Source organism: Cryptomeria japonica, chromosome 6 (genome assembly GCF_030272615.1).
Source record: "Cryptomeria japonica chromosome 6, Sugi_1.0, whole genome shotgun sequence".
In the NCBI taxonomy this organism is placed as follows: Eukaryota; Viridiplantae; Streptophyta; class Pinopsida; order Cupressales; family Cupressaceae; genus Cryptomeria; species Cryptomeria japonica.
Window position 1 is genome coordinate 82,734,443 of NC_081410.1, and position 72,089 is coordinate 82,806,531.

Below are 72,089 nucleotides of genomic sequence, written 5' to 3' on the forward strand. Positions count from 1 at the left end.
ATTTATTAATAAGTAGATGAAAAAGGGGGATTTAATCAAATTGTTGATGAATTCAATTAAATTGGGGAGGAGGATTAATTAAATAATTGCATATTCAATTAATTATCTTCAGACCATTTTTAGGTGTATACACTAAGTTGTCAGTAACTCCTGACAACTTAGGGATTTTCAAAGAACATAGTCCTGCATAAATAAGTTGAAAATAACAAAGGCATACAATCATATAAGAAACAATTTCACCTACAAAATAACATTCATGCACAAGTATTATTTTTCACATTCATTAAACAATTAAGTTCTTTATGAAGAAAAATAATAATCTATCAACTATGTTTATAATGCCAATTGTTTTAAAACAATTTTAAATAGTCTTTGAATACATAATTAAACATCAATTCTTTTATCCATCAATTAGCCAAATGCAACGACTATATTTTGGTGAGATGGAGCACTTCTTATACAGACACTATTGCATCCTAGTTTTGTGGAGGTAACCTTCCATTCTCAGTTGATTATTGTTATTCAAACTATTAGCATCCATATTTTTTGTTTAGAGTGAGCTACATATCTAATATTTTTCTATGTACTGGGTGGATGCAATGACTATATTTTGTTGAAGTGGAGCACTTACCATATAGACACTCATGTAGATTGTTGTCTTCTTGATCCTGATACTCCTCTTGTTTCAAATGAGGTTCTTCATTCACAACACTATAGAATTCATCTTTTGATTGTTGTCTACAACTTCTTCATACTTTAGAGGAGGTTCTTCATGTTCCTATCTTATGGGACATTGTTTTGGAGGTTTCTTAGTCCTGAATTCTTTTTTCTCTCTTTTGGAGAGGATGTTCTCCCATAAGGCTTTTATCCTTTTCTTTGTTTGTGAGATATATTTTCACTTGCACGGGTACCTCATCAAGCATTAGTTGTTGAGAATCATCCTTTGTAATTTATGCAATTGCATTTAGATTGTTTAACTACTCTCTATGTTGTATTTAATGGGGGTGTTAGAGTAATTAGGTCTTCCTATACTCCATTACACTTAAGAGTTCTTTTCCTTTTTAAGGTTTTCTTTCTTTTTGTTCCTTTAAAAGGACACATTGTAACATTATTGTTCATTTTTTGTTATTGTGATTTTTGTATAATAAATATGATTCATCTTTCTAGATCAAGCCTCCATAGTTTTTCTTATCTCTTTGTGTGTTATGCGTACAAGTGATATTTGGAAGCTACGGTGTTGAGAGATCAACTCCTACACATAATGTTACTATGTCAAGATTGGAGTCGTAGAATAAGATGATGGAACTTAATATTCTACTTACAACAACCAACATCCTATTTTGGAAAGATTTTTTTTTTGCATTCAAATTTTGAATGACTATGGCCTAGATTGCCATGGGGTACTCAAAATTGAATACCAACTCTTGCCCAAGCTCTATGATGTTACATAATAATATATGAATAGTTACAATTCTATTACTATGGTTGCACAATTTGCATGTTATAATATACTAGCATGGAATCAAGGGATAGTTTGTAGCACACGATAGCATATTCATTTAAGCTAGGGACATTTGTTGTTAATTCCAAAATATACCTTGTTAACCCAAGTGCACAAAATGATAAAATTTGAGGCTTGCAATATCTTTAAAGATGAGCAGTTGCCTATCTCATTGGTAATTTGATTGGAAAGACCATTTCCCTTGAGATTGTCGTATGCAAATAGAAATAAATCAACAAAATATAATTTGTAGAGGCAAAAAAAAAAGAGTAGAAGATATCTCTCATCTATAATATCTAGTTCACTTATTATTTAAACAAGATAAATAGAAACAATATACAAAAAATTATTTGTAAACATAATCCAAATTCAAAACAACTAACATTATTATATATTCTTACATGTTATATAAAAAACATTTAAGAAGTTCTCATAAACATTGTTTGTAAACTCGTGAGATCAACAATAGTTGGTGATATTTCTTCTCCAAGGTTTAGATGAGAAAATTTCTTACAAGATACAAAATGCGACCATAAGAACCCATTAATTATGAGCATAGTCATCTAGCAACCATGAGATAATCATTAATGTCTATTCAAAACCAATTTTCATCAATGTTAATTTTTATGTCGTACACAAGATGGTAAACTTGCATTATTGAAGCCAACCTTATAAAAAAAGAAAGCTATGTGTGTGTGCGTGTGTGTGTATACACACACATATATATATACATATATGTATATATACATATACATACATATATACATACATGCATACATACATACATACATACATACATATGTATGTATGTATTTATGTGTGTGTGTGTGTATATATATATATGTATGTATGTATGTATGTATGTATGTGTATGTGTGTGTATATATGTGTGTGTGTGTGTATGTATGTAACATCCTAAAATTGCACCCCTCGCAATTTTCAATCACATTTAAATATGTGCATATGTACATACATGTGTACATATGCATGCGCATATGTACATATGTGTGTGTGTATGTGTGTGTGTGTACACACACACACACACATATATGTATGTATATATGTATATATGTATACATACATACATACATATATATATGTATGTATATATGTATATACATATATACATACACACACATATATATATGTGCGCGCGTGTATGTATATATATATATATATCTGTGTGTGCGCGCGCGTGTGTATATATATATGTGTGTGTGTGTGTGTAGCATCCTAAAATTGCACCCCTCACAATTTTCGATCACATTTGGGTCTTCGCCTTAGTGATTGTGCCCCTCGACCTGATCAGAGACTTGATTATGCTCACACATGCCAAAAACACCATTCAACTCAAAGGTGCACCACATTGCCACCTTGATCCTGCCCCAAAATAGGGCAGGACCAAAACATGGCGCCCTGGTTCTCACTAGGACTAGGGCATGGTGCCATGGTCCTCCCTAAAGGGGACCTAAATTGGACCCCTTGACCCATCTCAAATTTGTAGCGGGAAACACCCCTCCATGTCGGCTCATGTCAGAAATTTAATTAATTCATCCTTTGGGAAAGCATATAAGAGGGATTTTCCCTCATTTGATAATATCACATACAAACAAGAGGTCTTCAAGCATTCAAGCATTCAAGAGAAATTAAGCATTTTCAGTCTTCCTTCAAGCTTTGGAGCAACAATAGAGTCAAGATTTCAAGCATTGAAGAGGAGATCATCATTCTAATCGTGAAGTCCTAATTCCATGTGGAGGCAAGCAAACTTCACAAGGAGGTATAAGCATTTCATTTTTAGTTAATTCAACATCCCCTCAAAGAGGAGGATTTCTACTTTCAATCATTTCAATTACATTATTTCAACCACTTGGTTAATTCATAAACCAAGGTTTGACCTAAAGGCAAACCCCTATTCCCAACACATTTCCCTTTCTTTCTATGTGCAGGAAACAAGTGCGTACTTGTACCTCTGGAATTAAGCTTTATTTGCAGAGACGAAAAAACCCTTTTCGACACACAAAAAGTTTGGAGGAACAAGAGGGTGGGCGTCCTGGTCCGGACACACGGTCCTTGCTACTTTTGACAGATTTTGCAGAGTAGCTCTAAATCATCTCAAACTTCTCTGATCCAGGTGCAGGACTAAATCCCAATATGTAGCTCACTGTTTTCTCATATTTGTCTTCATTTCCAGCACTTATTCTTAATTCACCTAGAAACTTACAAAAGAGGGTCAAACACATTCCATTTCAATCAATCTACTTAGTATTCAGTCCTAATCTGATTAGTGACTAAATCTAGTGGATTTACCCCCTCTTTTGAATGTAAAGGCATCTCCCCCAAGCGAAAATAGGTGATCTGGTGATGTCTCCTTCATTGTTGCAAATTTCCAAGTCACCTAATTTTCCCCTTTACAATACACACACACACACACACACATACAAACTACATTATATTCCTTAGCAAGAAAGAGAAGGTGAGGACACATCAAAATCTCCAAGGCAATGTCGACTCTTCTCTTTTATCCTTCGCTTATGTCTCTAAGATGCCAATTACAAATAGTTTGATCTACAAACTCTTTTTATAGGCACATCTCTACAACAATGTCATCGATTGTGTCTTTTTTTTCCTCCCTAGACAAATTATCAGAAAGCCTCATATTGGCATACTATTGAGAAATATATACATTCAATACCAAAGATTGTGAATTTCAATCTCTATCCAATAAACCAATAAAAGTATGAGATATATGACATGGACAACTACAACACAAAAATATTAAAATTACATGCAAATCTGAAAAATAAGTTGCCTTAATGTGGAAAACTCATGCTTGGATCCTTCTTATTAATGATACCAAAATCCATAGGTACATATCATGCTTAATAATCCTATCTATGTAAACTTATTTAACAACTATAAATAAATATCATCACCATAAGATGGTAGTAATGAGGCACAAATTAACAATATAAAAGCATCACATAACACAAGATTTATGTGGAGAAAGCCTTATGGGAAAAAAATCCACCAAGAAGAGAGACAAACTATGCATTACCACAATAAATGTGATAACAATTCATTCACTTATATTCTCCTCTTTTCCTCAAATGTGGAAGAACTTGTGCACTTGTGAACAACCTCCTTATGCCTCACACCTATCCTTGTTCTTGCAAATTAACTCTACATTCAATTGTCTGTCATATTTTCTACATCCAAAGAGTTGTATTTATATAATGGCAAGAGCTCTAAAACCACCAATAAAGGTGACCAAAGAAGGCTCTTCATTCCAAAATTTTCATCCATGAAAGTTGAAAGGTCACTAGTTTTGGCTCCAATACTTTTCCTCCAATGTGGGCACCAAAACTGGAAAGATAAACATTACATTAAATGTAATAAATGACGAAATACCAAGATACACATGTTCCATCTTCCAAACTCCCACTTGGAGAAGTCCAAATATTTTTCATTTATCTTCCTAAGTCATTAATTATATTATTCTAGGCATCCACATGGAGGGGGGTGGGGGGAATAATATTAAATAATTGTGTTCACAGCCTAATTTACCGCCGCTAGTGGAACCCATCACCCCTTATGAATGCATTATAAATAAAAGAGAGAATAAATATTACAAAATATTTTTCTAATAAACTCTAAGTGCCTTAGGATACTTTCCAAGGATATTGGAACCATGTAATATGACAAATCATTTATAAGGTTTATGGAGCCTTAATCCTAACATTCTCTGACTTGATATCATATATTGTAAATACACCCATACAAATCACAAACAAGGGAAAATCATCCATTAGCCATCCATGTATCATTTGAATGTTCCCACAAGACACCTGTAAAACCAACCATGATAACTTCCATCAAGCAAAAAACTCTTCACATTCTCCAACATGTCACATATGGAAGAAAAAGGGAACGTGCCAAGGTGAAACATATCAATTGTTGCTAAAAATTGCACCAATCTTTACATGAAGACAAGAATCAAATTGAAATGATAACAAAGGATTTGAGTAATGCCTTACTCATAGCAAACACAACAAATTTCAATTCATCCAAACCAACCATAATGCAAACCAAGGTATGCTAACATAGATAAAACTTCAAGCCATCAACATATTAACTCTAAATCCGCAATCAAGTCTTTGTATAGATCAATCCTTCTATCTAAATGCAACATACCAATGCACAAATGAACATAGATAAGGCCAACTAATTTTTTTTGCATCAACATTGAAATAATTTCATGGATATAGATAGTCTATATCTAAGTCATCCGAGTAGAACTGAATAAGTGATCAACCCACACAACTACGTAACTTGTAGATCCAAACACAGAAACATGCCAAAACATCATCATATTAATAATCAACAAACCAAGATATCAAAGAGGATACCTATACACATATCTAGAAAATCTCAATGATAGAGGATGTGGCTAATTCCTCTATCACAATGTCAAGGAAATATACATTAATATGCAAATCCTGCAAACGAATATGCTACAATACCTCTCTCACCACCAGTCAATGTATCTCTCCCTAGTTCTTCACACTCAACCATGTGAATACAAACATCTAGGAAGAATAACAAGACCAAAGAGAGAACTTCCAAATCAAACCATATCCTTGTTCCACACTAACATGTACCAAGTTGTGTAATGTAAGATCTCCTTCAACGTTCCCAAACTGAAAGGATATCAACATCTAACATTCAAATCAAATAAAACATGGCAACAATAGATGTAAATATCTCATACCAAAGGTAGATCAAGCAAACCAATTGTTCCCACAACAAAGGGAATATTTCCAAAGCCACAGGCACTTTCTTGTACCTCTCTAAATAGGTTCTTAAAACTAGATCCAGAGATCAAGACCAACAATAAAGGGAACAATGAAAATCCATAAAACCATGCATCTTCTTCTAAAAAATTCCTCAAAACTACTATATTCAATTCTAACTCACACGAGAAGATAAGATAAAAAGTAAAGAATGCATCTAATAACCAAGTAGGGAATACCTCTCATATCATTCACTTGCTGAGTAGACCAAGAGTGGGAAACAATATTGTCATGAGAACATAAAATCAAGCAATAAAATCTTATAATAAATTATAATATTATCTTTAGGTCCATAATGGATTCACATCCATAACCAAGTGTAGGCTCCTTGGTCTTTTTGCTAAAATCCTCATCAAAGAGTAACCATCTCAACACATGATCCAAAAAACATGATCAGTTTCACACAAGTCTGTGTAGTCTCCATGAGCATCAACCAATCAATCTATGCTAACTTCGAATGCAACCTTGCAAAATCATGAAGCTCCAAGAAAATGATTAGTACTCAAAACCAAAGAAAACCAACAAGACTATCTTCAAAGCTCCAACAATAAGATCGGGAACATATGACATCATAATCTAACATCTCTTGAAAGGAATATTGTATGATCCAAAGAACATATCATAAGTGATACCTCACCAAAGACTCAAATAGTCCTCCATGGTAAATCACGATGTCACCATCTCCAAACTACATGAAGATAACCATCCATCATCATATGATGTATCCACATCACTACCAAAACTCCCACTAAAATGTGTAACCAAGCTCTCCATGCATTGTGATAACCATTTTCTAACTAAAGATCCTTCATGGCCCCAAGACGATCAAAGAATTCAGCACGAAGAGCTCTCAAAGGGGAGAGTTAAAACATGATCTTCAAACCAAGAAGATACGAAATTGCATATCCTTTGTAAATAGAACAAAAATTTCAAACTCTCATTGCTACTCGAAGGAAAAATCCAAGAGCTCCATATGACACAAACACACATTGCACAAGACCATCCATCTTCTAGTCAAGCTAATATGGCAAGGCAATGACAAAATTAAGTATGTGATAAGGTGTTATACCACTAGGATCATGGTGTCAAAAAAATGGGTTATGATCAAGTTGTTAGGGTTTCAAGCAGATCCAAAGCAAATATGAACTAACAATTATATGCATATTTAAATACAAAAGATAAAGAAATAAAATAGGACACAGATAACACAGAGATTTAATGTGGTTCACCCAGAATGAGTTACGTCCACCATACACAACCGTCCAATCTTTCTTATTATCCAACAAAAATAGTACATCAACCTTACAATTCCTTAAGCATCCCAACCGCTTATAACATGCGTTTTTAGGGCAAAAACAAAGTCAACCTTTTTAGGGTTTTATTACAATGTCGATTTTTATCAACAAAAAATACCCCCCAAAAAAAATTTCTTGGGGGCTCTCGCCCCTGAACCCCCACTTTTCTCGGGGGCTGCCACCCTTGAACCCCTGCCCAGGGCCCGGCTCGGCCCTGAACCCCGACGAGGATACGTGCTAAGTGTACAGTACTTTGCTGATTGGTCACCACATTTCAACAATCTCCCACTTGGAGACTGATCAGGCTCCACACCAAACAATCTCCCACTTGTAGACTGATACTACATGACACCACTGTACATGCAACATTCGCTGGATAAAACACTAGGACTCGACTGGTATAAATTCCACAATTATCAATCAAGAAGACCAATAGAAACTGATGAAGAAATTAGCTTCTCCTGTGGAACTGCCTTCATGAACATATCGGCAGGATTCTCACTTGTGTGAATCTTCTCAAGCCGTAACTGACCCTCTTCCAAAACAGTTCGGATGAAGTGGTACTTGAGCTAAATGTGCTTTGTCCTTGAATGAAAAGTAGAGTTCTTCGCAAGATGAATGGCACTCTGGCTATCAGTATACAATGGGCTATCCTCTTGTGTCTGACCCAATTCCTCCATAAAATATTGCAACCAAATCATCTCCTTGCTGGCTTCTGTAGCAGCAACATACTCAACTTCAGTGGTTGAAAGTGCAACAACCTTTTGCAGCCTAGAAATCCAACTGACTGCAGTTCCCCCTATAGTAAAAAAATACCTTGTAGTACTCCTCCGTGAATCAATATCACCCGCCAGATCAAAGTCAACAAATCCACTCAGAGCAGTATTAGATCCTTTGAAACATAATGCCTTCATAGTAGTTCTTTTCAAATATCGAAGAATCCATTTTACAGCATTCCAATGTTCCATACCCAGATTACTCATAAACTTGCTCACAACTCCCACTGCATGTGCAATATTTGGCCTTGTGCATACCATTGCATACATCAAACTGCCAACAGCTGATGAATACGGGATGTTAGACATTTTATTAACCTCTTCCTGTGCCTTTGGGCACATCTCCTTAGTCAATTTAAAATGACTAGCCAAAGGTGTACTAACTGCTTTTGCATCCTGCATGTTAAATCTTTTCAACACCTTCTTTATATACTCACTTTGGGACAAATTCAAGGTTCTATTTTCCCTGTCCCGTGTAATCCTCATACCGAGAATTTGCTTAGCTGCACCCAAATCCTTCATAGCAAATGACTTGGCTAATTTCTGTTTAAGATCATTTATATGTTGCATGTTAGACCTAGCAACAAGCATGTCATCAACATAAAGCAACAGGATAATATAACTGCCATTATGAAACCTCTTAAAAAAATATACACAATGATCAGAATGACATCTATGATAACTGTGTTTAGCCATGAAACTATCAAATTTTAAATACCATTGTCGGGGTGCTTGCTTTAGGCCGTACAGACTTTTCTTCAATCTGCACACCAAGTTCTCCTTACCTTTGACCTCATATCCCTGTGGTTGCAACATGTAAATTTCCTCCTCCAAATCTCCATGGAGAAAAGCTGTTTTGATATCTAATTGTTCAAGATGTAAATCATCTGCAGCCACAAGACCAAGTACAGTTCTAATTGAAGTCATTTTTACAACTGGAGAAAATATTTCATAATAATCTATACCCTTTTTTTGTGCAAAACCTTTTACCACAAGTCTAGCCTTATATCTTTTCTGACCTCCTTCCTCCTCCTTTAGCCGATAAACCCATTTGTTAGGCAAGACTCTTTTTTCTGTAGGTAAAGGGACTAAGTCCCAAGTCTTATTTTTCATCAAGGAGTCCATCTCCTCTTTCATGCCTAGCTCCCACTGTTGTTTGGCATCTACTTGCATTGCTTCTTCATATTCTTCTGGTTCACCAGAATCCGTTAATAAAATAGAATACAAAGAAGGAGAAAATATTTGAGGGGGTCTACTTGTCCTTGTAGAACGTCTAACACTTGTAGGAGTTTGTGGGACAATCTGTTGTTGCTGAGCATCAGGTACCTGTGGCATTTCATTTTCAGGAATCTCATCCAACACCACATATTCTTGTTTGTCCTGTTCATGCTTTTTTTCCTGCATCTGTTCTTTATACATAACCTTCTCATTGAATATAACATCTCTACTTCTAATTATTTTCTTATTTTCAAAATCCCATAACCGATAGCCATATTCATCTATCCCATATCCAATGAAGGTACATTTATGAGATTTAGCATCAAGCTTGGTTCTGTTTTCTTTATCAACATGGACAAAAGCTTTACAACCAAAGGTATTCAAAAAAGAATAATTTATCTTTTTACCAGTCCATGCCTCCTTTGGAATACCACCATCCAAAGGGGTTGAAGGTCCTCTATTTATCAAATAGACAACAATATGTACAACATCTGCCCAAAAATGTAAGGGCAATCCAACATGCAATCTCATGCTCCTCGTGTGTTCCATGATAGTCTTATTCATTCTCTCTGACACACCATTTTCTCGTGGAGTTCCTGGAACTGTCTTCTGCTTTCAAATCCCATTTAAGGAGCAGTAATCTTCAAAAGCTTTGCTGCAATACTCACCTCCATTATCCGATTTGAGACACTTCAAATTTTTTCTTGTCTCATTCTCAACCAAAGCTTTCTATTTCTTAAAAGTTTCAAAAACATTTGATTTTTGTTTTAGGAAATATACCCATGTTTTTCTAGTTGAGTCATCAATAAAAATAACGTAATAACAAGAGCCACCAAGAGATGATACCTGAGCCAGTCCCCATACATCTAAATGTACAAGCTCTAACTTCTCACTCTTCTTCTCTTTCCCAACCTTGAGGAATCTGACTCTTTTCTGTTTACCATAAACACAGTTTTCACAGAACTCTAAATCAATCTTCTTTAGTCCTGGCAATAGATTTTTGGAGTGAAAGATTTTCATCCATTTCTCACTCATGTGCCTAAGCCTATGGTGCCATATTATCGAATTTGTTCTTGCAACATTTATTGTTGTTGCCCCTACAATAACTTTATCTGTAGCAGCTAAGGTAGAGTAAGTGTTACCAGTACACAGATATAATGTGCCTACCTTCACACCTTTAGCTACTACTAATGATCCTTTAGTGACCTTCCACATACTGTCTAAGAAGGTAACTATGCAACCTTCACTACCTAGTTGCCCTGCAAAAATTAAATTTCTTCTTAAATTAGGAACATGTCTTACCTCCTGCAGAAACCAGTCATTACCATTCTGCAACTTGATCTTTATCTTTCCTTTTCCAACAATTTGACAGGGCTCATCATCACCCAAATATACCTGTCCAAAATCACCTTGAACATAATCTAGAAAATATTTTCTATGGCGTGTAGCATAAAATGAAGCCCCAGAATCTATTACCCAGGAATCATTAACATTATCCAAACATAAGATTAAAGCATCTTGTAAAGTATTACTTGCAATATTAGCTTCCTTACTGTCATTTTCATTTTTGTCTCCTCCTTTGTTTTTCTGAGACCAACAGTCTTTCTTTAGATGACCAAGCTTTCCGCAGTACCAACAATCTTTCTTTCCTCTAGATTGAGAGCGTCCTTTCTTTGACTTCCCTCATGACTTCTCATTCCCTGGACCTTTTCCTCTTTCCTTTGATCTTCCTCTGTTCTCCACATTCAAAACACTACCCGATGATGTTGGAGTCTCACCTGTGCTTTTCCTTCGCATTTCCTCGCTTAGGATAACACCAACAATATCATCAAATACCAAAGTATTTTTACCAGAGACAGAGTTACTTACAGCCATAACCAAGCTATTCCAGCTTTCTGACAAAGAACATAAAATCAAGAGAGCCCTAACCTCTTCTGCAAAGGTAATTTTTACCGAAGACAATTGACTGGTAATTGTATTAAATTCATTTAAGTGCTCCGCTACAGATCCTCCCTCACTCATTTTTAAATTAAACAAACGCTTCATAAGAAATACCTTATTCGAAGCTAAGGGTTTCTCATACAACTTAGCCAATGTCGCCATCAAATCTACAGTCGTTTTTGCTTCTGTTATATTGAATGCTACAGACGATGCAAGGCACAATCGAATGGATCCCAGTGCCTTTCTATCTAAAATGTCTCACTCTTCATATGACATTGTGGTCGGTTTCTTTGCCTTTCCTTCCAATGGCCGCCACAAATCCTTTTGATATAGGTAATCCTCCATCTGCATTTTCCATAACTGATAATTCTGGCCGTTAAACTTTTCGACCTTGAATTTGGAATCCTCCATTGCTCCCACTCAAATCTGAAAGTCCTGCCAATTTACAGAAAACCTCGCTCTGATACCAATTGTTAGGGTTTCAAGCAGATCCGAAGCAAATATGAACTAATAATTATATGCAGATTTAAATACAAAGGATAAAGAAATAAAACAGTACACAAATAACACAGAGATTTAACGTGGTTCACCCAGAATGGGTTACGTCCACCATACACAGTCGTCCAATCTTTCTTATTATCCAACAAAAATAGTACATCAACCTTACAATGCCTTAAGCATCCCAACCACTTATAACATGCGTTTTTAGGGCAAAAACAAAGTCGGTTTTTATCAACAAAAAATACCCCCCAAAAAAATTTTCTCGGGGGCGGCCACCCCTGAACCCCTGCCTAGGGCCCGGCCCCGAACCCCGGTGAGGATACGTGCTGAGTGTACAGTACTTTGTTGATCAGTCACCACATTTCAACACAAGTATGATTTCTCTTTTGGAATATGTGTTCTCCCTATGTTTAATTATACAAAATTAAGTGCCTCAACATTTCTTGAGAGAGAATTGTATCCTAGCATTTCATGTGTTGTGACTAAATTGTATTCAATAATTTGCTTTGTCTTCTTGCCTCTTTACGTATTCATCAATACAAACAAGAAAAAAATGTTGTTTCATGATACAATAGGCTAGAGAGGAGAAAATAACTCATCTGGAAAGCCTTATTTATGGTGCACTACAACTGAGGACTACTGAATAGATGAAATGGAATCATTTTCATTTGAATATAAGGTGATTATATTTTGTGCATGCAAAATTGAATTTGGGTGAATAGAACTTTGGATCATTTGGAATTGGATAGTTTTGTTTCAAATGTAGTAATTGGAAGAGAAATATCAAGACCACTTAGAGGTAAAAGAACTAAAAATTAAATAAAAATACATTTTGGAGGAACTTGAGAAGTACAAAAACTTCTACAAGTTAGGATAATGGGATGCAAAATTTGTGAACATAGTTACAATACTACTTGAAATTAGGTACTTCTACCACAAAGTTAAGGAATCTCTAACAAAAATTCAGAGACTCGAAGTTATTGAATCTTCTCCTTTTGAGGATATTTGTACCATATTTGCGATGCCTCAAAGAATCAATGACATTCTCTCGTATAAATGTAAGACTACAAATTGAATCAACATGAAATATCAACACATCAACCATAAACCCTCAAATTCACACACTATTCTAATCTAAACAGTAGAACATGTAAGATAAATGCATGAGATTAGAGAATAACAATAATGAAAATACCCTCACAAACAAGTCTTTCTTATATCTATTTCCCTTTGAAGCTTTCTTTCAAAGAATGGTATGTAGCTCTTAGAATTTGTAAAGCACTATTCACATCGAGATCTTACAAAAGATCAAAGGTTGTGGTTAAAGAAAAATTGATGAATGAGGGTTGAATTTATAGATTGCTTTGATGTTGATCAACAATGGAGAATGCTTGAGACATATGATATCAATGATCAAGAATGGGTGGGAGGAATTGATTGAGAAGATTGAGGCGTTAAATGATTACTTTAATTGAGTCAATTGAATGCATGGTTTTAGTGAACTAGAATTGATTGATCAAAAGACTTGTAGTGAGTGGTAGTTAAGTTGTGAGGTGGAGATATTAAGGGAGTTAAATAATTACAATTATTTAATCATGTACATGAGAAATTAATTAGAAAATAAATTAAATACATTAATTATTTAGTTCATGTGCATGTGGAAATTTTCAAAAAATGAATAATTAAATAAATGAAAATAATTTATTTAATTATAGAAAATAAAGTTAGATAATTAAATAATTATTTAATTATAGTAGATTCGACAAATAATTGAAAATGAATTAGTTAATAATTAAAAATCATTTAATTAATGTGCAATGGTAAATTAATCTAATGATCAATATTATTTAATTAATATTAGAATAAATAAAATAATTAAAATTATTTAATTAAAGTGAAATGAAGGGAAATTTAAATTTTGAATGTAATTGAAGAAATAAAGTTATCATAATGAAATAATAAAATGATTTAATTAATTTAGAAAGAATTTGAGGGTGAACAATGATGCAAGTATGCATAGGTCAATTTTTAATGTGTACATTTGGCCCCTCTTTGAGACAATGCATTTTCAAAATTGTTTCAAAGAAAAAGTGAAAAATTTGAAAAATGCCCCAACATTCCTAGTGGACCAAAGGATGGAGGTATGACGCCCATTGAGAAATTGATAAAAAAAATAAAAAACTGAGATTAATTTCACGATAAGATGTTAAGGTATGTGTTGTTGGCTAGAAGGATGAAAACGAAGTGAAAAGTGCTAGAAAGGTTGAAGCAACAAATCACGATGAGGTAGAAAAGGTTTAGAGGGCATGAAATGAGAGAGCTAGGGAGATTGGGGACCTATAAATAGATGGGTTGGGGACCATTCTCCTCATTTGCACTCATTTTGTTTTCAAGATTTGGAGAGCTCCTAGAGGTATAGCGCAAAGAGCAACGTGGATGATGGTGGGTATTCCAGTTGCATATCATCACCTAAAGAGGGTTTAGACATATGGTAGGGCTCTTGGAGCACCCCTACAATATGTATCCTAATCTTGCCTTGTGAATTTGTCATTTTTATGAATTAATTAGGCCCTAAAAATTAAGAAATCATTGCATAATGCAATTAGTGTGTTGCAAATGAAAGCGCAAATGTCACATTTGATGTGCTTCATCACAAACGAAGGGTGATGCCTCACAAGTGACATGCAATGTTGTAATGAAATTAGTGGTTCACAAATGCTATTTAGATGGCAAATAAAATGTGTCATTGCATATGTCGATTGTGTTGTCACAATTGACGCCAAACAACACAAGTGATGAAGAAGATGATCAATGGAATAATTTTCTTAGGGACTCTGTGTACAATAATGACACTATACCATCAACTACATGATGTAGCTTACACATTCAGTTGCTTGATTTGTTGTGGTGTGACATTGTTATACATCTAGGTATAGGAGCATATTGTTATGACTATAAATGTGGTTGATAGAGAAAAAGGGCCCAAATTATCTTATGTGTTATGCTATACAAGAGTTGCTACCCATTGAGAGTTGGGTAACACACCCTATTGGAGACATGGGCTAGATATGCTAGCTACATTCACTTGGAGGCCTTGGAGATAGTGTGAGGGTTTGGTAGATGGTGCAGTTCATCTGCCATGCTGCAAGCAAACTTAGTATCTGGTTGGTATGATCGTGCATAGTGTACAAATTCTTGAGTGATAGTTATCAGAGCAAGTATTGAGGTAGTTTGGTGAGAGGCAGATGTGCTTACCACTATGGCTACATTTGCTCAATCTTAATGGGATAATCTAGCATGGGGGTTGATATTCAACGTCGAGGTTTCCATAATAGAGTTTGATGGATTGGTCCTAGTTCATAGGGGAGCAATAGTCAATGTTGTACATGCAAGGACTCCACCTGCTTATGAGACTTGGTGGGCAACTCATTGTCTGACTCCTCTGATAGATCCTAATAGGCCAATGCTTTGAGAGAAGAGGCGATGAAGGAGAGATTAGAGGGACTAAAACAATTTGTTTAATTATAGAAAATAAAGTTAGCTAATTACATAATTGAAAATAATTATTTGATTATAGTGGGAAAATTACTAATTGAAAATGAATTAATTAAATAATTAAAAATCATTCAATTGATCATTGCAATGATAAATTAATTAAATAATTAATGTTAGTTAATTAATATTAGAAGAAATAAAATAATCAAATAGTTAAAATTGTTTAATTAAAGTTAATGAAGAAAAAATCAAATTTTGAATGCAACTTAAGAAATAAAGTTATCTTAATTGAATAATAAAATTATTTGATTAATTTAGAAAGAATTTGGGGTGAATAATGATGTAGGTATGTGTAGGTCAATTTTTACTGTCTACAATATGAAATGAGATGAGGAGAATTAAAAATAGATAGAAAGGGAGAACAAATGGATCCATTATTCTCTTAGCCAACAAAAGAAAGAAAGAATTGGAAAGTGCACAAACATGTGCTAGAGTTCTCATCAAATCCATTTTTTGCATATCATGTAAGCATAACACATCATGAGATTACCTCCATTTGAGGTGTTTATCCTAATGCTACCAAATTCTGCATATATATCTTTTAATCATGACATACCTTGAAACCATATTTCTTTGAGGCATTTCAGTCAAATAGTTTACATGCCATACACTGCCTTTTGATATCTTGCATAGATGTCTACAAGGCCAACAAAACCACGATATTTGTGTTGTATTTGGTAAGTTTCTAAAACATATTCAACAAATCCATTTTGTGTATGCCTATAATCATTACACCTAAACCAGATCACACCATGTCAATGCTTCCATAGTTCACATGCCAATTTGCCACTTGGGGAATCATGACTACAACATTTAACAAAAATCCCCCATTTCACTATGCTTTGATGGGTGTCTATTCCCTATTAAGCTCAATTCATGGTGAATCTAAATCTAATAGAGTGAAAGTGGAAAAGGAACATTTACCATATAGGGGAGCAGGGGAAAGAAACACTAGAAAACCATTTGGAAGAATTGTCAGGGCTTGGGGAGATTCTCGATACCACAAGAACTTCTATCAAGTTCTTGTTCACCTCGAAAGTATCAATGAGTAATTTAAAACATCTTTTTTAAAGTGATCTCAAGAGTTAGACATCTATTAGGAACTAATGTGGGTAAGAGATAGAGTAAGAAGAATTAGAGATTCCAAGAATTCTCGCAACCTTGAAAACTTCGACAAATTCTTTTTAACTTTTAAATGTTCAAAAAATTATAGGAAGAATTAGAGATTCCAAGAATTCTCACAACCTTGAAAACTTCAACAAGTTATTTTTAACTTTGAAATGTTCAAAAAATATAAATATATATTGTGTTATATTATTTGAGATTAAAATCATGTAGTTATGAGAGTCTATGAAGATATGTAATAGATTTTGGATTAAACTATGTGTAATTTTTTTTTTTTGTTTTGTTAAATATCATCAACATTTCAAACCATACTACATGATCCATCATCAAAATGAAAAATATAAAGAACAAAATAAAACATTTATTTAAGATTATTGATACATTACTATTCTTTACTATTCCTCACTTTGTGACATTTACATTTAATAAAAGTAACATATTCTATTACAATAAATTAAATTAACTGGTAAAAAATTGAAAAAAAAATCTTTCTTCTTTCCCACGCAAAATCTAAACCTTCCCTCGCCATACGTTTCACATAGGAGGTGACGAGATCGAATCAACTAAGATTCTCCGTTGTCACAGAAACCCTCTCTCGCCCAGGCGGTCATGTGTTCGACTCCTATACCCCAAAATGTCCTGCAAATTCCACAAGTTTCCCCACCGCCCGATCGCATCGAATACCACAAGTACAGAGCTCTTAAAGGCACTCTGCACCCCTACAAAACAACTTACAGCACCAGTTCCCTTCGCTAGATTTCTTTGCGCAACCACAAATATCCGCCTGGAAATGCTCTGCACTCATCGACTTAATAATTCGGTACGCTTTCCGTTCAATCTTCTATTCTATAAAATCACAAGGTTTTATTACTCAAAAGTACTTGAAGATTACATCAGAGAAAATAAAGAAACCCTAGAACCCTACGACGTCTTGAATATGATCAGGTTTCAGAAAAATCCCGAAATAGCCCTGCAAATTTTCCAGTGCACTGCAAGAATTCTCCAATTTAAACAACTCCGTGCGAGCTACGACATTTTAATTGATAAATTAGCAAAGGCAAAGAAATTTGATTTGATAGAGAGATTTCTGGAAGGTTTAAAGAGGAGAAGGAAGCCTGGATTAATGGTTGTCGTTATCAGGCTCTATGGACGAGCAAACATGCCTGAAAATGTCCTGAAAACTTTTTGTCAGATGACGGACTACAATTGTAGGCATACTGTCACGGCGTTTAATTGTCTTTTAAGCGCTCTTGTGAATTCGGAGGAGTATAGTACTGCAGAGAAAATGTTTGGGAAAATAAGTCTTTTTGGAATTTTGCCGGATATTTATAGTTTTAATATCCTCATCAGAGCTAAGTGTGGGTTAAATTTAGTGGATGAAGCCTGTGAAATGGTGGGCTTTATGGAGAAGCTAGGATTGAGTGCTGATACCGTAACATACAATACGCTGATGAACTTTTTTTGCAAGGCAGGAGAGTTCGGAAAGGTCTACGAAATAATGGCTGAAATGGTAAAGAAAGACTGTAATGCTGATGCTGCTACGTATAATATTTTTTTGACTGCATTTTGTAATGAAGGAAGGATGAGTGAAGCTATGAAGCTTTTGAATGTGATGATTCGAAATAGATGCGTGCCTGACATAGGTACTTATAATACTTTGCTGAGGGGTTTTTGCGGGACTGGTATGATGGAAGTAGCAGAGATAGTTCTTAGCGAGATGCCGGAGAAAGGTTGTAGGCCTAATATTTTCAGTTATTGTATTTTGATTGAAGGTCTGTGCAAGAAAGGTAGGGTGGATTCAGCATACGAGGCATTCTGTTTGATTTTAAAGAAGAAGTGGGTTGTGAGTGAGGATGTTTGCGAGATGATAATTGAAGGTCTGTATAAGACGGGGAGGTTTAAAGAGGCCGTTGGGATGATAGATGAGATGAACAGGTGGGGGTTTGTTCCAGGTGCAAAAACATGGGATGCATTGGTGAAATCATGTTTGAATTCCTAAGTTTATATCTTGGCCTTTGCAAAAACCTCTTATAGTTTTGTTTGCAATCCATGGGATGTGCGTACCATCGGGCTGTGGACTAGTGGTATGAGAAGGCACTTATTGCAGCAATGAACCAGGCTAAAAACCCAGCTGATATGCCCCTACATCAAGTGTTTCTTTGTGTCCATGCTGCTTGGAGAATGTGGCAGTGGATTTGGCAATTAAACGAACCCTTGGTTTGAGAGCAGTAATATGAGATGGCTGACTGGTTCCCAGCTAAAATGGAATGCTTTAGCTCGGTAAATGTTGCAGAAGTTCCATAAACCTTGATCCAACGATGTTATGTGAAGGTGCAGCTTATTTCTCTTTTAAAGACTTAAAGTGTAGAGGGAGGGGGTTGTCAGCAACCAGATAATTGATGGGACCAATTTAACTAGCAAAGAAATGTTCCTGGAATGTGCAAGCAATTCCGGGGTATATATGCGGAGCAGTTACTTTTCTGTGGTTTCCACATTAACAGTTCCAGTTTCCAGTCTTCCTAAGTTTGGCTTTACTCTTCTAACCAGGACTGCATCAAATGGTATCATAGTCCGTTTGATTTTCATGATGAAAGCCCTTGGCCTCATTCGAAGTTCTTGTTGACAACGCAGCAGTGCTTCCTCATGTGAGGCTGATGCAGAACCCTACTTCCTCATTCGATCAGCTTTAAGAATTCACTCAATGGCCTTTGTTTGGTCAAGAATGCATTAGTAACAGTGGCAAAAAATAGCCAGCCCATCCTCCTCCTTGTTTAGACATCCAATGATGGCTTTTTGGTTGTCCTTTATAGTTGCCAAGTTATTGAGCAACAGGTTAAAGAGTTGATGAGTGTGTCCTTGTTGAGAGATTTGGAGCTTAATTGGTTTTAGGAGACCGCTGAGGGTGTCATTTATATTGACCATTGCATAGTGGGTTGTGATTTCCTTACATCTGGGTAGCCTTATAGGATGTGCTTTATTGTCTTCAACAGAGTTGAGGATGGGTCTTAGAATGGGAGGATAGAGTAGAATTGTCCCGAGTTTGCAGATTTACGAGTTAGCATGCAATGACCTCCATGCCTAAGAGGAGTTAGGTAGTACAAAGTGTTTTGTCTGACAAAATTATAGTATATGGGAATGCTTTGGGTGGTTCAGGTGGGATAAGAAAGCGAACAGGAGATACCTAGTTCTAATGATCAGGCTAGCAGTAGAAGTAAATATTATGGGAGGGACAGGAATACAAACTATGCTGGATTGAACGGGAGAAAATCCAGATGAAATACTGTTCTTACCTTTTATAAGTGCATGAGCGGCATAGTTGGTGTCATCAATCAAACCAGGCTTAGAAACCTCACAAAAAGGGAGTTCTTTGCCTTCGAAATTTTCATCTAGAATTATTGTAACAGGACCTTGCATATTAGGATTGTGAGCTTCTTTTGTGTTAGCGATCATCTTCTCAGAGCTTCTCCTCTTTGTTTTGTATGTTAGAGAGGTCGGTGATTGGTTCTCAAGCATGTGTAGCTGCAATAAGAGATGCTGCCCTTTAAAGATTTCTCCAAGAAATGGAGTCTTCTCATTATGCTCATTATCTCCTTGATTGTGGAGTTCCAAATGTTTATGTCAAATTTACATCCTCTTTTGAACATACTACTGTCAATGCAAAGTACTTCTTTAAGCTGCCTTTCAAGAGGGTTGTATAGGATCTGTATGCTGTCAGGTTTGGATTTGAAGAGGAATGATGAGGATATGGCATCATAGAAGTAGGTGCATTTCTATTCATCGCCAGATTAACCTGAAAAATCCAAAGCTTATTCATATCATCTACTGGGATCTAGAATCCATAGCTGTGACTAGCAAGAGGTTGTTAGCACCATAGTTATGCAGTAGGAATTATGGCACTGTTTTAAGAATTGAATCTAGGCAATTGAAATTCAAATATCTATTAAATGTTGGCTTCATTGTGTGATTGAATGGCTTCCTTGCAGGTGTTTTGCCAGTGCATCTTCTACGACCTACATTAATTTGGCTGATGGATGCACCTATTAGTTTGATTCAAGTGCTGTTGGCTAACATTTTCCACATTCTGAACTTGAAACTTATTGACATTTTTGTTTTGAGTTTCAAGCCTGTTGCAAATCATTCTTGTGTCTTTGCATTTAGGGAGTGGAACATGTAGATGCTTCAGAGTTCAGATCTTCTTTTGGTTTTTAGACACTCATGAGGCCCAATCGTATCACTATGTTGATGGTGGGATGCTTATTTTGTTGCCTTGTGTCCATGTAAGCAGAGTGTTGGGTGGATGAATTGACCTTTTATCCAGTTGAATGGTGTTTAACATATATCCACATTCAAATGAGTTTGGAATAAGATCAATCCTGGTTTGAGTCTAGGGCCCAGCTTGAACAGGTTGTAATTCCAAGCTCCCTGTTATTTGCCATGTTTTCTAGGAGTCAAGGCATTAAAGTTGCCGGGAAGTGGTGGCCAAGGGCCGCTTATGGTTTCATGATTTACCTCATTTGTCTGCTAGCCTTGAAACCACCATTGGGAGGTCAGAATTGCGTCATATTAGGATTGGTTGTGCAGTGGCTCCTCGGACTTAAGTGGCAACAGTTGCAAGACAGTCTACCACTTGATTAGCAGATCTCCTTTGATATCTTAGCATGGTTTCATTGAATAAGGGAAGCCAACTCATTAGTTTTTTAATGATATATTGCATTTGCCAATTGTTTTAGATGGAGTTTTTATGCCCTTTTGTTTTGATTTCAGTAAGAACAATACACAGATCACCTTTGATAATCGGCTTTACTATGTGCAAGTCTAAAGCTAACTGTGTTTCTTGTTCCAGAGCCAGGAGCTGACTATATGTTCTTTTTTTATCTGTGTACATCATTTAAGCTGTACTACTGATCCTGAAGATGACCTTAAAATTCTGCCCATAACAGATCGGCCAAGGCTGTTCTTGGAGATGCCATCAAAGTTCAGTGTTATCCATCTATATCTGGGCATAGGCCTTGTAATGGAGGAAATGTGACTCTACAAAAGGAAAAATTATGTTCCGTTGAGAGCCAATTTCACTATATACATTAGATAGATTAACTAGTTAAAATACTGAAAGAGAAACAAACTAGCTAAAATATCTATTAACAAATAAATAAAACAAACTTTTTGAATGCAGAAATGGAAAATAGAGAGGAAAAAGAGTCTTCGGCTCAAATTTGAACATCTCGGCCTGTTGTGACGTTTTCACACATCGCCCCATTGTAAATGGGGACCCCTACTTTTTTTTTGCTTTCTAGAGTATTTGTCTTAGTTCAGTCGCCTAGATTAGTAGTAGTTTTGGAGCTTTTAGCCTCTTACTCGAGAGAAGATGCAATACAGTTCCTAGGTCGTGTCCAGGCATGAATTTCATGATAACTGATAGGCAAGGAATGTGTGAAAGAGCGAAACTTGGAATATCAGTTGCTTCACAAGAGGGAGTCCGCCTCCCATCCTTTCCGTCCATCCATCTTCCTTTCCATCATCCATTCTCCCCTCTCTCTTCCTTCCTCCTTCCATCCTTCATTTCCCTTATGCCTCCCTTCCACTTCACCTTCCTTCCATTCTACCACACATCCTTTATCTTCCACTCATCTTCCTTTCATCCTTCCTCCTCATCTCCCTCCATCCTCCTCCATCTTTCTTCCTTTATCACTCCCTTTAACTATTCCATTCACCTCCATATACTCTTCACCTTCACCTACCTTCACCCTAACCTACCCCTTATACCTCCCATACCCTTCATCACCTCACCCTTAAACTCCCCTTTCCGCCTCACCTACCTAACCCTCCATCCTATCCTAGCCTACACTTCTACTTCCTTACCCTCCATCCCGGCACCTTCCTTCATTCCTTCCTTCTTATCCCCACCATCTTCCTACCTTCCTCCCTTCCTCTTCACCGCGGCATCTTTTCATTACCCACCTTCCTCCCTTCCTCTCCACCGCGGCATCTTACCCTCCTACATCCCTCCCTTCCTTGCCCTCCCGGCATGTCATCTCCACCGACCTTCCTTGCTTCCATCTTCCCGCGGCACATCCATAACTCCCCACCTTCCTCTCCAAGCTTCACCGTGGGATATAATTCTTAAGACCCAAAAACAAGGAATAGAGAAGAATGCCAGCAAGGATAAGAGGGGCCCACTAAGAAGAAGTGGTATTTCATTTAAAAAGGTGATCGGTGGAAATATGAAGTAACAAAATAAAACAAAGCATTTCAAAATCAAGTCAGCCTAAGTCAAGGAGATAATTGAATTCATCAAATAAGAATGGACCGACCTCTTCAAGGGGTAATTAAAATTCAGAATAAATTCAAAATATTTCAAAGTCGGCTATGTGAATGAACTTTGTAAATCAAATACAGATGCCTATTTATGAGAATAATTTTATTTCCACCACGAACAAATTTAATCAATTGATTGAAAGGGGAAATCAGTGCGAACTACAGCAGATTGAAGGCAACTTTCAAAGAAAATCAAATCAGAAGCATACTTAGAAGGTGGTCTCAGGGACACATAAGAATGATTTCCAGATAAGTGGAAGCAAATTTTCATCCATCATAGATGAATTCAGACCGGAAATAGAAATTGAGGAACAAATCTACCAAACAAGGGTTGATTATTTATTTTTTTATTTTTTTTGAGGCAATTACCAGCATTCATTGAATGTTATCAGCAATCTGAAATTGAGATTTGACAGGTGCAGATTGGGGAAAATTGAGTACAAAACTGGGAGAATACATTGGTGAAGAAAATATACATTCAAACTCAACTACATTTCACCATTAACTTCAAACCTGTAGCTTTCATTATAAGTTCATTTTCCAGATCTGAAACAATCCACATTTTCAGACCTGAAGTCTTATTTTCAGATTTGAGAATTATGAAGTGTTAAATATTATGATCGTCTTTTGATTTAAAATGTATTCGTTTTTCAGGGTTGATGTGAGGAAGAATATCCCACAGCTACAAACATACAAGGAAGTTGCTCAAAGGGGAAGATTTCACAATATTATACGGAAGCAGATTGCTCCACATAACGAACACTCCAACATTCATCAAGTATTCATGATAAGGAAGGAATCTTATAAATATCTTGAATTTCCTCCAGAAATCCAAGAATCATTGCCAGTATATCAGGTGATTGCTCCAAAGAGTTAATCAAAGTTAGAAGATCTGTTTGAACAACATGATATAATTTGGGATCATGCCTTCATCATTATCACTGCTGAAGCTTGAGATGTTGAGTATCAAGATATTACCCAAGGCATCAACATTCATTCATGATAGAGTATCAAGTCTACGCTGCAAACTGAGAAGGCATCCCAGTCATCATTCAACCAATCAAAAGGTTCCAAGTGAAGATGTCCAGATGCAATGCACTTGACTCATCATATGTAGACACAAACTCTTATGTACCTTCCCTCACTATCTATTGGTCAAATATTCAAGAGAAGACACGTCTAAATATTGTAGTTATTTCATTGGCCAGAAGGATGTTTGTTGTAACAAATCCTAATTAGGGTTTCATCTTGTAATCTTGGCCATTGATATGAATCAATCCAGGCCATTCATTTGTAAATGGAGCACTATAAAAGGCTTCTCTCTCACATTTGTAAGGGTTAATAGTTTAAGAATAGTTAATAGTTTAACAATAGTGAATAGTTGATAGATGTTAGATAGCAAGCAGTTAGAATAGAGTCGGAGAAGAAGAAATTGTCGCTAAAGCTTGTAAATGGATATACTCTTTTCATTGAAGCTATGGTGAAATGTGTTATTTCAGCAAGCTATATGGTTTCTACTTCTCATTTGCTTTCATGCTGATTAGATGAATAAAAAGAATTGTGAATGATTAATGATGAAATTCATATATCCATACCACTAGCGATTTGCTAATTGTAAGTATGCTTTGTGTGGTGAACTGGAATTCTTAATGAGCTTAACTTCAATTGCTATTCACACTTTGATATGCATTACTGTTGTCATTTTATGACACCCTTGGTCCATTAGTGAGAACTGATCAGAGATATGTTCCATGGACCAGCATGGCCCCAGTTGATTTAGGAGAGAAGAATCATGAAGTGTGAAGTGTTGCCTTGTCTGGACGAAGTTCCTCCCTTGGCTTTTTCTTCTTCCCCGAAACTCCGGAACCCCGAGGTTCTGAAGTTCTTTGCCTTAGCCGTTTTTCTTCCTTCTCTGGAACCCCGAGGTTCCGAAGTTCCCTTCCTTCCCTTAGCTTTTCTCTAGTTTCTCTGGAACTCTGGAACCCTGATGTTCTGAAGTTCCTTCCCCTTTTGACTTTTCTCTCTAAAGCTTCCGAAGTCTCCGGAACCTCGAGGTTTCGAAGGCCTTTTCCTTCTCTTCTTCTCTCTATCTCGGAACTCCGGAACCCCGAGGTTCCGAAGTTCTTCCCTTGTCTTCCTCACTTCGGGAGTCCGAGTTTCTGAAGTCTCGGGGCTTCCTTCCGACTGGCGACACTTCCGGATGGCGTGATTGGCACTCAAGGCTTTTAATGCTCCGAGAGCTTGGTGACTTGTACACTTTCTTTGTGGAGCCACAAGGGTGCATTAAGTGTTTTTGGTAGAATTTCCATCAAGGAAGGTACGAGGCCATGCTGGGTGACTTATGTCATGTCTGACTTTGGAAGGTCGGTCAATCTATCTTCCTCATAATTGCCTTTGGAGGTATGGCTAGGTTTCTTGCATGTACAAGCCAAGTGGATGCACTTCCAAACTGACATGCAGGGGTCATGATCAACATTGTAACCCATTTCTCTATATAAGGCTGTTAAGCCTCATTGTAAAGGGTTCTCTCTCTGCTGCCTTGAGCTTTCTTATGCTCTCCTCTTCTCTTAAAGACTTGTAATTATTTTTTGCATTTTTGCAACTGTAAGATTGGCTTTTGGCCTTATGATTAATTGAAGATCTCCATTCTTGCCTTCCTTCAACTTATATATGATGTGTATGTGTTCTTACCTCCATTATAAGTGTATGTTTGTGGTTTCCTCTCACATGTATGTTGTGTTAACTTGTTTTCTGAGTGTGACTTTGTGGGAATCCTTCTCCCCTCTTGACACTTAGAAAATTCTAACCTCCACACATGCGTTTGGGTCACTCATGCAATTGAAGTTTGTGCATCTCTTGAGCTTTTCAGTTGATTCCTTGTGCCATTCTGGGTGAGGAGAGGAGCAATCTCTTCTTGGTGCATCACCTCTTTTTATTTCAAGCAATTCTCTCTTCCTTTTACCTCTGCAAGTTGTTAGGATAGGCTTAGGAGTAAGTTTTGAAGTGTTTAGTTGGTTCAACACCTGCACCTATTTGAAGAAGGAAGCCGACCTTCTTTGAAGATTCAACCCCTTGCGCAAGGTCCCACACTTCGGGGTTTTTTCCATGTTTCACAAGGTTGCTGAGTTGATAGCTTAGCAAGGGTGCAAGCTTTTGTGATAACAGTTTTTGGCACGCCCGGTGGGACCTCATTCAATTCACATGCTAAGGATTCAGTGTTGTTCTTGGCATCTCAGCCTTTAGAGGCAGTCATCTTCAAGCACTTAGCGGCTCTGCTCACAAGACCGGTCTATTGCACGCAATTATTCCTCACTCCGGAACCCTTGAACTCCCAGGTTCCGAAGTCAGTGAGGCCATCTTACCTCAGAACCCCGGAAGCCCCAGGTTCCGAGGTACTTACAACCAGATGCCTGGACCCCCCCAGGTTCCGAACTCTCGAACTTCCTCACCTCGGATATCCGAGCTACCGAGGTGCCGAAGTAGTCATACTCCGCAACTCCGGACCTCTGAACTTCCGAGGTCGGTTGGAGATTTCATGCCCATAATTCATACAAGGGCGTCTTCTAGAGGCAGTTTTTAATTCGTAGAGCTCCCATCTACAGGTTCTAGAAGGCGGAGAGGTAGACATTCTTTGTCACTAGTCATGGGTGTCAAGGTTGTGAACGCTCCATCTCCCAGGTCTCATTCTACTCCTCCATTCGCAAGGCCATGCTATCAAGGGCTCCCACCACTCATATCAATAGACCATTGTTTCACATGGCAAGAAATCAAGTCTTTGTTACCTTCAATGGGGGAAGTCCCCTTATTTTGACTCAATGGAATGACATACCAGTAGCTGCGTTGAAGAGTATACCATACTTCACTGGTGAAACAACTACTACACCCATTGAGCACATTCAAGACATTGCAAACATTTGCTTTGTCCATAACATCACTCAGGATGATGTTGTTGTCAGACTCTTAGCCACATCTTTGAAAGGCAAAGCTTTGCAATGGTATAGAGGGTTGCTGTCTAGCTCCATTCATAATTGGGATGAATTGGGGGAGAGGTTGTGCAACCATTTCGAAGACAAAAGCGATCACCTATCACTTGTGGAGCAGTTGACTACGATCAAGAGGGCACCCCACAAATTCATGGGAGATTTCAATTTCAGATTCCATAAGACATGGAATAGGATTCCTGCTCTAGTGAAGCCATCTCCAAATCATGCATTCTTGTATTATCTTAGAGCTCTCAACAACGATATAGCTGTCATGATCCAATCAATGGGTGGAGCCTCTCTACGGGGTGCATATGACATAGCCATAAGAGCAAAAAATTGTTTGATCCAAGCTGGGAAGATAGCTCCAAGGCCTCCAATGCCTCTCTTCCCAGAAGCTCCCTCTCAACAACCCACCTTGGCTCCTATCCCCATGGCTCCCGTAGGACAATCATCCACGCCATCTACATCCTCCAATGAGCTCCATGAGGTCAAGGCTCTATTACAAAACTTTGGCAATGAATTGGTGGCACTAAAGAGGCAACAAACTCAGTATGGTAGACCTTACCAAGCACAAGGTCAGAATTATCAACAAAACATGCCACCCTTTCAAGGGCAAAACCAATGGAGCAATGTCAGGCCTTTGAATAGTGTGAACCCCACAACCGCAAGCAACTCAAAGGCGATAGTTCCAATGCAAAATAACCTCGCCCAAGAACAAGATTGGTGTCAACCATGCAATCAGCCACACAACCAAGGTATATGCCAAAGTGGAGGATTTGTCCAAACTTTAGTAGTGCAAGATGAGCCGACCACTTCTGGCCAGCAATATGACCCAAATCAGCCTAGTGTTGGCACTTAGGCTCACTTACAAGGGGATTCCACCTTTGTCAATTGGCAGGAGGCAGAATTCTGTGGTTTGAACCAAACAAATGGTGAGTCCATGCTGCAGTATGCGAGGTCAAAGAAGAGAGCCATGGAGGTTGCCTTACCTTCAACATCAACCCAAGCTCCAACACCCAATGTAGTCATCCATGATACAAGCCAAAGTACCATGCAAGGGAGTAAGAGGCTGGAGGAGCCCCAAGTCATCCAAAGAGCAAAGGCAGATCTTGTAACCTCAAAGGGGCCTCTAAAGTCAGCTAGTGTTCCTTTCAACATAGTTGATCAAATGAAGAAGGCCAACCTTAATGTCACTCTGTGGGAAGCCCTTTCAATCCCATCTCAAAGGGATTTGCTTAAAGAGGCATTAAAGGATGTAAATCAATCAGGTAATGTGGCAGCAGTCAACGAAAAGGCAGTCTCCACCAGTTTGGTGCAACCCAAGGAGGAAGATTCAAGCAAGATAGCCTCCCCCCTTCTATCTCTCCATAATCATAGGAGACAACTTGGTTCACAACTACATGATAGATTCAGGAGCTAGTAGCTCAGTCATGCCTAAGAAGGTAGCTGATCTTCTTGGCGTAGAATATGAACCTGTGACCAAAGGGGTGGTCCAGTTAGATGGCACTTCTATTAAGACAGTAGGGGTGGTAAAAAGTTTGAAGTTAACCTGGCATGCATGCCCTGGTTGCATTGTCCTGCAAGACATATCAATCATCGACCTCCCTGCCTTCTTTGCCATCTGCCTGTCTAGAGACTTCACCGCCAAGATAGGTGGGTACCTATCTTCTGACTGGTCCCATATGCTATTTCGAACAAGGTATGGTACCAAGGTCACCATAAGGGCAAAACCCATTGCCCAAAACCACATTTAGCCTTACACCCCCAGCCCTATAAACATGAATTGCACTTTGCATGAAGAGGGGGAGGAGTGTGCTGTCCATGAGCCTGCTACTCTTTTGCAGGAGGTTCCTAATTGCTTGCTGGACGAATAGGCCAATGATTTTCAGTTTGATCCATTAGCTGAGACTGAAGAGACTGGGCTTGGCACCTATTGTATCCATGAAGAGGATACTCCTATCCCTAACCTCATCAAGACACAAAGAGATTCAGAGGGGTTATGGGACATGTTTTTTGATGCTTCAAGAAACAAGAATGGTGCAGGTGTCGGGGTAATGCTTGTTTCTCCTGAGCAGGAGAAATTTTTCTTCTCCTTTAGGCTTCAATTTGGTTGCACTAACAATGTCGCTAAGTATGAAGCCTTGATCCAAGGTCTCCAACTTGCACAAAGTAGAAAGATCAGATCTTTGCAAGTATTTGGAGATAGTGAGTTGGTTGTTAAACACATCCGAGCCCAAAGTGTAGCAAAGAACAACCTACTCAAATCATACAAACACAGGGTTTGGGATTTGATTGAAGGATTTGAGGCCTTCAATATCCAGAGCATTCCTAGGGGTAAGAACAAGCATGCTGATAGGCTTGCAGTGGTCGGTGCTCAGTTTGACATACCAGCGCATGTTGTAAGTGAAAAGGAGCAACACATTAGGCTTATTGTGAGGCCTGTTGTCCCAGACAATCAAGTGAATTGTCAAGTGTTTGAAAATGATTAGCAGATCGTCAATTTCTTGCAAAATGAAGCAAAATTCTCAACTAAAAATCAGTCTAGGCTGCAAGACCAATATGGAGATCAAATCATGCAGCTCAACTCCAACAAACTGCCTAAAGTCTAGTTACCTTGGAAGGCATTTTCAACTCGGATGATCAATTGAAGAAGAAAATGAACTTGGCTGCGAAGAGGGGTGATTACAAGCTAGTTGTTGTTGTTGAGGGTAGGTCCTTGAACTTGGGCAAGGTGTGTTCCTCAACTGAGCAAGAGACCTTTGTTGAGCTTTGCCAACAATATGATGACATAGTTGCTTGGACCTATGAAGACTTGAAAGGTTTTGACCCTAGCTTAGCCCAACATACCATAGAGCTAGACCCAGATGCCAAGCCAGTTAGACAAAAGCAAAGGCCAATAAACCCCAAGATTGAGCCACTAATGAGGAAGGAGTTGACCAAGCTCATAGAAGCCAATATCATCTTCCCCATCAAGCACTCCTCCTGGGTGGCCAATCTTGTCCCTGTAAGGAAGAAGAATGGGGAAATCAGACTATGTGTAGACTTTAGGGATCTCAATAGAGCCTCCCTCAAGGATCACTATCCCCTTCCCTCTATGGAGCTGATTCTCCAAAAGGTCAGTGGCTCGGAAAGATTTTCATTCTTGGATGGGTATTCAAGCTACAATCAGATCGTGGTCCAAGAATCCGACCAATACAAGACTGCATTTACTACTAAGTGGATTACCTATGCTTATTGTAAAATGGCCTTTGGGCTAACCAATGCAGGTGCCACGTTCCAAAGAGCAATGGACATGGCTTTCAAGGGTGTATTAGCAAAGTTTGTGCTTGTATACCTGTTGACGTGTATTTTGTACACTATCAAACACAGAATAAAATACCTAAAGGTACCTTATCCTCTCTTGAGTAAAGCCTCTGAATGCTGAAGATATCGCGAAAAGGATCAATCAGGGTGACTTCAAGTTTCTTTTCTGTAGGATCTCTACGTGTGGATAAGCTCTCTGTGGTATGATGTGATTTTGCTGGAATCACAAGGGGACTTACACTTGGATGACCTGAACGTTTGAGTCCTACTAACTAACTGGAAGACAAACAAATGGCAAAAGATGCAAGGTTCAAGAAGTCTACTCTACTACCTAGAATGCGAGAAGATGGATGAATGACTAGGTGGATTCCTACTGGGCTGGGTCTCACCTTCGGGTTGAACAATTCAACACCAACTCAATGCGATCTTCTAAGGGATGCTTCCAATATGTTCAAATCATACACCATCTGACAATGATCACCATTCAAGATAATGCATGAACAATGGACGTGTAACAACTTATGATTAAGCTCATTTGTTCCAATTGACCACGCAAGGCGCACTTACCATCAGCAAGAGGCTAGTGGTTTGGATTAGACGGATTCCACACAGGTGCATTCAACAATTTCCTTCATTCGATCTAATCAAAACTTCTTCAGGCGGGTGGAGAAAGTCCTTTATTTCTCATTTATGATCAAAACTTGGTCTCTTTTCATTGCAAAACGAAGGAAATCAAAATCTCTCTGTGGGCCCTCTCTGAGGGTCAGGAGCGATTTTTCATTTTTTTGCTCAAATTTAGCATTTTTCAACCTCCAAAATCTCTTCAAGACATTTCAACTAGGCCCCCTCACTGACTTGCAAACTTAGCTTTGTCAAATTTTGGGGAAAAGGTGTGTTTTTGGTGTTTTTCGCTCTGGGCCCTCCCTGAGGGTCAAGAGCGATTTTTGCAAATTGGGCTTGATTCTTCATCATTTTTTATTAAAACTTTATTCATCATTTGGCAATGTCCTTCCTTAATCCACTTCAATCAAATTCGCTTAGTTGTTGCAAGGTAAAATGAGGATTTTCAACAATATCGCTATGGGCCCTCTTTGAGGGTTCGGAGCGATTTTTCATTTTCTGACCAAAATCATCAAGTTTCAAAGGCAAAACAATATTCATCATGTTCTTGGAGGTCTCTTCTCCTTGTCCTAACCTTGCCTTAGCACCGTTTTGAAGAAAACATGCATTTTTTGAAAATCTCGCTGTGGGCCTTCAGTGAGGGTCTGGAGCAATTTTTTGGTTCTAGGCAAATTCCTTTATCTTTTGATCTTCAAATCACCTCCAAGGCATAACACATCACGTTCTTCTCCTGTCCAAGCAAGTTTTTATCTCAATTCTTCAAAGCAAGGAGAGAAACTTAGAAAATCGCTATGGGCCCTCTCTGAGGGTCCGAAGTGATTTTTGTAATTGCCTTCAAAATTTTGATTCTCAACGATTTCTTTTTACTTCAAGGCTTTTCAAACATCGTTTCAAACCCATGCCTAACCTTAGCCTTCCTCAAACTTGGATGAAAAGTTCCCATTTTAGGTTTCTCGCTGTGGGCCCTCTCTGAGGGTCCGGAGCGATTTTTCGTTGTGGGCCTTCAGTGAGGGTCAGGAGCGATTTTTTCATTTTGGGTTGATTTCTTCTTGTGTTGATCCTCCAAATTATATTCAACGGATAGAACATGCTTTCCTTCATCCCTTCCAATCATAAAAATCACTTTGATCTTGCAAGAATAATGCATTTTTGAAAATCTCGCTATGGACCCTCTCTGAGGGTCGGGAGCGATTTTTGCTACCTGGACCAAAATGCTTCACTTTTCATCTCAAAATCACTTTGCCAAGGAAGATGTCATCTTGTTCTTTGCTATGAATAAAAATTCATGTCCAAGAAAGGTCCAAAAATGTGCACACAAAGAAAATCGCTGTGGGCCCTCTCTGAGGGTCAGGAGCGATTTTTCCTTTCCTGGGCAAAACTCCTTCAATTTATCATCTTTGATCAAGTCTGGATACTTCATTATGCTCGTTCTATCCTTCACCATGCTTTTGACCTCTCAAATCGACCAAATAAGGCTAGCAATGACCCTTATAAGATTTCTCGCTATGGGCCCTCTTTGAGGGTCAGGAGCGATTTTTCGCTCTGGGCCTTCACTGAGGGTCAGGAGCGATTTTTTGACCTTTTGAACTCTCCGTCAGGATAATTTTATGGAATATAACATTCAAGTATAAGTGACATTTCCCTTTCCCTTTCCCTCTTTCTTATACTTTAAGTTATATTCCATATATACTTTCAGGATGTTTGAGAGTGGTTTCAGACCTCCAGGAGTTATATTGCAAAATCTAGTTTTTGGAGGTTTTTTTTCAGTTTTCCAGACTTAGTCAAATTTCAGGATCAGGACATTCCAGACTTAGCCAAATTTGAGGATCAGGACTTTCTAGACTTAGCCAAATTTTAGGATCAGGACTCTCAGACTTAGCCAAATTTCAGGGTCAGGACATCACTTAAGCAGGACCTGCTATCCAGGTGATCCCCTTGGCGACACTCAAAATGCAAAGGCTAACTGAAAAAACCCTAAAAAGCAAAAAGTAGGGGTCCCCATTTGCAATGGGGCGATGTGTGAATACGTCACAACAATACCTTGATGAGCTAACTATTTATTCGAAGCATGCCGCTGACCATGTTGGTCATCTTGAGCAGGTGTTCATGAAATGCAGGGAGTATGGTGTGTCCTTGAACCCTAGTAATAGTGTGTTTGCTACTGATCAAGGAAGATTGCTAGGACACATCGTATCCAAGGAGGGTTTGACCATTGATCCAGAACGAGTGGAGGCTATTCTTTCTCTTCCACTCCCCAGTCACAAGAAAGGATTGCAAAGTTTCCTTGGTAGGATCAATTTTGTGAGGAGATCCATCCCCAACCTTGCCACCATAGTAAAACCCCTCACTTCCATGTTGAAGAAAAACTTGGCTTTCAGTTGGACCACGGAGGGAAGGGCCAGTTTTGAAGAGATCAAACAAGCAATTGCTCAGGCCCCTACCCTTGTCAATCCTAATTATGAAAAGGATTTTATCCTCTATACCTTTGGAGGAGAATCCAGTATCTCAGCTGTCCTAACACAGCTGAACGATGACAATTTGGAGCAACCTATTGCTTTCTTTAGTGAAGGGCTAAAGGACTATGAGCTTAAGTATAGCTATGTAGAAAAGCAGGTCCTCACTGTTGTAAGGGCATTAAAAAAGTTCAGGCACATGTTGTCCAACAACAGGATCCAGCTCTTAGTTCCACATGCAAGTGTCAAGGATTTCCTCCTAAACAAGGACATCAGTGAGAAGAGGGCTGAGTGGATAACCAAGGTCATGGAGTACGACGTCAACATCAAGATCACTAAGCTTGTAAGAGGCAAGGGCCTATGTGAACAGCTTGTCTCATCTTTTGAGACTACTTCAGAGGTTGCCCTTGTGTTACAAGAGGATCAACCAACTACCAACAACACTCAATTTGGTTGGGTGAGTGACATGACCACCTTCTTAATGGAAGGTAAATACCCCCAAGGTCTAGTCCGGACCAAAAGAAGGCATTTCAGGTTGCAGTCCATTCCCTATGTCTTAGTGAATGGCACTCTTTTCCGAAAAGACTCCAATGGAGTCTTACTGAGATGCATCGAGCAAAACCAAGTCAGTAGACTGTTAGAGGAATTTCATGATGGCTCTTCAGGGGGCCACCTCTCTGCAAGGACTACGGCTATCAAAATAACAAGGGTTGGTTATTACTGGCCATCCTTATTTAGTGAATCACACAGATGGGTGAAGAATTGCAAGAAATGTGCTCTCTTCTCTGGGAAGCAAAGGGTAGCTTCCCTACCTCTTCATCCCATCCAAGCAGATCAATCGTTCGCCCAATGGGGTTTAGACTTCATTGGTGTGATAAATCCACCTTCTAGTGCTGGCCATAAGTGGATCTTGGCCACAACGGATTACTTCACTAGGTGGATAGAGGCAGTTGCATTGAGGGATGCCACTGAGGCCTCAGTGTTGGAATTCCTCGAGAGAATTGTGACAAAATTTGGTGTTCCCTCCACTATCATATCAGACAATGCTAGGGCATTTGTTGGAACCCAAATCAGTTCTTGGGCAGTTAAGCATGGCGTATATTTGAAGACATCATCCAACTATTACCCTCAGGGTAACGACTTAGCCGAATCTTCCAACAAGAACCTCATCAGGATAGTTAAAAGAACAATTGAAGACAATCAAAGGGCATGGCATATTAAGTTGAAGACAACCTTATGGGCTAACAGGATCACACCCAAGAGGGCAATTGGTAACTCCCCTTTCATGCTAGTATATGGGAAGGAAGCAAGACTCCCAACTTCCCTAGAGTTACCCTCTCTTGAACTAGCACATCAGCTGGAATTGATAGAAAATGATGCCATGACAGTAAGGCTAGCAGAGCTAATGGAGCTAAAGGAGGTTAGAAGTAAGGCTATGCATACACTTGAGACTCATCAAAAGAAGGTCAAGAAGGTTTTTGACAAAAAACGACTAATAGGGTCTTCAAAGAAGGAGATCTAGTTCTCAAGTGGGATGCAGACAGAGCCAAAGCTGGGCGGCACTCCAAGTTTGATGCTATCTGGAGTGGTCCATATGTCATCAAGAGTTGCAAGGAGGCCAATGCATTTCATCTCTCCAAGCTTGATGGCGAAGTTCTTCCAATCCCAGTGAATGGGATTCATCTCAAGCCCTGCTTCTGAAGAGGGTGTTGATAGCCTTGTAAATATTAGACTAAAAGTTGTTTTGCTTTTACAAGTGCTTATGCACATGCCGCATTCTCCTTAAGAGGGTGTGTGCTCTAGTTTTCAGTTTTCCTCCAAGTGATGGCACACACATGTTTTGGGTCTTTTCAATGACTTAGTGCCCAATGGATGCTTAAGGCTTCTAGACTTCATGCTTAGCAGGCAAGCATCCCGCAGAAATCGCCAAAAATGTTGCCATTTTATGACACCCTTGGTCCATCAGTGGGAACCGATCAGAGATATGTTCCATGGACCAGCGCGGCCCCAGTTGATCAAGGAGAGAAGAATCATGAAGTGTGAAGTGTTGCCTTGTCCGGAGGAAGTTCCTCCCTTGGCCTTTTCTTCTTCCCCGAAACTCCGGAACCCCAAGGTTCCGAAGTTCTTTGCCTTAGCCGCTTTTCTTCCTTCTTCGGAACTTCGAAACCCCGAGGTTTCGAAGTTCCCTTCCTTCCCTTAGCTTTTCTCCAGTTTCTCCGGAACTTCGGAACCCCGTTCTGAAGTTCTTTCCCTAGCTTAGCCCCTCCTCTCCTTAGCCTTTCTCTCTTTTCCCCCGAAACTCCGGAACCTCGAGGTTCCGAAGTTCTTTGCCCCTTTTCTCCTTCCCTCTTCGGAACTCCAGAACCCCGAGGTTCCGAAGTTCCTAGCCTTTCTTCTATCCTTGCCCGGAACTCCAGAACCCCGAGGTTCCGAAGTTCCCCTTCTCTCTTCAGCCCCTTTCCTCTCTCTATCCCGGAACTATGGAACCTCGAGGTTCCGAAGTTCCTTTGCGCAATTCCCTGAAACTCTGGAATCCCGAGGTTCCGAAGGTCCCTTCCCTTGCCTTCCCGAAACCCCGGAACACCGAGGTTCCCTCGTCCCCCTTCTGCCTTCTTCTCCCCGGAACTCCGGAACCCTGAGGTTCCGAAGTTCCTTCCCCTTTTGCCTTTTCTCTCTAGAGCTTCCGAAGTCTCTAGAACCCCGAGGTTCCGAAGGCCTTTTCCTTCTCTTCTTCTCTCTATCTCGGAACTCCGGATCTCGGAACTCCGGAACCCTAAGGTTCCGAAGTTCTTCCTTGTCTTCCTCACTTTGGGAATCCGAGCTTCCGAAATCTCCGGGCTTCCTTCCGACTAGCGACACTTCCGAATGGCGTGATCAACACTCGAGGCTTTTAATGCTCCGACAACTTGGGGACTTGTACACTTTCTTTGTGGAGCCACAAGGGTGCATTAAGTGTTTTTGGCAGGATTTCCATCAAGGTACGGGGCCATGCTGGGTGACTTATGTCATGTCTGACTTTGGAAGGTTGGTCCATCTATCTTCATCAGAATTGCTTTTGGAGGTATGGCTAGGTTGCTTGCATGTACAAGCCAAGCGCATGCACTTCCCTGCACTTCCAGACTGACATGCAGGGGTCATGATCACCATTGTAATCCATTTCTCTATATAAGGCTGTTAAGCCTCATTGTAAAGGGTTCTCTCCCTACTGCCTTGAGCTTTCTTATGCTCTCCTCTTCTCTTAAAGACTTGTAATTATTTTTTGCGTTTCTGCAACTGTAAGATTGGCTTTTGGCCTTATGATTAATTGAAGATCTCCATTCTTGCCTTCCTTCAGCTTATATATGATGTGTATGTGTTCTTACCTCCATTATAAGTGTATGTTTGTGGTTTCCTCTCACATGTATGCTGTGTTAACTTGTTTTCTGAGTGTGACTTTGTGGGAATCCTTCTCCCCTCTTGACACTTAGAAAATTCTAACCTCCACACATGCGTTTGGGTCACTCATGCAATTGAAGTTTCTTCATCTCTTGGGCTTTTCAGTTGATTCCTTGTGCCATTTTTGGTGGGGAGAGGAACAATATCTTCTTGGTGCATCACCTCTTTTTATTTCAAGCAATTCTCTCTTCCTTTTACCTCTGCAAGTTGTTAGGATAGGCTTAGGAGTAAGTTTTGAAGTGTTGAGTTGGTTCAACACCTGCACCTATTTGAAGAAGGAAGTCGGCCTTCTCCAGAGATTCAACCCTTTGTGCAAGGTCCCACACTTCGGGGTTGTTTCCATGTTTCGCAAGGTTGCTGAGTTGATAGCTTAGCAAGGGTGCAAGCTTTTGTGATAACAATTACCTTGATGGTGTCTTTGTTGATAGTGATTTGAACATCATGTGCATACCTTAGGAGATCGTACTAGCTTTGTAGAGTTGTTCGTTGATGGCGAAGTGAAGTTTAGTTGAATTTCATCCAATCGTTCATTGTCTCTTGCATTCTTAGGAGTAGCATAGTCTTCCTAAACTTATCTCTTTTGCTCATTTATTTTCCAAGCAAGTAGTTAGAATTTAAGTTCCAGCAACATCCAAACATTCAATATTCAAGTATTCAACATAAGCCCCCTTGGATTACTAGCAATCACATCAACCAATCGAGTTATCTACACGTCGAAACACGACAATAGAAACCTTGGAGTCATCTTGGTTGATCACATCATTTAGCATCCAAGAAGATTTTGATCAAGAGAGGATAGAATACATTTGTTATTTTATTCTGTGTTTGATTGTGCTAAAGAACACATCAACACGACCAAGGATGCTAGCACGCCGTGCAAACGTCCGTGCGTAGTGTTGTCGTCTTGTACGGACTGTGAACAAAAAGATGCAACAAAAATCCAACTTAATGCTCCAGCAAACTTGTAAACCCCAGAGGTGAAAAAGCAACAACAAATACTAGATAACATAGATAAATAGAAATGAAATAAACAAAATTTGAATGATTAAACAAGTGAAAGCAAACCTTTGTGCATTTGAATTTCCTTTGAATACCTACATAGAAAGAAAAGGAAAGATGTTTGTTGCTGTTTGGAACTTGCCTTAGTCAAGTCTAGCTTTGGTGTTTCCATCTCCACAACAGCCAGATAGATAGATAGATAGATAGATAGATAAAAGATAAATAGACACAAATGATTAAATGATTTAATAGACAAGGGATGCGATAAATCCTAAGATGCTCAAAGACACAAGCTTACCAAAAAGGCTTGAGGGAGCCAAGAGAGTTTCAAAGACTATTGTAAGGGTGTCGTAGCAAGTTGTAGAGAGTTGTGCAAGAGAGAGAGAGAGAGAGAGAGAGAGAGAGAGAGAACCCAAGATATTTCAAGAGAGATTGCATGTAAATGAAAGATATGTTAAAAAAGAGAGAAGAGGAGGGAAAGAAAGGGCTATCAAGTTGTTACAAATCTTCTTGAGCTATTTCCATTGACTTGGGCAGGTGAATAAAGGCAAAATGCTAAAAAATGACCTCTGAATGATAAAATGTCATGGGATGTTTGCAATATGTGCTAGTGTCCAAACAAATCACACTAAAAAATGGCGAGAGATGAGAAAAACACATGATTAACGCAAAATTGACGCAATAAGTTAGCTATTGAAAAAGGATCCTGAGTATATTAAGAGGGCAAAAGGCTAATGCAAGAGTTAAAATGAGCCTACTGAAACACTAGGAGAATGAACACTAAAGTGGATGCAAAAGTGTAGGTGAAGTTGTAAGGGTATGCAATTTCCGATGCTACAAGTCTATATAGAAGTAGCTATAGGATTAGTAGCAAGTTTCTCACCATTTGTGAGCAATCACCAAGCCCTTGTGATCCGGCATTGCAAGAGCTGCCCTTTAGTTGGCAATGCGGGTGTAAGTTATGGCTACCAACTAGTTTTTGATTATTTAGACCATCAATTCCTTTAGGCTGGAAACACACTTAAAAAGTTCAATAGATTCCTTATTATGAAACTTAGGGTCATTTTGTGGATGAGTTTTTTTTATATTGATAATCATTTACAAATATACCTCTCACATGAGCATAAACATGAGACCAATACAAGCTCTTAGGAGCATAACAATGAGACTAATACTAGCTCCTTTCACACAACCAAACTAGAAACCGCCTATGGAAGACCAAGAGTCACAATTTAGAAATCCACACATTTAGAAACCACCTCCACACTAGAAGTCAACTATGGAAGACCAAGAGTCACAACTTAGAATTCCATATTAGACGTCTCTTTTTGTGATTTAAACTTGGATCTCCACGATGAGAACTTAATGCTTTAACCAATTAAGCTCAACCCCTTGGACTGTGGATGAATTTTTGAATAGCATATGGCCATGGCCATATGTTAATAATAACATATAACTATCTACATGTCAAATTTTGAAAATTGTGCATATTGGCTTCTGACAAATACGTGCATTCTCTTTAATGCAAAGGATCCTTTCTTTACATCTCTATTGTAAAAGGGAGGCTTATAGACTTATAGATTGATTAGGTGGACGTTTAAAGAAGTTATCTACAATTTCATGTTCTTTCTTTTATGACAACAAATGCCTGAACTTATTTATTTTATAGTTCTTGTTCATAAAATAAGGGGAAAGCTACTATTTGATGCAGGTGTTGGTGACCTATAATGAGTCACAAAGTCCTCTCTATTCACTTTAGTTGTAAAGCTAGGCTTGTTTCTTGAACAAGTAAAGGATATCCATTTTCGTGTCATGATCAGCATTAGATAGAAACTGATCACTTGTGTCTAAGTAGTGATCTAATTGCGCCAACTATAGATGTGTACTTTTTTGTACAAAGCCATTTCTTGGTGCATCACACGCCATTTATATGTCAAGAATTTGGACCGTTAGGACAAATCAATGATGCAGAGCTTTGGCATAGAGAAGATGGTGATATTATGTCATGCCCCTGCATGTAAATACACAGATCCCCAATTTTGATTCTGCCCTGGCTGACCCTCTTTATTCTTGTCGTCTAAATTACTATCTAATTCATGCTGACCTAGGGTATATCAACGATCCACATTAATATAAAATTAAAAGAGGGCTGACTTCCCTTTTTGAAATTTGAATAATGGAAAAAGGACGTGTATTTAAGTAAGGCAGCGATGATTATTGAAAATCATAAGGGCAGCCATTCATATTAAAAGCAGTAATTATGTATAAGGCAGTGAGAATAAGAAATTATTAAAATATAATTGTTTATTAGCCAGCAGTTACGAGGAAGAGTCACGACTCTTTCAAAGAGGTAGAAGAGGTGAAAAGGCATGATTTCTCCCTCATACTGGAGGGTATAAAAGGAAGAAGAATTCACTTGAAGAGGGAGAGGAGAATAGGAAGGAAGCGTTAGATTTATGATCAGAAATTCGGACCAACTGAAATCATAAGGCAGCAGTTCTGCAGAAGAGACACTGCTTTTGAGAAAGGTTATACTTGGCAAAGGGTGACCATTTGTCCCCTCTTGAGGACTATATAAGGCAAACCCCCTCTTGGAACAAGGTATGGAAGGGAGTAGATCAAATATATAAATCTGCCATCAATAATCAGAAAACTGGGCATCAATAATCAGATACAAACAAATGACATGCAATCAAATAATCAATCATCAAATAAAAAATACAACATCAGGAACGTCATCGATCCTCAATCATTGGAAATTATAAAATCGCAGGAAGCAGATCAGATTCTCAAAGCATTAGCGAAATTCCTCCAAGTCACACCGGACTGGCTGTTATAATAATATTACTGTGATAGGCAGAACTGAATATAATATTTATCCATATTCATAGATATGAGCATGTATATATGATGTATGATTGTATCAGGTGTATGCAAATCTAGTTATCTGATTTAAATATCGCTGCATTTAATATGATTACAGCAATCCATCATGTAGGGTAAGGAAGGAAGAAATCTGCAATCAGGGAGAACAGCTATTAGGGCACCTTCTTACAGTGACCAGTAGGGAGAGAACAGCTATTAGGGCACCCTATGGTACTGGGAAAGGGAGAGAACGGCTAAGGGCACCCTATTGCCATTTCCCTTCCAATCTTTACGTTGAGGGACTGTTTATGAACCATAAGGATCTCCAGCCATGGATGTGTGAATGAGGACTGTATGGAGGAAGAACAGCTGTCTTGGGGCACCCTACCATGCCTCCTTACTACATGTCTTCCATGACTGAGATTTCCATACAAATCAGACTTGCTGTGTAATGATGAATATACAATTTCCATGTTCTAACCTTAGATTTATTCATGAATGATGCCTGCAATATTATCTAACCCTAAGGTTTATCATATACATATATGTATATGTGCATATATTGTTCATGCGGTGATTGCAGGATTAAGATCCAAGATTGAGTTATTAAAGAGATATTTATTTGGTAAAATGAAACCCTAACCCTAATTTGTTGTAATTGTGATTATAGGGCAAATTAGGAAGGGGACATGACACTAAATTGCAGTTTTTTATTTTCAATTTCTTGTGAACCATCAACCATATTATGATCTACAGTCCTGCGAGCATCATAAGATATAAAGAACTCACAAGGAAGCATTAACACCTTTGAAACTTCTTGGATATATGGTCTATCAGCCATTAAAATAGGCAGGTTTTTTTTTGGGGAAAATTGAGTTATTTAATTTGGTTGAACATTGACACAATACTTTGGGTGAAGTAAAATTAAGAAGAAATATGGTATGAAATGCTTATGCTTGTATTATGTCCTAAATATTTATGTTTTGCAACTTGAAAATGGTATCCGTTTACTTCAGCATAAGTATGCTGTTGGGCTAGCTAGGAAATTCCATATGGAAGATTGTAAGTCTACAACTGCCCCTTTTGACTTTGGAGTTGAGTTGACTGCTTGTTGTACCTCTAGGAAGATCAATGCTAATTTGTTTTGACTGTTGGTGGGAAGCTTTTTGCTGCTTCTTTTTTTGGGCAAGGGTAAGGCCAACTTGCCTTACATCAAAAAGTCTGGTGTGGCAAACTTGTCGGGGATGAACCCAAAACTTCAACCCTGATTTCCTCATATTCACTAGTTAGTCTGGCCCAACAGTTTTGGAAGCCTTATTCTTGATTTGGTACAAACTGGATATGTCTTATACAATCGTATCTTTTTCGCAAATGCTTGTAGAACGAAATTTATGTGTATCAACTTATACCATCATTGTGTCCAACCTGCCTTAACTCAAGAAGGTTGGTGGCTCAAGTTTGTCGGGGTCCAACCCAAGACTTCAACCCTGATTTTTCCATACTCACTAGCTGGTCTGAACCATAGTTTTGGAAGCCTTATTCTTGATTTAGTATAAAATGGATACTTCTTCTACAAACATATTTTCTTTGCAAATTCTTGTGGAAAGCCAGACTTAGTTTTGGAAGCCAGTCGTGAGGTAAGGCTAACCTGCCTTACCTCAAGAAGGTCGGGGGGACAAGTCTGTTGGGGATGAATCCAAGACTCAACACTGATTCACCATACTCACTAGCTAGTCTGGCCCAACAGTTTTGAAAGCCTTATTCTTGATTTAGTAAAAAATAGATATTTCTTACACTCATTATTATTTTTTTTCTCAAATTCTTGTAGAATCAACACAATAGTCAGTAGAAGCCAGCTATGCATATCCATAGATTTATGTAGCTTACCTATCAACTAATACCATTGTAGGACCATAGCATAGTTTAGAAATTTGTGACTCAGCAAAACTCAGCAGACCCAAATTTGACTTGGACATTAGGAAATTCTTGAACCTAAGAGAAACACATATTTATGAAATAATCTTAAACAACATGCATAATGATAAAGCTGACATTAGAGAACTGATTAGTAATTTTTCTTCCTTCATAGATATAAAAAAGTTCAACACACATCATTAAATAGTTATTGCTGATTGGTGTCAAGTTCAACATTCATATGATCATAAATCTCAAACATCATAATGTCTAGTGCCCACGTTTAAAAACTTGTTACTCAGCAAAACTCAGTGGATCCAAATTTTCAAACATAAGAAAAACACATATTTATGAAATAACCTTAAGAAACATTCATAATGATAAAGCTAGAAAAACGATTAAGTAGTTTTTTTTTCTCTTTATAGATTAAAATAATGTTCAACGCACACCATTGAGCATAGTTATCACTAATTAGTATTAAGTTGAGCAGTCATCTGATTATAAATCTCAAGCATCATAGTGTCCACTGTCTTGTCATAAGTGATCGTAGTGGCCAAGGCATCAAATCACTGCAAATGCAATCAAATTCACAATAGCATCTCATGCCACTGCATTTGTTGTCACTCATTTTTCTTCTTCTTGTATGAAGAGAGGAGGGCCATAACTCCTCATATAACAAAGTGAAACATCTCTTCCATGTATGTGTGCAAGATGATATTTGAAATGGTTGATTCTTTTGATCTTCTTCCAGCAATAATTGGAGTTATATGCTTCCAAGAAGGGTCTGAGTGGGAGTCAATTTAAAACCCTAGCATAAATTAAAAAATTGAAGATTATAAAAATGTAGGCCTTAGGATTTTTTATTTAAAAGAGAATAATAAAACCTTAGAATGAGAGAGAAAAACAAAACTAAAATATGAAAATAAAAAAATACAAGCAGGGACATTGTTAGGCTACATGCCTAGCAAATGCTGCCAAAAAACTTGTCGATCATCATATAAGTCCAAGACCATGCAAAATCCATTGAAATACCTAGCAAATGCTACCAAAAAACTTGCTAGTCATCAAATAAGTCCAAGAGCATGCAAAATCCATTGAAATTACTTGCAAGTCATTGAATGTTGTCAACATGTCGAAGTGGTGAAAGCTATAAGAAGAAATTGTGAAAAATTAAGTGTTTGGTTGCTTTTCTAGCTATGGACTGTTATTATGCATCGTTAGGTAAGTTTTTTTTGTCAAAATGAATTTTGGTGGGTTAACTTGTGAGTTACTTGCCAAGAAATTACACAAAACTTATAGGTGAGTATCTCAACTAGAGATTTGTCTTGCAAGTCGACGAGTTCTTAAACTATGGGCTATGGTTCTTTAGTTAAGTATAAATATTTATTCTGTTGGAGACCAAGATGATAGGTCTACATCTAACTTTTATATCACTTGGGTTTAGGTACAGTTCCATAATTAGTGAGGAAACAGTCCTTAATTATCCTTCACTCTATTAAAGTATTGTCACCATGAGATATGCGGCAATTTGGATATGTACAATGCTAGGGCAACCTACTGTGCTCTAGTGTGATAACGTTAAGATCTCACCTACAAAATATTATCAAACAAAAACAACAATATGCAAAAAACAAAAGAACACACCATCTGAAAAATAGCTAGAAATATGTTGATAATTATAAATGGGGAAGAAAAACTGCAAGCCTCTTCAAGGGGACAACCTCCTTGAGAACAAAGCTTTATTACCAGATATGATTTTAAGATGATCAACTCTTTATTACATCATCAATATAAAGGCCTCACAAGTTACATCTTCATGCGATTCATATGGAATTAATAATTGGCTTGCATCTTTAGCAAAACTTTGATAGAGGCCAAGTTTGTGAAGTTCAAAACATCTCTTGGCTTGATAGAAGTTGTTAATAATTACATAATGCCATATTCACTTTTCTCTACGCCCCAAGCAATTCTTAAATGGGTAATGTCAGTCATGTGTCATAATCTTGATTTGTTGACACCCAAATGCCTATATTGGCCAACATGTGATTTAATTCTAAGTTGTTTTTGTAACCAAGTAGGATTTGCATTCTATCATGTATGAGTATGGATATGATTTTTTTAATTACATCCACAAGATATATGGTTTATGATTCAAAAACAATTGCACAATAGTTTCTGCATCTTAGTGCCTATAGATTCTTTGAGTACAACTAGATCAAGCCTTGCTTCGTTCTAGTAGAGTTATAGCCCTCATAGCTCCAATATTTCCAGAGGCTCGCGAGACATTTGTAAAGGCTCCTGCTTTTAAAGGTTTTCCACGTGGAAGCCTCAAGGAGTACTAAAATACCAAAGAGAGAGAAGCTTCAAAAGTTTTCCGACAGCATGTTGTGTGTCCAAAGGAAAGGAATGAACGAAAGTTGCCCCACATTCTCTACAAAGACTTTCAATCCCAGAAGTGGATGTTCCACAAAGATTTACATGTGTAAGTTGCATAGAGAAATGGAATGAAAACAAAAGAAAAGCCTCACAAACCTTCGCCATCATGCCACATGTTGTAGGAGCTCTCCTGTTACAATATTTTTGTCAGAAGTAGGACATGTGGAAGCCTTGCGGAGATCCAAGCTCGAATCAAGAAATATCACCCCAAGAAATCTCGAGGATGTGTAGGCCCATAAATGAAACTAGACGCCCAAAGGACCCAAGACAAAATTAGTTGCCAAAGGATTCTGAAAGGAACATCATGTCGAAGCCTTTTACTTTTGACTGATAAAAGGTCTAGGTGACACTCATGCCTCGAGTTGAGGGGAGAAAATAATGCAAGGGTCCTTCATCCGATGTTGTTAAAATAGTTATCATGATTGAACTATAACACGCATCGAATATGCAAGGGAGAATTCAGTTGTAAAAATCATTTTGTTTCTAGTGGAATGAATTCTATAAAGGCCTATTGGCATGCCTATAATAGGAGTTCAACACTTTTGAATGATAAGGTTTTTGTAATTCCCTTTCTTTTGAGAAATTAAAAGAATGTTTTGGAGTTTAGTAATCAACATTTGTGATATGACCTTAGCATGTTTATTCTTAAGTCAAACATTGGACTTTGCCTCTGTTTGCCTTTCGTTTGCTTTATTTAGGTTGACATGTTCTATGTTGCTTTGATTTCAAAGTGGTTGATGCATACTCATTTCCTACTGTGATGGTGAAAAATGGGATCGGGTAGTTTAGGACCTATTGTGAACTAATTCACACATCGCCCCATCGCAGATGGGGACCCCCTATTTTCGTTTTTTTTAGGTTTTGTCTTAGCTCTGCATTTTCATAAATCTTCATTTTGAGAGAGTTTAGAGTTTAGAGTTAGAGTTAGAGTTTTGAGGTCGTCCGGACCAAATTGAGAATTTATGCTCATAATTGAATTTGAACGCTACCAAAGTGTTCAAAAGGTCTGAAGGACGAAAATCGCAATTGCTTTGAGTCATTTCTAATAACTTGCTATTTTTAGGAAAAAAATCTGCTTTTTTGAAATTGGCATCTGGGTTTTGTTCTTTGAGGTATTTTATTACTACCCATTTTGTCGAAATTTTAAAATCTCGCCTCTAGATATAAAAACGCAGGGCTTCGAAAATTTTGTTTTTTTCTAAGATTAGGGTTTTGTTCTTTAGGTCATTCTGATCCTGCCCATGTCTTCAGATTCAAATTTTTTTGCTTCCAAGTGTAAAAAGCAAGGGTTTGAAATTTTTTCTTTTTCTGAGATTAGGGTTTTGATCCCCATGCCAAATTATACCTACCCACGTTTTTTAGATTTTGAAAATTATGTCTCCAAGGGTAAAAATCAGAATGCAAACCCTAATTAGGGTTTCTTTCCAGAATATTAACTATAAAATCAGTACCCATGTTCTCAGATTTCAGAAATGAGGTTTCTAAATGCAAAAAGCAGGGTAGAAACCCTAATTAGGGTTTTTGTTCAAATAAACTAGCGAGGTATTAGCATGGCATGAACACTGTTGAAGGGTTCGAATATGGCACATTGAAAATTTTGTCCAAGTAGAATAAATAAAAATGGCAAACAAGTTCAACAAGGTTCAAAGGTAGAATGACAGACAAGTTTCAACAAGGTTCAAAGGTAGAATGACAAACAATCAGTTAAAATGTGGAAGAAGTTTGAGTAGGATCAATTAAAAAAAGAAAAATTGTCCAACAAGTGTTAAACTCCTACCAAGGGTTAACTAACTCATGGCAAGGGTTACTTAACTCCTGCCTAAGGTTAAGCTTATTCATGCACCAAAAATGTCTGACAATTTTCAAAGTGCACCTCATGTACAAGCAAGAAATTCTTCCCAAGTCCACTTTAAAAACATGGGATAAGGAAGATGTCCAAAATTCACCAAAGCTTGAGAAAGAATGTAGGGCCCACTTAGGCGAGATTGAAGATGGCATAGAATAAAAATGATTAAATTTCCTAGTTGGCAATAAAAGATGACATGGCATTCCAAGAGAATTAAAGATGGCAAGTATTATGACTTGGCATTTAAACAATTAAAGTTATAAAAAAATTAAAATTAAAATTAAAAAAATTGTGGCATGCCTTCCACAAATTCGAATTTTTAGGAGATTTAAAACAAATAAAACTTTCTAAAACATGATGGAAGCTTCTAAGGATAAAATTCCAACTTCTTAGAGGGAGGATAAAACAATAAAACTTTCTAATTTTTTAGAATCTTCCAACCTTCCTTGTAGAAGAAGGCGGGGAGTTTAAATTTCCTAAAGATAGAATAAAACAATAAGGCTTTTAAAAGCAACTCAAGAAGCTATAAAGACAAGGTTTTACCATCACTTCTCTTTGCCAAAGTCAAGAAAATTGCTAAGAATGATCAGAGTAAGCAGCTAAAAAACTTAAAAGATTATCAGATTCATGCCAAAATCTGATCATATTCATATTAGTCTTGTAGAGATAAAGTAAATTCAAGGGTTTGAAGAACAAAATTTGAATTCTTCAGAGGAAGCAACTCCAAATTCCAATTAGATTATCAAATTTTCAGAAGAATTTGGATGAGAAATAAAGCAAAATCAAGGGTTTGAAAGAAATAAGCTCAATGTTTTCCTCAAATTTGCCATTGATAACAGTTTGAAGGTAAAAATTCTACCTTGAACATCTCCAGAAGAAGGAATAAAGTAGATTCAAGAAAGAAGTTTGAATTCTTCTTGAAAATCACTCCAAAGTCTGATTAGATTTTAGGAGGATTGGCAATATAGAGCAAATCTAAGGGTTTGAAGGAGACAGTCAAGAGGTTTAACAAATTTGCCATTTACAGCAGACTAAAGGTTTGCTAATAATATTCTAATTTCACCATTAATCATCCTTGAATCTACCTTGGGAGAAAGAATCTAAACCTGCACATAGACTCCTTAGAAATCTTTCAAATTGGAGGAAGATACACATCAAAAGCTCATCCAAGATCATTCAAGACATCAAATTGAAAGAGGACTTGCCTAAGGAAGAATAAACTCTGCCATGTCAAAAAGGAAGTAATTTGAATTCACATTGTCCAGCTACTGCTATCATGATCAGCAAGGAATTTTTTAATCATCTCCAAACCGGCCTTGGAAGAGGAAAATTGTTTATATCCAATATACATGTGATAACCTTCCAAGTTTGAAATAAAGCATGAACCAAAATCTGTCCAAAGATGTGGAAAGTCTGCCCTTTCATATCCAAGGAAGAAAGTCATCCAAAATTTGCCGAGGAATAAGACATGTCCAAAGATTTTGTCCAAAACAACTAAGCACAAAATTTGTCCAATAAATTGAGAACTTCGCCATGTCAAGGGGAAGAAATTTAAGCATGAAAACTTTTCCATAAAAAAATGACACCATCCAAGTCTGCCAAGGATTGGACAAATAAAAGATGGAATAAACTTTCCAAAAAGATGTGATAGAAAGGCAAACTATCTTATTCATCCTGAAATTCACCATGGACATCAAACACAACAATTCCCCAAATTCACTAAGTATAAAAATAAAAAAAATGGTCCAAGACACATGATTGTCCAAGCTCACCAAGACATGATGGATAAAGATTCACTTAAAGACGACTGTCAAAAAGTTCTTCCAAGAATCGATCCAAGACAATCCAAGACATGAATTGTCAAGACAAACAAGATCAAAAGACTAAGACAAAATTGTTTGAACTTTTCAAACCCTAAGGTGTGAATAAATTATACAAACCCTTGCAAGTTTTTCAAACACAAGTTCAAGTCCATTCCAATTATTCAGACACAAATGGAATAGGTGAAGATACCTAGCTAGAGCCCTGAAATTTGAAGAAAAAATTGTCATGCCAGGAAAATAAGATTCTGATCACAATTCACATGAAATCAAACCAGCAAGTTGGAAGATAATTTTATTTTCCAAAGTTTTCAAAATTATTATTTTTAATACTCTGAAAATTTTCAAAATTCCCATTAAGTTCTAGAAGATTCTTGGATAAAATCAAATTTTTGAGAGAAGAAATAAAACTTTCCATTTTGGAAAGATTAAATAAATAAATAAAAACAATAAAACAATAAAAAAAATTAAAATATAACTTCAAAGTTTAGGAATCCAAAATTCTATAAATTCTCAACCCATTCACTCCATAATTCATTATTCAGGTTGAGAATTTTGGAGAGATCTTCTCTCAAATTTCATGAATTTTGGATTTTTTAAGAAGAATTGTCTAGAAGTGGAAATTTCCAAGTGTTAGAGGTCAAGAAATCAAAACTTTCTCTGATTTTAGATAGATTTTTAGAATCAAAGGTAAATTTTAATCATAAATAGGATTCAAAACCTTAATTTGATTGAATTTTCACACCCTTCTATCTTAATATATCAATTTCTTGGCCAAACCCTTCATTTTCAATCTGTTTTTTTTTTAAATTTTAAACCTTTTTCAGGCTGAAAGTGAAAATTTTAGGAAGGAGAATTAAAAATCAGAATTAAATTCTGGAAATAATGTATTTCATGTGTTTTGCAAATAACAATGAAGTTCGCCAATAAGGGAGTGCAGCAGGAATCTAAAATCAAGTCAAAATGGAAAAATATCACCAACACAGATCTCAGGCATGTTGATATGGAAGAATTCAAGAAAAGAATGTATGGATATGATGGACACATTCCTACACCGATTGCTCGCAAGATGATGTAGAATGGAATTGTCCAGGCAGCTGGGTTTCCACCAGCCAAGGAATGTATTGAATTGATAGTCGAATGTGCTTTGCACTATAAAGCACAGTCGAGAGAAATTATTGCCCCAGATGGAAGAGTCCTGGCTAATCTTTCAGAATTGTCCATCCAAGAGACCTTTCGCATACCAAAGCACAGTAAAACCACCTATAAGACTAAGGAGAAAGCCCAAAAGGTTTATGATAGTCAATCTGAACTTTGTGTTGCAAATGTGAATAAGTTTTGGCTGGAGAAGAAGAGACCTCATGGAAAATTACCTAAATATTTTTTACGTCCATTATTCAAGGAAGAATATGGAGATCTTGTCCTACTGCTAAATCGAATAATGGGCAGCTCTAAAGGTCAATTGTTCCAAACATGGATGTATTATTTCATGGACGAGATCACTGTAGGAACCAAGTTGTTCAATTGGTCACGTATAATCAGTGACAATCTTCATGAGCAATTGATCAGCTTGGAAAGGACAAAGACTTTCCACATGAATTCCTACATAATTTATTTGTTGGAAGCCACCTACAGATATTCAAGACTGATTTGTAAGGGCATAGTAGGGAGTGGGGAGAATGAGTTCAAGTCATATGATTGTTATCCTCAGCTGCAGCTTAAGGTTAAAAAATTTCGAGCCCATGATGCATTCCTAATGTACATCACCAGAACGCTGCAAGGAGGTACTCACAACTGAATTTCTCATGAATCAAAAAGTTTAATCAGCAAGTACGCATCCTGGTTTATCCAGTTTCCAAAGTTCACCTATATCAGAATCCAAGGTTTCACTAGTCGTCCTTACCGATTGCCAATCTACCCAACCAACAGGATGGTCTTGCTAGAAGTTCTTTGATAATTGGAGACATATCAGAACTTCAAAAGAACAAGGCATAAGGCAGTTGTATCATTTTCATTCTTTATTGGAAATATGAAAGAATCTTGTTCGACATGGGTAGTTGAAAGTGCCAGGCTAGAGATGTAGTGGTACCCTTTTACCTTCTACCAATCCAGAGCTAATTTTGACCCTCACCATAACATTAGATCAACGAAGGAAGAAAAAATTAGACATATAGTGGATATAGAAGACTATTGGGCAAATGCGAAAGATGAATTTGATATCAGAAAAAGAATATGTTCTAGGCTATCAGTTAATTTCATCAGGATGACCGGACCTTTCCTTGTGCTCGATCAACTGGAAGATGACAGAGAACATACTCAGCCTGACTATGATGAGCATGTACCCCTTCCTCATATCAAGTGGTTAGAGCTAGATCTTGCAGACTTGACCATCCTAATGAGACCAATCATGAAATATACCAGGTGGTGGGTTGGTAAGCAATGTCAAAGGTTGAATAAGAAAAATGTAACTTTGACCTATAACTTGATGGGAGCAATGGAAGGATATTCTTCGAATGAAGAAGCAAATCTAGGTGCCAAACCAAGCGAGAATGCTAAAAGGAAAGGGAAGGCAATTGAAATTGAATAACCTGTTCAGAAAAGGCAAAAGATAGAACCATCTCATTCCGCCACATAAAGGAATGAGAAATACATACTAAATATTGATGAATCATTGGTTGAAATAGAAATTCCTTCTCTAATCCATAGAGAAAATGCATAACTAGTCCATCAAGAAGATGAACAACCACCATCAGCTACTGGCACAAAAATCCTAGAATCAAAGCATGATATAGATATTGAAGCAAAAGAATGAGAGTTTCAAGAAGGAATGATTTCCGCTCTCCGTGGAATTGCACATGACCAAGAAACAAAAGAGGACCAAGAAGTGGAAGGCGTTGAACAACCTACTATTCCTGCATTGTTGAGGGAAAGATTAAAAATGAACAGACAAGCAATGGAAGAGCCAGAAGAGGATGACATGATTGATTTCTTAGCCAAGTTAGAGCAAATTGTTGTGAAGAAGCCGACTAAGAGATATTCTACCATCCAGAGAGATGAAACGGGCAATCACACAGTGCAAATAACAATGCCTAAAGTAGATAAGGCAAAGGGGGACATTGATCTGCATGAGTTTTAAATCACCACTTTTGACTTGGGACCAACTACAAAGGCCCAAGTAAAGGAAGATATGGACAATTCAGTCGCATCCATAAAGGCGCAGTTGGATGAAGAAACATAAAAGAAGCAACAATACAAGAAAGAAGTGGAAAGTCTAAGAGATTATATTTGACACTTGATTACCAAGCCATTCAATCAAGCAAATCCAGAGACTCCTACTTTTGGATTCACAGCAGGTGGTCGAAGGTTCTGAGGAAGATGCAATAACAACTAGAGAAACTAGAGATTGGATAGAGAGTATAAAAGAAGAAGAAACCAAGTTCATAGAAGGGATCATATCAGCATATGATCAAATTTCTTCTTTGCTTTCCAGGATTGAGACTTAGGCAGAAATATGAGCTGATTTTCAGGATGTCCAAGATAGAATCGTTCCATCCCATAGAGAGTTGAGAGGAATCTCATCTCACGAGTTGGTCAATCAAGAGATAATTGAAGCAGGGGTTGCTTATGATTTCCACAATTGGCTCTGGGCATTGATTGCACAGAATGAGGTCTTGGAGAAAGTGAAAATTGATGCTGATAAAATAGAGAAGCAGATAAGAGCCATTCAGGATAAGACTTATTTTATAGTTGCAGAAGTACTTGAGAAAGAAACAATCCGAGAGAGGGATATGCAGTTAGAGAATATGAAGATCAAAATACAGGACATCTACTTTGCCATCTCAGGACCGGTCTTAAAAAACCACCTAGCTAAAATATCAAATCTTCTTTCCATCAGGGATGCCTTTCAGAAGCAAAACGTAGACTGGGAAATCACCTTTGCTTTGTGCGCCGATGACTTGGAAGGATTAGAATTCAAAGTCAACCTATTGCCACGTCTCCATGGATGAGATTGACCATATTGTGTCTAGGTCCATTGAATATCAGAAGAAAGGGGTGCAATCCTAAAAAATAAAATCGTGTGCCATGTGTCTCCTTCGTAATTGATCTTTGATACTATTTTGGAAAACCCTAATTAGGGTTTTGTTGTTTAGATCTTGACCGTTGATCTTAAATCGATCTCGGTCATTTATTTATCTTTCAAAACTCTATATAAAGCCCCCATTCTCTCATTTCATGGTTGTGGAGAGTTTTATGAGATTGTTACACAGAGCTATTTGAGTAATAAAATATTCATTGTTTGTATTGTTTTGAAATATTTTTATTGCTAAATGGTTGCATGGTTACATACTCTCTTCAACAAATAGATTAGATTTACTTAAGTAATTTGTTTCAAGTTGTTAGATGAATGATAGATTTGATAGTTTAGATAGGTGAAATCTCACTCATACTTTTGTTGAATGAATGATTTTCATTTAATGTGCAAAGTTAGTATGAGCTTTTATGTGGATGTTTAACTTCTACTTAGAATAATATTGTTCAATTGTTGGTATTATTCGAAAGTGTGAAAATTATAAGCACAACCTTAGAAGATTGCACCCACTCTGCATAGTTTTCCAAGTGTGGCGAAACAGAGTGTCATTACTAGGTTTCACCTAATCTATACTGTCTCTTGAGTTCATAGGAATAGCTTAGAAGTAGTATACAATCCCTTAACCTTCATCCTCTTTTATCTTTTTTTGAAGTCTTAAATCGAAAATCCAAAAACATAGAGCATAAATTGTTAAATCTACCTAAGTTCAACCTGTGAGTGATACTAGTCAACAAACGTAAGTCCACCTTGAGATTTTTAGCATACACTACCCAAGCAACTATCCCACTAAAGTCGCTCATTCGCACATATAGACCTTGGAGTCGCCTTGTGGTCTTTCTCGCAATCTTGGCACAAGTAGTTATTTTGTTCAGGAGAGGATAGAGTATCCTTGTGGTATTTTATTCTAAGTGTTTGGTATATGATAAAACGTACACCAACAGGATCTAACCCCACTTTCCTCTATACATTGGAATACGAAAGTTCCTAAGGAAGTGATTCACTTTGACTAACTCTTGTGAAAGAGAGTATAGGAATACTCTTAGGGTTTCTATTCCTTTGTTGTTATGAAAGGGAAATGAGCTAACTATGCAATAATGACAAATTAAGCTAGAGAGATGAAGGAAAATGACTATATAAACTGCAAGAACAGAGAAACACAAAACTGAAACTAAGGCACAAAGTACAGAGCTAAAGGGGAAATTTTTATGTGCACCTGGTATCAGAATCTGAGCTTGATTGAGCTGGACTAGGGCATTGGGTGCTCTGGTCCTCCTTACTGTATCGAGTTGATCTTCTGGAATCTGCAAATTGAAGTTATGTGATGTAAAACTACCAAAGAATGCCAAAAAATGCAGAGGACCAGGGCGTTGGGCGCTCTGGTTCCAAGAGTCTAATACTTGGTTCTGGATCTAGACTTGTACCTATAGGTTCTGTCTTTCCTAAAGTTTGTTGCTTTGTCAGATCTTTGTACCTGCACCTACAACTTGAAAAATGGTGTTTGGTTGGCTATATAGGGATTTGCCTTAGTCAAACCCCTTGTTTTGGTGATTTCCACCTCCACAAATAGCCAATAAAATGTTGAAATGTGTGTGTCTTAGAATCTCATGTGTTTACAAGATCCTAATGAGCTAGAATGTGAAATTGGAGTTTTACCCTATGTTGAGTATAAACCCTAAATGAACATAATGTAAACGAGAATGCTTCAAATCACAAATGCAATAGTGGATCTAAAGAAATAATGTAGATCTAAAAACAAGTGTTGTGAAACTCATATAAAGATATGAAAATAACATGAAACCATACCAACCCTAAGAGGTACAAGCTAATCAATAGTCAGTAATCTCCTATTATTCTTCAATATCTTCAAAGCTTCAATTGATGATGAAAATGGTTGATGAAGACTTGATGAATGCTTGATTTGTTGATTGAAGACTTCTCATAACCTACACTTTCACTTCATAAGAGCCTCCTTCAATTGCTAGAGTTGTTGGATCCTTCAAATGAGGAAAGGACAGGTTATATATATGAAACCCTAACTTTGTTTTTTTTTATCATAGGTCGACTTAGAATCGATATATTTCCGCACGAAGCTGGATTTAAACGTTATAATAGCATCAAAAGATGATTCAGAAATTCAAGGAGAAAAATTCGAGACCAGGATGAATCATCCTAGTCTGACCAACTTTTTTTCCGAATTTTTAGGGATGCAAAGTATTATGATTATAAGGTGATTCCCAACTCGATGCGACAATTCAAGGTGTTTAGATATGTGAAATCGGACCTTAAAGGTTGAAATAGGACCTAATTAGGGTTTTGATGAATTAATTAATTAATTAAAATGATAAAATAAAAAGGGGCTTACTTAGGGTTAAGGGCCCAATTTTATGAAGTGTGGAGTGATAAAAGAGGACTTTAGATTTAATTAATTAAATGCTTGAAGAGAATTTACAATGCAGAATGCAACACACTAAGGTGGGTGCTAACCTAAGCGTGAAATTGTACCACCCAAATAAGGGTGTACAATTTATGACACTACACTTGCTAATATGAAATAGTTGTTCATGTAGTGAAATTTACTCTATCATTGTTCTTAGATAAGGACTTGAATTATGCCATTAGAGAGAGAATCTTGTAAGAATGGCAAATCATTGTGAAAATCAAAATGGATCACTTTTTATCCTATCGAACCTTGACAAACGCTCTACATAGAAGGATTTGAAAGTTATGTCATATTTCTAAGTCACTTTGTGCATCTCTTTCTCCTCTCAACAATCAAGGATTTCTGGTGTGATGTGCTCACTTTAGGAATCAATGTTTCTTTGTTATTTCATAAAAAAGGGGAATTTAAAGTGTTGTAAAAGCTCTACATTAGGCATTTCATCTCTATTTAGCTTTTAGTACCTTTCCTCCTTCCCTTTTCCATTCCTCCCCTTCAAAATGAAGAGTCGACTTCTAAAATCCCAGACGTTGTTTCATAGACCGCATTTAGGTCCCACATCTATGAAACTTTTAGACCACCCTTATTTAAGGTCTGAACCTTCTTAAGGATCAACAATATTTCCTATCACACCCTGTGGGACATCAAATTTTCATTGTCAAAGGCCTAGTGTATCTTCAAGCGTTCTGCCAGAAGAAGATTTCAAGTAATAATCAACATTCCTGCATGACCATGACTGAGATGGTATGTACCTATTGATGTATTTTTTGGGACACCCCAAACACAAAACAAAATACTAAGTATTTTATCTTCTCTTGAACAAAGAAACCTCATATGCTATATGACGTGATCAAATGAGACAACTCCAAGGTTTACAATGCGAACAATCGACTTTAAGTTTTGGATAGAATTAATGTGATTTGATAATGTTGGTAATCACAAAGGGACTTACACTTAATGGACATAATTGGAAGGTGGAATCTTACTCAACTTGGAGAAATAAAGACAAAAGAGATGAAATGGTTAAAGGAATCTAATCTAATCCTAAGAACAATGATGATATAGGATGATGCTTTGATAGAGGAATTCCATAATCAAGCCTTGCTTCGTCATGCAGAAACAACTACACAAAACTGATGTAATCTCCAAAGGATAACGAAGGGTTTTCATATCATGAGCATTCATTCAAACACCTAATGCTAGCGCAATTCAAGTAAATATCCACAATCAAACTAGTGCTTAACGAGGTCCAGGTTAACTTTGCATTGTAGGTTACAATCAGCAAACCACAAAACACATGAACCGGAATTCCATCAAAATATCATCACATTTCTCTATTATAATCAATGAACTTTATCTAACTTTGAGAAGTAACAAGAAACCATGTAAAATGTAGAAATAACACATTGAGATCCACCATGTTTTTAATGAAAATCATGCATTTATTTCAACTTCCTTAGCAACAAATTCAAGCTTCCTCTTCCTACTCTATCGCTAACTATCTATTCTCTATTACTGAACCATCAACATCCCTCAATCTAGTCATTCACAAAACATACCCTCTCTCACTAGCAAAGGCTAATAACTACGACTATCACCAAGCTAACTAAAACACTTAGCAAAGCAATAAGTGGAGGTCCCCATTTGCAATGGAGTGATGTGTGAAAACGTCACAATAGTACCACTTTCCCTTTATGAGATAATCTCTAGCAAGCTTTTATTCATGGTTCAACTCTAACATGTAAGGATATTTTGATCAGCAAGTTTTTTTCCCCTCTTTCCATGAAAATGAAAGAATCTCACCCATGTATCCCCAAGCTTTTCATCAACCAACCCATTGTGTTACCTATTACCTTGATGAAAAGAGTTTCACTAATATTAGCATCAAAGGGATGATGGAAGATTTCCAAGACTAGTTAAGGTCAATTGAAGCAAAAGAGTTGAGACATCAGAATCAATTGGCTTATCATGCCTTCTTGCAACAAGAGCTAGAAGAGAAAAAGGAGATAAGATGAGCACCCTGTTACCCAAGTTGCTGGAAAAAATCAACAAATGTTTGCATTTGAAGAAAGGAGCCATGTATTAGAATTTGTGTTGACTAAAAGAAAACAATTTTCTTTGCCTTGCTTGAGAAAGTTTTTTCCTCCTCAAACATCTCTTCTTGACACCATCTCACTCTTCAAAGGCGGACCAGTCATCTACTAGTCTCATGAACAAGGAGAGGAAGTACATGAAGATCTTTGGGCCCCATGCCCTTTGAAGAGCAACGAAGAAGAAAGATTTGTACCAACCCCAAAGACGATCTTAGATTCACAACACGATACAATAGATCTCTACAAATATTTGGCGCACAATGCAAATTTTGATGACAAAGAAAACATCAAGAATGGAGGTGGGGTTATACCTCAAGCCCCCAAAAAAATTTCCGAAAATCTCTCAACTTGGGAGGAAAGCAAAACAAATATGGATGAAGCCCAATTCTAAGATGAATTGGAAGCCTTTTGCTCGATAATAGAAATCAAGATGCCATCTGATAAAGCAGGAGATTGTGAGAAACAACAAAGGGACCTCATCTTTGAATCTTTGGAAGAATATGAAAGTGAAAGCCATGCAGAAAAAAAAGATGCATAAAAAACAAAATGCAACTACAAGTACACAAGTCCAATGCCTTCAAGAGGATGTGCCATTCGACATCTTGCTCAACAAAGGGATTGCCAAATCTCTTTTGTCATGTTCACCTTAGAACATTAAATTAAAAAAGAAGAAAACAACACTCCCTTGCTGCCAAAAGACATTAGATTAGTGGGAAGAAAAGTCACATGATTCTAGGATCATGGGAAAAGATTAAGCAATTTAAAAATTGCAAGTGTCTACTCCCTTCTCTACCATTGATACAAAGGCATGCATAATGCAATAAATTAGGCAGGAAGGGGGGTTATTTCAAAATTCCAGTTAATGGTTTTGTTTAGCATCAAGTTTTTATGGTAGGTTAGGATAGAGTAGGGATAGTTAGTTGTTTTTTGCTTCCAAGAAGTGTTGTTGCACATTCGCCTCCCTTCAGAGACTATGTCGTTTAACCCTTGTTTCTATTCTGGTCTTTTTGCAAAAGTGTGTGACCCTTGACATGCCCTAGTTAAAGGTTTCAAATTTGTTAACTAATATTGGTGTACAACGAGAATTGGCACGCGTATTGTCAAATGTATGCAAATGCAGAAAATCTTGTGCTCAGAACCTCTCTCACGTAAGAACAGAACATGCTAAGGCTCGAGCGTAAGTGCTTTTACTTATAATTATGCACGTTTCAGATATCAGGTATACTCTACCCATCACCTTTTTTGTATATGGTGTTTTGGGTCTTTAGTTTCAAAAATCAAAAGCATGATAAAAGGAAACATCAATTTTTACATTTATTTAGAAGAATGTATTTTCCGCATCTGATCGATTATACTCTTTCGTGCATTGTAGATTTGATTTATTTAAAAGTTAATTGAGATTATGCAGAAAAACCCTTTACAAAAAGATAAGAATAAAAACACATGCATAGTCAATTTTTGCAAGAAATCATAATATAAAAATTTGTGTATATGTGTATTCATTTATATAGTAATTTTTTACAAGTATATGCATATGCTCATGACCCTCTACATTATGTTGCAAAATTTCAAAATGAATCTCCCAGAAACTTGCAAAATTGTCAAGATTTTTGTTTTAAATAAAAAAATTAATTCATTTCACAACATGAGCCAACAGAAAGTCATTATGTCACACCTAGGGGTTGTCCCCTCCATCATATTCCTCGTCAGCATCCTCATTTGTCTATAGCAGTTCCCTCACACTAGGAATGTCGTTGTCGTCATCGTTGTCCATATCCTAGTTGTCCGCTAGGAATCGAAAGCCCTCCAACCACTCCATGTTGAAGGTGGGTTCCTCCCCATTTTCTTTTTTAAGGAATCCAAAAGCATGACTGCAATGAGATCAATGGTCTTCAAGAGAGTAGCTTTTGAAATTAACCACAAAGGGCCACCAAGGCACTACTGCATCCTTCTCCAAATATGTTTTTTGGGTCAATTGCAATAGGAATGCCAACCTCGTGTTGAGCCACCTCCAAAACTTGATCTAGCCTACCAGTTAGTTTGCTTTCAAACAATCCCCACATCATCCTTGCAATTGCATCCTTTGGAGCCCCTAGGTCAAGCAAGGAACCCACGAAGTGAGATGCAATATCAGAGTTCACTCGATACAGGTCCTTGCTAGCTAAGAAATCATTCCCCATAATTCATTTCACTGTAGCAAGAACCAAGTCAATGTTAGTATTTATCAACTGCTCTAGTTGCATATTTGTTATGGTACCTAAGAATGCTCTCTTATGAACACTACCACCAAACAAATGACAAGACCGTAGTGGTACGAAAAATTTATGTCATATTAATTAAAATCTATAGGCAAATCAAGCTAAAGCTTATGCACATCCCAAGAAATATAAAAAAAATATCAAGATAATGCTATTTAACTTGCTCAAATCAAGAAATATCACCCCAAGAAATCCCAAGAATGTGCAAGCTCATAAATGAATCTAGACACCCAATGAACCCAAGCCAAAATCAATTCCTAAAATCAGCTGCCAAAGGATTTTGAAAGGAACCGTGTGTCGAAACCTTTTGCTTTTGACTAATAGAAGGTCCAGGAGGCGCTCATGACTTGAGTTGAGGGGAGAAAATAATGCAAGGATCCTTCATGTGGTGCAGTTACAATGGTTATCATGATTGATCAAGATCACACAACGAATATGCAAGGGGTAATTCGGTTGTAAAAATTGTTCCCTCTCTAGTGGAATGAATTCTATAAAGGCTTGCGAGCATGCCTATAATAGGAGTTCAACACCTTTGAATGATATGGTTTTGTTAATCCCTTGTCTTCTGAGAAATTAAAAGAATGTTCTAGAGATTAGTAATCAACATTTGTGATCTGACCTTAGCATGTTTGTTCTTAAGTCAGACATTGGGTTGTGCCTCTGTTTTGCTTTCTTTTGCTTTATTTAGGTTGACATGCTTTGTGTTGCTTTGATTTCAAAGTGGTTGATGTATACTCATTTTGGCTTCTTCATTTCCTACTAATCCGAAATAATGGTTCATGTAGTTGAATTTATTCTATCATTGTTCTTAAATTAGGACTTGAATTATACCATTAGAGAGAGAATCTTTTAAGATTTTTAAATCATTATGAAAATAAAAAAGAATCACTTTGTTTTCTATCGAGCCTTGACAGATGCTCTCCATGAGAGGATTTGAAAGTTATGTCATATGTTTGAGTCACTTTGTGTATCTCATCCTCCTCTCAACAATGAAGAATTGTGGTGTGATGAGCTCACTTTAGGAATTGGTGTTTCTTTTTTATTTCACAAAAAAATGGGAATTCAAAGTGTTGTAAAAGTTTTGTGTCTGGCGTTTCGCCTTTGTTTAGCTTTCAGTACCTTTCCTTCTTCCCTTTTCTATTTCCCCCTTCAAAATGAAGAGTTGACTTCTAAAATCTCGAAGGTTGTTTCACAGACCGCATTCAGGTCTCTTGTCTATGAAACTTTCAGACTGCTCTTATTTAAGGTGCGAGCCTTCTTAGGGATCAACAATGCCCAATGTGCCTCAAGGCTATTTATGGTCATTTTGTGATGTTTTAGAAGATCCTTGATCAGACCTATCCAAATGCAACTAGATATATTTTTCTATTCAAATATTTATGAAGAAGAAGAAGAAGAAGAAGAAGAAGAAGAAGAGGAAGAGGAAGAGGAAGAAGAAGGAGGAGGAGGAGGCTCGGTGGGCTATGGGCATGGGAGGAAATATAAGAATTTAGAGGGCACAAAGGAATGAAGGTTAAGGTCATTGATTGGCATGGGCATTGGAGAAGGGACACATTGGAGAAGGGGCACACAACGTGTGTCCAAATCGAGGTACGGTGTACACTCGGGAGTGTCCTGGCCAGGTCTGTGTTTATTTCATGTCGTGAAGGCATGTGAGAATCTGTGTAAGAACCTGTCCTCTTGGAGTGCTTGCCGTAAAAGAGCCTAGACATGTGCCTATTCCTTTGAATTGTAGATAATATGGTTGGTTCTGTTTAAGAATCGGTTTCCTCCATGGAGTGCCATAGCCATAAAGGACCAAAGGCCACTAGAATCTTCTTGGAGTGAGAATGACTATTTCAAGTACTCAATATTAAGATAAGTATTGGAAAACCTTATTCTATAAGATATTGAGAATGCTTTATATATGATTTGCCAATAATATGGTTGAATTAAGTGGTTATGTTATTCCATTTATTGTGTTATTAATTTACTTTGTAATTATTATCATTTACATATAATTTAATGATAATTACCTTTAATTAATGAACTTTACATTAACATTTAATCTATTGATTCCGTTGCAAATAATGAATTAAGTTTGGTTGAAAAGTGTCATTACAACACTCATTTTTTTTGCTTGGAAAGAAAGTATAGACATTCTCCTTAGTTTATATCTCTCTTTCTGCCTGTTGCACCTTCTACATGATAATAGTGTCGCATATTTTGACAAATAAATGCTTTTATTCATGGAAAGTTTCTTGTTGACGTGATTACTTTGTGTGAAGGTGATTGTTGGGTGAATCTCACATTGATAAAAAAAAACTTGAATTTTCATCAAGATCCTCTCAAACTTCTTTGTTAATTTCTTTTGTACCTATTTCTAAATGGTTGATGGTTCTTTGGGCAAATCTAGCTCTTCAAATCCTCATTTGTCAATATATTTGATCCATAGTTACAAGACTCACCTAGACTCGCCCAAACTAGGTGAACCCTAAGGTGAATTGATTTAAATGAGGGCCAAAGGCTTGGGAACCAAAGTACCTAGGAAGTTTGGTCAAATTCATTAAGTTTTCCAAACGTTCTTGACTCATTAAGTCTTTTTTGAAACTTGGCCACAACAATTAGGTGGAAAACTAGAAACATAGCAAAAAATATCGAAATACTTAATCCTAAAACATGCTTAATTACTACTCTATCGCATTGACACTTGTATTTTTGGAAGGGTTTGGAGGAGTCCTGGAGCTTGGCTAAAAATGATAAAATTGTGAAAAATAGGGTAAACTGTGAAGGTCTATGTGATTTCAAAGGCTTGAATATGGGCTTGGTGGTGGGGACTCTACCCTGCAACCTTGATTTATATTGAAAGGAGTGCATAGGGGGGTGTTAATCGAACCCACTACAGGTGCTCCTTTGTGAGACTATTTAGGGTTGTTTCTCCCAAATTCCCGCTCTAATTTAAAAAATAGACATTGTTGGAAAAATAATATATTTTTATTCTTGTAACTTTTTATCAATTAAATCCCAAGTAATTGAATTACATTTATATCTTTGGTTTACCTAGTCAATCCTTACCCTAAGTAATGTTCCTATAGTTGTAGCAACATTTGCAAACTTTTCTAAAGATATAAGCTCAAGACCCCACATAGAGCTAGTGATGTTGGGTTGAATGCTACAAGATCCTTCTACTATATTTTGCGACTCCATGTTGTAATTTTTGTTTTTGATGTCTTAGATGTCATAATCAATAAACATTTTGCACCTAAAACACTTGAGAATATTTATACGTTTAAAAATGGTGTTTTCTTCATCTCAAATCCACTTTTTTATTCATTTGATCAATGTGTACGTGTATCACATACACAAGAAAAGTCTAATTGATAAGCTTATGTTGCCATTACAGTTGATTTATTAAAGGGTGCATATTAAAAACTTTAAATCTTTAAAAATATCTATATTTCATGGTTTTACAATTTGTTGTGAGTCCAAGTCAAAAATCAATTTGTGGAGTCCAAGTCTAAGCCTGAGTAAAAAATCTAAGCTAAGTTGGAATCTTTTATCAATTATTTGACCCCATAATACTTTTTAATTCTTTGATATAACATGATATTCTCCAAGCATTCAATTGAGAATATTTCTACATCTTGAATTAGTGTGAATTGTGAATTATATTATGGTTAACATTGTGACCATTTTGTATGGTTATTTTGGGTAGTAACATTGTGACCATTCTCTATGAATATTTTGTGTAGTAACATTGGGAAGTGGTTCTCTATGGGTCATTTGGCTTCGGATTGCACTATTCCACGTCACAAGGGTGTTGCTACTTGGTGGAAGAGGATGCTACAACTAATCACTTGACTGTCTTTGCTTTTGATTCTGACTCGGTTGGCTCCTTTTGGGATGATGAGATCTCCTCCCGGGATGAAGTGCCTCTTACTGTTGATGTCGATGTCATTGTTGTGGCCTCTTCCGTCCATGTGGATTCAACTCTTGTTGCTCTAGTTTTGTTGCTTAGTTCTTCCCCTACTGATGTTGTTGTTTCTACTCCAGATGTTGTTCCTTTGCAACAACCTGTTAGGGTTCTACAACAACATGTTGTTGCTCTACAACAAAACTTGGTTGGCACTACTGATTGTAACCCTACGGGTCCTAGTCGTTGGATCTCTCTCTTGATGGCCCTAATGACAATATCGCTTGGATTGTGGTTTGCGGCAAGTAGAAGGGGAAGTCCTCCCTCCTCCCCCAAACCCCTCCTTGTCAAGGTTCAGATGTTTCCTCCCTTCATTGAGGTGGGTTTGGGTAGTTGTCGGTTTGACAAGTTTTTTCCTTTTCACCTATCCGACATCATTTTTTTTTTTGAGGTTTTCTCCCCTGTTTGTTGTATCTCTTATTGCCCGAGGGTTGTTGTATTAAAGGTCATCACCCCTCTTCTTGCTGCTTTTTTAATCAAAAAACATAGATTTAACATGGTTCACCTAATGTGGCTCAAATCCATAGAAAAACAATCGCCCAGATTATTCTATTATCCGATAAAGACAAATTACAATCTAGCTAAAACTGTTGTTGTGTGCTATATCAATGTATTCATGTTGTCTCTGTATATGGTGAAAATGGATAACAATAATAACAATATTGAAAAACTAAATGAATTCAACCACCAAACCCTAGCCTAACAATCAACAAAGATCCACCATAACATATGAAGATTACCTAAGACAATGCAAATAACTCAAAATCACAAAGATTATACCATCACATGTCCAATAGGGTTTTGATCTCCATTCTTCCTATCTCCATTGATCTTGCTTGATATATTTGCTCTCAGATTTTTATATGCACAAGAGCTCAACAAAGAACGGAATGTGGTTGCAAGTAGGATCATAGTGTAACCAAGTACTCCAAAATCAGTCATTAGGGTTAGATAATGAAGAAAGCATCTCCTTAAATAGAAGACACAATATGAAATGGAGGGATAAGATTGAGAGGTGTAAAAAGAGAGGTCGGCTAGGATTAGAGGGTAGGTAGATAAAATAGTAAAATAATGAAAGAGGTAGGTAGTGTAGGAATTAAGAGATGAATGACATGTGTCATGTGTAGAAAAAGCTAACGAATTAATTAAATAAATAAAGATTTATTTAATTAATAGAAGAAGTAGGACAATTAAATAAATAAAATATTTATTTAATTTATGGAAAGGGATAATTTAAATAAATAAATGTATTTATTTAAATGAGAAATAAGGCTAGAAGAGGATAAATGAATTAATTAAATAAATAAAAATTTATTTAATTAATAGAAGAATTAGGCTTAGATAATTAAATAAATAAAATATTTATTTAATTAGACATGACAATTTTAGGTGTCTACATTTTGCCCCTCTTTGAGACAATGCGGCTTGTCGCGTTGTTTCAAAGAAGATAAGATGAACTGATACAGAGTTGCCCCAGAATGGGAATGATATGCCCCCTCGAGAGATTGGATGAAAATGTCTGAAAAGATTGCAGACAATCTCTCGATAAGAAAGAATGGACTGACCGGATAAAGTGACAGAGTCACGGGATGAAGAATACTGACTCGGGAAATGAAGGCGAGGGCTAGGGTAGACTATAAGATAGACCACGGGCAAAAGACATCCTCATTGTCATCCACACCCTTACGAGATCATAGTGCAGAGCGAGAAAAGAGCAGCAACAGTCAACAGCGATGGCTTTCATTCATAGATTCGACCGGGTTCACCGATTTCAGAGGCCAGCAGATGCAGGAGAGCCGGTAAGTACCAGAAAACCTCCTCGTACTTTCATGCATTTCAAGTTTTGTCATTAATGCTCAATAGGTAGCAATAAATGCGCTAGGAATAGGGTAGTTAAAAAATGCAAAAACGCGCAACCGCGTCTGTGTCAGTGCCAGGCGCGGCTGTGTCCAACAGTCGCATCTGTGTTGGGTCCAGGCGCGTCTATGCCTGGGACCGCGTTTGTGATGAATGCGAGCGCGTTTGCAAATTTCAGACGCGTTTGTGCCCTTTAGGGGCGTCTATGTTCCCTGGCCGTGTTTATGAAGAATTTAGGCACGTATGTGTTCAGAAAGCGCGTCTGTGTTGCAGAAGCGCGTTTGTGCAGTCTATAAGCGCATTTATGAGTTTAAAGCGCGTTTGTGTGTCAAAATGCATAGTTTGGTCGTTTAGGTCAAATCGGCAATTCTGTGATGAACATACGCTGTTGATTGGATAAGCTGCTGAGAGGATACACTCAAGCAGGTCCTCTAGGAAGACTAGGATAGATCAAGGCACTTTGTGATGAACAGGGAGCACCAAGATAGGTAGCACTTTGTGATGAACAGGGAGTGCGAATGTGAGTAACACTTTGTGATGAACAGGGAATGTCACAAACGTAGTACTTTGTGATGAACAGGGAGCACTACTAGGATAGATAGCAACACTTTGTGATGAACAGTGAGTGTCACTAGGATAGGTAAGCGTATGCATTTAGGTAGCAAATAGCATTTTGTGATGAACAGTGAATGCCACGATAACTGACATGATTGAGTTGCTTGATTGCAGGAGTATCTGCCTATGCTGGAGTCACAGGAGAGATTCCCGTCGACTCAGAGATTGCGACCAGAGTTGTCGATTCAGGACATGATTGCTATTGAGGAGATGGGCCTCAGACATGTGCTATATGTGCCCGAGTTTCGGGCAAACATGGGTTTGCTGACTGCACTGGCGGAGAGATGGCACTCCGAGACTTGCACGTTTCACTTGCCTATGGGGGAGATGACAGTGACCCTCGAGGATGTGTACAGGATACTGCATATACCGATCGATGGAGAGCTGATTCCATATGATCGAGATGGAGACAGGGAGGCGCTTAGACGGGTATTCCAGGATCCCGATTTGGAGATGAGAGCAGGGCACGTGGCATGGGATACCATGACCGCGATAGGGTTAGCGCTGCCAGCTGTTATTGGAGGAGCCATCAGTGGCTTCTTGTGTCCAGACAGGGCTACACGGGGGTTGGCAGTGGGCTGGGGAGGAGCACTAGAGACACTGGTGACTGAGCACACCAGATATGTATGGGGGCCATGTGTCTTGGCGCATCTGTACTATGAGCTACATCAGTTTGTTTACCATGGATCAGTGGGCTTGGGTTGCGGAGTGACACTATTACAGGTATGGGCTTATGAGCACCTTCCGATCACACGGCCTATCCACTTCAGAGGCAGAGGACAGGGACAGAGTTTTGTACACCTGTATGATATGATTACATCACAGCCTCGGATTGGTCGACTGGAGCACTGGAGGCATGTCATAGATGACATTGATATGGTTATCTGGAGGTCGTACCTGGGGTGCGAGGAGTGGGAGGACGATGCCGTGGAGCTGCCCTATACGTTCAGGAGCAGGTATCTGATTGGGCGTACGCCCTACATTTTGGAGAGGCAGTTGGTTGACAGGGTTGGGAGACAGTTCGGCAAGATCCAGAGGATGTCGCGAGGCTCGGGCATGTATGTCCGTACAGTCAGGGATCAGGCTCAATTCGAACCACTGTTATCATATGATCAGGCCGTGACACAGATGACAGAGATGCTGCCACTACCTTGGGATATGTGGCCAGAGGTGGAGGATGCAGGGATGGACGCAGAGTATGCTGTGTATTGGGCAGAGCATCCCTTTCCGAGGTTGACAGATCCGAGAGAGCTGTTGGAGGGAGAGGCTGGAGGGGATGATGATGATGATGGTGGAGGGGATGGAGGTAGGGGTCGACGGAGGCGGAGGGGAGTAGTGGGGGAGAGGCGAGTGGCACCTCGGAGGGAGGGAGGACAGGAGGGAGCAGCTCAGGTGGTGAGGGGTCGAGGTGGATTGCCCCTACATGTACCAGCAGCACAGGGTCCTAGAGCACAGGGACCTAGACAGGTGCAGGGACAGGTGCAGAGACAGGTGCAGGCTCCCAGGCAGGGTTAGAGACAGGTACCTATTCAGGCACCTAGACAGGTACAGGGGGAGGCACATGTACAGGCACCCGCAGAGGGAGAGCCACAGGCAGAGGCTGAGGGTGGAGATCCTGAGGAGGATGAGCTGCTAGAGCTGAGAGAGATCTGCCAGGGCCAGGCAGACGAGATTGCGGATTTGGAGCGGGAGAGGGATCGCCTCAGGATCAGTGTCAGGGACACAGAGCGAGAGAGAGACCAGGCCATCCAGCGATATACTGAGGCCGAGGCAGCTCTGAGGGCAGGGTGGCAGGCGGCAGAGGATACAGGGGCAGGCTACGCATATGTGCTGCGAGCCGGAGAGGAGATTGGGTATTGGAGAGACCTGTACTACGGTGTCGTGCCAGCGGATCAGCGGGCGAGGAGCTTCCATAGATCGTCGCGCACAGCGACGGCTACGGGAGGGAGTCGTAGGAGGCAGGCATCTAGTGGTGGGGTCATGGGTCCTCCACCACCACCAGACAGGCAGGGGGATCCTGGAGCGGGTCCATCTACAACTCAGCATCCGTCGAGGCCAGGCGGCTCCGAGGGAGGGAGTTCATCATAGCCATAGAGGGCTCCCCTTGTATCAGTATATGTACCATTTTGTATTGTAGACACCTGCGGGTGATCTTGTAGCCATATGATTCTTTTGACATCATTGTATCATGACACATTTTGATTATATATGAGAGATGATCCATTTTTGCGGTAGCTATATGCATGTGTACCTTATGTGATGAGATTTTTCATGATGTATGTTTTATGTGATGCTTATGATATGGATGCAAATATGTATATGATGCAATATATATATATATATATATATATATATATATTTTTTTTATTTTTATGTTTTGTATGTGATGCATGATGCAAATGTGAATGTATGTAATGTACATGAATATGATAATGCAAATGATTATTTACATAATGAAAATGTGAGATGTGCTAACATGTGTTGTATGCAGGATGTGATGCAATTGTGATATCTATATGTATGTATGAAATGCTTATATGTGGTGATGCAGGTGTGACTATATGAAATGCAAATGTTTTTGGTATGTCATTATACTCAGTCATGTGATAGCGGGCTACGCGGACTCGAGAAGGACAATGGAAGTCAATCAAGAAAGGGGGATGGAAGACAGAAGATATGACAGTGAAAGAGTTTCTTGTGCGTTATCATCATTGAGCTTTATTATGGCAAGTAGGTTATGACAATCGAGGCATTTGTTCGGCCCAGAAAGTCATTGTACCTGTTTGCATGGAAATAAGACAGTCACAAACAAGGAATGCCCCAGTTCACACTAGACTCACAGTGTCATCATATCCTTGGACAAGTCATAGCATTACTAAAAAGACAATCCACAGACAGCAAATACAAATAGGTGACGATACCCCATCCTCGCCTTTCTAGTCAAAGACATCTTGGAGGTAGAATCTCTAGTCAAAGACATCCCGGAAAAGCTAAAAGACATGTCACCAAAAAAGATGAAATCAAAAGAAAACCAAGACTCGACACCAACATCCACTGTAGTCCTCAAGTTTAGTGTCTCTTGTCACTTGTATAAGTCATGTTTGATTGTGGTCACAATGTTCACTTTCACAAAAGGGATAGATTAACACTGAACCATATGTTGTCTGAGTCTATTGAAAGATTTGATTTTGTTGAGGCCCATTGTTGCTGTTGTGTCTCATCTGAAACTGACTGAATCCATGAAACTGATACTTTATTGCGGAGAAGATGAAACTTTATTGCGGATCTTGCGATGCAAATGTTGCTTTATTGCGGATTGTGCGTGGATAGACTGAAGAAAGCTGGAAGAAACTATACTCCTCGAAATATGTGATGTTCTCAGTTCCACACCCATCACTAGACGTAGGAATTGGTCGTAGTCACAGATAGGGTCTGATTTATTATGGATGGAAAGGGATGTGAAAAGGGAGGTTTATGGATGGCTAACCAATCTTAGGTAGATCAATAACAAGCCATGATGGGAATGGGTAAGTTTATTGTGGATGAATAGGTTATGAGTGTGTGCGAAGTGAAAGGATGAAAGAGAATCCTGAAGGAGAAAGGAGCAATGTCTCTACGCATAGCACTGGTGACCCAGTTTTCACCATGGTACTTGCCCAGGGCGCCACCGAAGTGGTTTTCACCATTGGACGAAATTATTTCTGTTTACTTTTTTCAATTTTTCAATGTTTTTTGTGTCACAAGGCGCCTGTTTGCCAGGTTTTCACCAAGTAACGATTTTTTTGTTTTATAATTTTTATTTTTTTTTGTATTTTTGAAATTCTTTGATATTCTGAAGAGCTATATGTAGAACCTGCGAAGGTGCATGCTATTGATAGGATCCTCCAAGGGTTCACCTTCTGTAGTTGAGAGCTGATATGCCCCAGATCCATATACCGCTGTGATGATGTAAGGACCAAGCCAGTTTGGTTCGAACTTGCCCTTCTTATCTCTGTCTTGTTGATTCTTGGGGTTCTCTCTGAGGACTAAGTCACCTACTTCAAATGTGCGAGGCTTAACTTTGTGATTGTAGCTACGACTCATTCGTTGTTGGTAAGCCTTGAGATGATTAAAAGCAGTGTGTCTTCGTTCCTCCAGCAGTTCTAGTTCTTGTAAGCGAGAGACCCTGTAATCTTCATCGTTGATTATGTTTCTCAAAGAGACCCGTAAAGAAGGTAACTCGACCTCAATAGGCAAGATGGCTTCAGCGCCGTAGACAAGTGAGTAGGGTGTAGCTCCTGTAGGTGTGCGGACACTTGTGCGATAGGCCCAAAGTGCGGGATTGAGTTGGATATGCCAGTTACGGCCAGCATCGTCGACTGTCTTTTTAAGGATTTTGAGAATTGTTTTATTAGACGCCTCAGCTTGGCCATTACCTTGGGGGTAATATGGTGTGGAGAAACAGTGAGAGATATGGAAGCGGTCACAGAGTTCACGAACATCCTGATTTTTGAAGGGACGCCCGTTATCAGTAATAATGGAAGTAGGAATCCCATATCGGCAAATGATGTAGTTCAAGATGAAGGTAGCAATTTGTTTCCCAGTAACTTGTGTGAGAGGCACGGCTTCAATCCACTTTGTGAAATACTCTGTGGCTGTGATAATGAATTTATGTCCATTGGAAGAAGGAGGGTGAATCTTGCCTATGAGATCGAGTCCCCACTGACAAAAGGGCCAAGGAGATGCAAGTGGTTGTAGTTCTTGTGCTGGTGCATGTATGAGGTCTCCATGAATTTGACACTGTTTACACTTCTTGACAAACTGATATGCATCTTTTTCCATAGTAGGCCAGTAATATCCAGTCCTGATGAGTTTCTTGGCTAAGGTAGGACCACTAGTATGCGGGCCACATATCCCTTCATGCACTTCTCGTAACGCAATCTGAGCTTCGTCATTCTCTAAACATCTAAGAAGGGTGCCATCTAGACCTCGTCGGTATAGGATATCAGCTAAAATGACGTATCGAGAGGATTGGCGAATGAAAGTGCGGCGTTGATTGTTTGATAGATCGGGAGGTAAGATATTGTCGCGAAGGTATGTGAATATGGAACCATATAACTGGGATTCAGGACCAACAACACATATCATTTCCGTAGGAGTGATCTCATATGATTGAATCAGCAAGTTGTCTACCAGGAACTCATAGCAGGTCTCATTTTGCGGCAGATCAATGAGCGAAGCAATTGTAGCCATGGCATCTACAGCACGATTCTGTTCTCTTGGTATCTGCTCAAACTCTATCTTTGCAAAGTGTTGTTTCAGATCATCTACCAGTTGTTTGTAGGGCATTAGTTTTTCATCTTTTGTTTGGTAATCATCAGTTGCTTGACGGATGACAAGTTGAGAATCCCCAAAAACACGAAGTTCCTGGATCTTCCACTGAACTGCAATTCTTAATCCAGTTGTTAATGCCTCATATTCCGCTATATTGTTGGTGCAAGGAAATGACAAGCGGTATGATTTTGGTATAGAATCACCCTGAGGAGTTATAAAGAATATACCCGCTCCTGCCCCGTGCTGTGTATATGAGCCGTCAAAATATAATTGCCATGACTTTGCAGGTGATATTGTTAGAATGGACTCATCTGGAAATTCTGACTGTAGAGGAACATCATCTATCATGGGAGCATCTACCAATTGATCTGCAATGGCTTGTCCTTTGATTGCTTTCCTGTCCACGTACTCAATGTCAAATTCACTCAGAATCATTACCCACTTGGCCAGCCGCCCAGTAAGTGTAGCTTTGTTGAGAAGATATTTTAGTGGATCAATTCTGGCAATCAACTTAGTCTTGTGAGTGAGCATATAATGTCGTAACTTCTGTGAAGCAAAGACCACAGCGAGACATGCACGTTCGATTGGAGTGTAGTTTAGCTCATATCCCACCAATGTGCGACTGATATAGTAGACTGCTTTTTCCTTGCCGTCAGGTATTTGTTGTGCTAGGAGTGCCCCCAGTGCCGTTGGAGTAGCTGATATGTAGAGTAACAAAGGTT

General features: G+C 38.2%; 1 protein-coding gene across 2 annotated transcripts; it reads left to right on the plus strand.

Moving 5' to 3' along the window:
* Nucleotides 1-17,253: 17,253 nt before the first annotated feature.
* On the plus strand, nt 17,254-24,551 carry LOC131072856 (small ribosomal subunit protein mS79 (rPPR3b)). 2 transcript variants are annotated; one of them, XM_058009137.2, is made up of 2 exons: nt 17,254-19,093; nt 23,732-24,551. In XM_058009137.2, the coding sequence occupies exon 1, from the start codon at nt 17,397-17,399 to the stop codon at nt 18,759-18,761; it is 1,365 nt and encodes a 454-aa protein (XP_057865120.2). In that variant the 5' UTR covers nt 17,254-17,396; the 3' UTR covers nt 18,762-19,093; nt 23,732-24,551. The 2 variants fall into 2 exon arrangements, 1 of the variants encoding a protein (XP_057865120.2); XR_009112767.2 differs by having other exon boundaries at nt 17,446-17,582.
* Nucleotides 24,552-72,089: the final 47,538 nt, after the last annotated feature.

Bases quoted from the DNA above. Each gene is read 5' to 3' on its own strand.
- LOC131072856 (XM_058009137.2), top strand. From the start codon at position 17,397: ATGTCCTGCAAATTCCACAAGTTTCCCCACCGCCCGATCGCATCGAAT.